The sequence below is a fragment of the Phlebotomus argentipes genome, unplaced genomic scaffold, assembly GCF_947086385.1.
Source record: "Phlebotomus argentipes unplaced genomic scaffold, Phlebotomus argentipes genome assembly scaffold_18, whole genome shotgun sequence".
NCBI lineage: Eukaryota > Metazoa > Arthropoda > Insecta > Diptera > Psychodidae > Phlebotomus > Phlebotomus argentipes.
Window position 1 is genome coordinate 15,448,441 of NW_026776177.1, and position 72,089 is coordinate 15,520,529.

General features: G+C 40.9%; 4 protein-coding genes across 6 annotated transcripts in view; 2 read left to right on the forward strand and 2 right to left on the reverse strand.

Annotated features, from left to right (window-relative positions):
* Window positions 1-2,573: 2,573 nt before the first annotated feature.
* On the reverse strand, window positions 2,574-30,936 carry LOC132259496 (histone acetyltransferase KAT7). 3 transcript variants are annotated; one of them, XM_059757158.1, is made up of 7 exons: window positions 30,748-30,934; window positions 28,777-30,675; window positions 28,540-28,713; window positions 20,915-21,008; window positions 9,115-9,272; window positions 6,927-7,022; window positions 2,574-3,424 (listed from the first exon to the last, which is right to left on the reverse strand). In XM_059757158.1, exons 1-7 carry the CDS (start codon window positions 30,763-30,765, stop codon window positions 3,305-3,307), a joined length of 2,559 nt encoding a protein of 852 aa, XP_059613141.1. In that variant the 5' UTR covers window positions 30,766-30,934; the 3' UTR covers window positions 2,574-3,304. The 3 variants fall into 3 exon arrangements, with proteins under 3 accessions (XP_059613141.1, XP_059613142.1, XP_059613143.1); XM_059757159.1 differs by lacking the exon at window positions 2,574-3,424 and adding an exon at window positions 6,146-6,282; XM_059757160.1 differs by lacking the exons at window positions 2,574-3,424; window positions 6,927-7,022; window positions 9,115-9,272; window positions 20,915-21,008 and adding an exon at window positions 21,635-21,740 and having other exon boundaries at window positions 30,748-30,936.
* A 50-nt stretch (window positions 30,937-30,986) lies between these two features.
* On the forward strand, window positions 30,987-32,692 carry LOC132259497 (glutaminyl-peptide cyclotransferase). Its single transcript, XM_059757161.1, has 2 exons — window positions 30,987-31,167; window positions 31,233-32,692. The coding sequence occupies exons 1-2, from the start codon at window positions 31,111-31,113 to the stop codon at window positions 32,175-32,177; spliced, it is 1,002 nt and encodes a 333-aa protein (XP_059613144.1). The 5' UTR covers window positions 30,987-31,110; the 3' UTR covers window positions 32,178-32,692.
* A 704-nt stretch (window positions 32,693-33,396) lies between these two features.
* On the reverse strand, window positions 33,397-35,541 carry LOC132259557 (RUS family member 1). Its single transcript, XM_059757239.1, has 2 exons — window positions 35,348-35,541; window positions 33,397-35,285 (listed from the first exon to the last, which is right to left on the reverse strand). Exons 1-2 carry the CDS (start codon window positions 35,415-35,417, stop codon window positions 34,087-34,089), a joined length of 1,269 nt encoding a protein of 422 aa, XP_059613222.1. The 5' UTR covers window positions 35,418-35,541; the 3' UTR covers window positions 33,397-34,086.
* Window positions 35,542-43,812: 8,271 nt separating this feature from the next.
* LOC132260604 (uncharacterized) overlaps window positions 43,813-72,089 on the forward strand; it is a 112,331-nt gene continuing 84,054 nt past the window's right edge. The window contains exons 1-2 of the mRNA XM_059758832.1: window positions 43,813-43,938; window positions 69,862-69,917. Coding sequence (XP_059614815.1) covers window positions 43,929-43,938; window positions 69,862-69,917 — 66 coding nt within the window. The 5' untranslated portion in view covers window positions 43,813-43,928. The remainder of the gene's footprint in view (window positions 43,939-69,861; window positions 69,918-72,089) is intronic.

Here is a 72,089-nt window from a genome sequence, read left to right on the forward strand (position 1 = left end):
GGAGGCGCATTTCCAGTGAATGAAACCGTTTTTTTTTTTGGCGCCCCACCATCGCAGTCCCCCATTAATCCCCAAAATATGGCCTGATGGCGATGCCTCCACCTCTCGCGTCTCGCATGCGAACTTTTCGCGACTGTCGGTGGATTTTGGGTGATCGCACGGTGGTGGGAAAAAAGAGTTGGCAGAAATTAATTCGTGGAATTTTCAAGAAATGGGATTCTTGGGCGATAGACGACGCACTTTATGTCTGTGGTTGACGTCAGTGTCTGCTGGTGGAACAAAGATGCAGGAGAGGCACTTGGTTTTCATCTCGTGCGCGATGCTCTTGAGAATCTTGGGCATCATTTTCGTCGCCAATATGTGTGTGTCGTGATTCGCCGACGAGAGTGAAGCGGCCAGAGAGCCAATGTATGTATAAAATTTATTGGATTTTGCACTGACTGGGAATGTTGGAATGAATCATCGACGGTGTCTCGCGTTGAAATTTAATTTGCTAATTCTCAGAAATAATCGTCGGCATCGCCAGTTTGTGGCTTCTTTCTATAGACGTGCCTTCTCAGCACTTGCGAGCCAAGGGACGGGGCGGGCGGGGGCCCAGAGGGGGCGGCGGTGGCATGATGGAAAAAAGAGAGGAGTCAACAGCGCAGGAAAATACACTCTCTCAGTTCGACTCACTTTTTTGGCCGCCGGAAATGCCAGTTGGAAGATACAGCATATTTCTATACTTATTTAAAAGCCATTTACTGGTAACACCCTCTTTCTCGCCACTTTTCGCGAAAATCTCCCTCAGTCTGACCGTTAAGAATCACGATGCCGAGTTGATGTTGCAACAGCGAGAGCAATTCATAGATATTTTGCATCAAATGCATGCACCCTTTTTGCTGCTCTTAAACAATACTATAGGTTTAGAAATCATAACAGTTGGCAAAAGTAGATTCGCAACGTATTTTGCATAGAAAAAAAATCACACAAATTGTTTCTACCACAAATACTATCATTAAGACGGGCCTCAAAATTAGCATTAAACAGCCGTTCATCCACAATATGAGCCTAAATGTGATCATTTAGAGTGCATTAGAGCCTGAAAGATAATCACTTTCATATAATCTGAAGTGAAACACGACTGCCGTTTATCCCTAATCTATAATGACTGTAATTTTGTTTTCGAATGCCTCGAAAAATGTCTCGGCAAAGAGCGCATTTAGTATTGAGGGAGAGATGTTATTTGACTTTGTGATTCGTCTGCTGATATTTACAGTTGAATAGTTGGCAAAATGCTGATTTCCAATTGGAAAATTGATGTGAGATGCACGGGTTTCCCCTCTCGCTCTTTTTTCACATTGTCCAAGGACGCGGACAAGACTGATGATCGGTGTTTCACAACACGGTGGCTCAACTGATTAATAAAATGGAGAGTCCTCGAGAGTTCCAGACGACAGACAGACAGGGACAGAGTTTATTGCTTTGGCGAATGGGTGAGTTTGGTGCTGCATTTGAAAGTGTCTGCGAGGGGGTTTGCAATTTGGCGAGAGGGTTTCAATTTTTCACCCATAAAATTCGCCAACAGACGGTGGAGGGATTTTTGTTCAAACTGTGATTTTAGCACGTTGCAATAATTCATGGCTATTGTTATCGAAACTGGCGAGGGTAATGGCCTCGCGATGGACCGGACTGAGGCGCCTGAGCAAAGGGTGGATATTTATTCGGAAGTGCAATACAGTTGTGAGGAGGAAGTATAATACCTTCATTCTGCACAATACCCACGGTAGAAAAAAGAAGCGACGATGGGAAAGCATGAGCCGCAAGGGGCGTCTGAGGAACAGACTAGACTCTCTTGAGTCCCTTGAAGTCTACACGTAAGCGCGACTGAGTATGCGGGATAGGAAAAGCGGGAAATCTCATTATTGACGAGAAGACATCACTCCTGTCTCAGTTGCAGGGCCCAGAGCCGCGCCGTCGACAGGAGATGGGTGGCGGATGCTCACCCATGCCATGTCTTAAGACGCGCCAGCGGGATTTACCCCATGCAACTTCCTTCTCCGTGGCGGCGCACTCCTGAACTCCTATCGCTCGGCATTGCACAGGCGGAAAGGAAATCGCGTGTCGTCTGCACGGTTGCCTGGTAACCAGAGATGAAATCCTATGAGAATTCCGTGCTCATTTCGCCCCATCAACACACGAGTCCCGATAGTGGGGCTTCTGGTGGGTCCGGGAGTGCGCCCCGCTCCAAATGCTGTGATATACGATGTGGGTGGTGGGCAGACGAGAGGCGAAGCACCCCGAGAGCGCCAATCGATGGTGAGGGACGGAAAAAGTGTCGAGAGCAACTTGGAAGCTCGCAAGAGGGAATTAAATCATTGTGAAGGGAGGAAAAAAAAGCAGGAAAGAATGCGACACATTTTCAATTCATGCGAAATTAAATGTGAAAAAGTATTAATTTAAAAACATTATTCGATTTGTCGAGAAGATGGAAACACTCCATAAATTCCCATTTCACTTGACAGTGTTTTCCGTGCACTTCGTCGGGTTGTTCAGGAGTTATACTGGCAAAAGAAAATGTCACTGGTTGTATGCTTATTTTCTCTATTATCTCTTGAATAAGTAATGATTTTTCAACTGACTGCAATTACATATAAAACACTCTTACAATATCAAGAATGAAATGTGACGATGTAAAAAGAGAAGAAATATATAAAAAAAAAATAAATAAATAATGTGTGATCTCTTGAAGTTTAATACAATTTTTAACGTGACAACCGTGTAAAAGTTATGCTTAAACACTTCTTACCATTCTTACAAATTAGTTGGCACTGCAACTATTTATTTCTAAATAATATATATTATGAATATTACTGTCATTTTGTAATCCAGAAATAACTTACTGAACTACTTAAACAAAATGAAATATGTGTAACTTCTGCCTACACAATATGCCTAATTACAATGCTTAAGAAGAAATCTTCTTGTCCTTAAGTTAAAAGAGAAAATGACTAAGGCTAAACTTAAATACGATCTCAAAAAACGAGAGAATATCTTTTCTTTTCAGGTATGTCTCAGACGATCAATTGATATTCATACCTCACACCGAACATCGCACAATTTGCTCCTCTGCGGCAATGGCCAACTTCGGGTTGCCTCTCTCCTACTTTGTGGAAGATTTACTGTTCTCAGTGGGTGGCAGACGACCTCCATTGGTGGAGTAGTAGTAGTAGAGTGAGAAAGAATTAGCCGTGGACGATGCAATTACCGATGTAGCCGAATGGCTGGATGCATTTGCGGCTGAGCTGGCAGTTGTGGCCGAGCGCTAGGACGTCGGTCCGGTGAGTGTTGGTGACACAAATGGTGTCCACCGAAGACACTCCGGATCGATTTTTAATACATTTCCGCGTCGTTTCACTCTCTCAGCGTAATCATCCAGGACATCCTGGCGAAATCAAATTCAATTGATATTGATGGGCTATTACTAAACCGACCTCTTTCCCCCTCCTTCAGTCCCTCTTCAAATCAATCTCCTCCACCAGCGCGGCCGAAAAATTTTGCGCGAAAAATCTCAAATCCAATTTACGTGCGAGACAAAATGACACAAAGCATGCAATTTCAAAGGCAGCAAAGAGAATACTTATCAAGCAAAACATTCATATGTGGCATACAAAAAGTGCAATTATCAGACACAATGTCCCATTCTCATCTTTCCTTCACCCTGTCTATTCGGACGCGAACCGTTGATTTCTCCTCTGCAACTGACGGCACGTGTTTGTCCCCATAATTGAGTCCACTTCCCAGCACGCCATACACTCAACTTCCTCAACAGTAGGCTTGGCAGAGTGCAAGAAACTTTGAGATGGTGGGAACTTTGACGCATCGCACACGGCGGAAACGTCTCACGATGTTTAGGTGAGACGATTTTTGGTTTTGCCTCAGCGGAAGCGATCTTTCTCTATGCGGAATACAGACGAATTCCTAGGCGAAGCCACTGAATCTGCATACTTGTGTTTTGCTTGTGCATATTTTACAAATATTTGTTCAAAAGTGTATGCCAAACTATTTACACCAAATTCAGTGGCTTAATTTTTTCACACAGAAGAAAAACTATAGTTTTTTGCATAGCAATTATAGTGTACTGGGAAATTAGGAGATCCAAAAAAACAGGGTTTTTCACCAATAAAATCCATTAAGAATCTTGAAAATGAGATTAAATAAATTATTTACAGAATACAACAGCTTTTGCTCTCAAAAACTACATTTACATCATGTAACTCTCTCTGTCTTTGCATTTGAATGCACCTTTTAAAATGAAATTATCTGAAACTGTGCGTGAGTCTCTGTGTGACGTAAAAACGCAGAAAAGGGAATGAAGAGGCTTCATGACAAGAGTACAGGTGATAAAATCCCATTTGTTGCGCCAAAAAGGAACGGGAATCGAGCCGCTTGGCACCCGTTTGAGGTGTCACAAATGATTAAGCTCTTAAGTTGATGATGTGAGAAACTGTGCCTCTTAAAGGGTGACAGAGACAGGTTTGGTGGAAGACAATGAGCAGAGGAGAGGGACTCCTTCGCTGCAAACACCCCAAAAATATGCCCACCCAGAAGAGATGGGCGGCAAGAGAGGAGGAAGTGGAATTCCTTGAGGCAATAAAAGACAAATTGCCACGACAAAAGCCTTTAGTATAGCAATTTAAATTGAGCTATAATTTGTTCTACACTTTTGGGCTCATTTCTTATTGTGTCCCGCATATTTTATCCCCCAAATGTGAGTTTTTACACATTGCTATTTGGCACCCACAGAGTGTGGTGAAAAATTGGGCAAAAGAAAAGAACAAGATGATATTGCATACCGTAAGAAGATATATTCTTGGGAATCTAGAATGGAAGGAAACACCTAAATAATGAACTGTCTAAAGATAATTTTATTTGTTTTCTTTCTTAATGTTTCAATGCAGAAATTAAAGAAGTTATTTTCGCAAAATTCATAAATTAACCAATTTAGCTTGATATGCATCGCATATTTAATATAGACAGTGAAGGAGAATAATGCTACCTCAGATACGCCACTAATTTAAGGAGAGTCACTAATTTAAGGAGTGAAAAATGTGCATGTGAAACTGTAGGAAGAAAAACAAATAAGACTTGAGAATTTTGCTTTGTGCACACTCTTGTGAGAGGGTTCAAATGAAAAAAAGCAACTTTGAGTTGTCAGACTAATTTTGAGAGAAAAAAAATCGCTCCCTCAGAGCAAAAAGGTCACGCCAAAGTGTGTTTTCTTGGGATTTCTGCGACCATTCTGTAGTTTTAACGATTCTTTATCGTGTAAAACTGTTGCAAACCATCAATTGCTATATTTGTGAACTTTTCGTACACAAGATAATGCAGATTTCACGGAAAACTGTTCAAATAAGGGAGCAAATTTATTGCGATTTTTTTGTGAGTACGCTCAATTTACTTCTGGTTCTTCGGCAATTTCACCCTAGGCCAACAGCAGGAAGTCAAAATTGACGGGTTTGATTACTTTGGAAAATGGGAGCGCATTTTTCGGCCAATGCTCATTAATTTTGCAATATGACTAGGCGCCCGAAGGCGTCATTCTTCACCAAGGCGCCCTTATTGCAGCATTCACATAGTATGCATTTTGGATGGACTCTTCGGTGGCAATAAGAGGTGGAATTGTGGAAGGTGAAAGAAAGAAGGTGAAATACACATTGGAAATACATACATTTGAAAGCCAATTAAATAAAGCAACACCTATTAGTATTAATTAATGCTATAAATGCTTGAAAGCGTGCTCCACAAACATAAATCATGATAATCCACAAAACCAACACCGTCAGACACTTCTTCTTCGACTCTCAACTTTATATTTTTGCCCATATCCAAACTGCTGGCGCACAAGAGGCGGCGGGGAGGAGATAAAGAGCTGAGACACTGTGGTTTTATTGCCTCTTGACCAATTAAACCCTCCCCAAACCTAATTAAATATGCCCATATTGAATTATTCTCCTGCATCACCGCCCCTCAAGAGAAGTCATACAATTGTTATTAATTGATATATCTTGCCAGCGGAATTCGCCGTATCTGCAAGTGTAATTCTTTGAGATTCTAAAATTTGGCATCTCATTAGATTACAAAAATCCACAAAGCTTCTCTCTCTCTATCTCACTCTCAACATTATTATCTCTTCCAGTCGCCAGAGGATTTATATAGAGTTATTCTGGCAGTGTTTATCGGCAAAAGTCGCCGAAAGTCACTTTGGCAGGAGAATTCCTCTGTGTTGGTGGGAAAATCATCCTGAAAAACCAAACTGTAATCTCAATTTCTGCATAAAAAGTTCCCTGAAGAGATCAAAGAAAGGTACGTGTTGAATTTATTCTTGAAAATATTTCACTCTTGAAGCTCAAGTGTAGACAAAAAAATTGAGTAATGGCGTGAAATCTTCCCCAATGGATAAATACAATGTTGCAAAAATTGAGTCAAGTATTTCATTAATTCTTGCCTCGCCTTCTCTTTCCAACTCAAGAAATGTGTTTTTCAGCATTGTTCTTTTCATGGAGAATTTCATGCCAATTACAATTCGATGGGCAAAGAGGTGTGAGAGATCGAGAGTGTGAAGTGCCTAAAAAAAACTCTATCCAAATGATATGCAATTGAGTAAAATATATTCCATGTTTAGAGATGGGAAGATTCAGGGGTTCGTTATGTCGCTGAATATTGTACATATTAGTGTGTTGGACTGGCTGAATAATCACTTTGCCCAATTCGTGACAAGCCCCTAATATTCCCATGGTGCAAAAAGCGACCCATATTAAGCAAAAAGAAAGAAAAGCAGCCAAAAGACATCTACAGAGAGCAGCAAATACAGAAAAATGAGCCAGAGCGAAGACTCAGCAGAAAAAGAATACGAAACATGCGGTAAAAATGCGACAATTACGCACCTGCTTTTTGAGAATAATATGCTTGCCCTTCCAGTACTTCATCATACCGAGAGCCTGAAGTGTACTCACAATGTCATATGAATTGATAGCCATTTCCTGTAACGACAAAAATGGGATCCATTGGTTAATTGTTATAGATCAGTGAGCCGCCTTCCACGAAGGCAGGGCAATTTCACATGTCAGTTGGGCCAACATCATCATTATTGTGGTTTGTGTCAAGAAAATGCCGCAAAAGGGAGAGTGCAGAATGCTCTCTGTATGACTAATGAGATATTCATCATTTGGAGAAGCTCTGCACTTGGCCAATCGTTGGCAATCATGTGATAAATATGCATGGATTGAATGTTAGTGACCAATTAAAATTGCCGCACATTTCCATTGCACTCGATATCCCTTATCTCTCCCATGCCCTTCCGTGAGGTATTTCCTCGGCGCAGTCTCTTCTTAATTGGTGTGATTTTTCCCTATCGATCACATGTTGGAAACCCCTTCATTGCGCCGCGCGCTGTTGTGAACTTCACAAGACACACGCCGTGTGTGTGGAAAGAAAAAGGAATGCGCAATTCGAGGCAACAGATAAAAAAGTGTAATTCATTAAAATTAAAATAACATAATGTAAAATATGAGTGCTTCTCACTATACTGGAGGTATTCCATATGAGGTGAATTTGCATAATTATTATTTGTATAAACCATGCATCGTCGCGCTTTTATCGATCATAACCCATCGCGGATATGATCAAGCGTGAGGGTCCGAGAGCAATTACACTCCTTCCCAAAAGGTGAGTCAGTGGGCAGAGGGAGATTCTCCTCCAATCGCCAGATAAATTGTAATTGGATGTCGGCTGTTTAAATTCATTACGCACGGTCGTTTTTTTTACAGCATTTTGCTCTGCATGGGGAGAGGGCGAGGAGTCATGCCGCAGAACTCCCCAAGTACTTTGCCTTTTCAAGCACAATTTGGTGTCGTATCATGATCATCAATCAGTGACGTTCCTAATGATTTTTACAAGGTGTTTAGTCTGATTTTTCTGCCAACCCTCTTTGTGGTAGAAGCAAAAAACAAGCCTGACTATCGTGCAATTTTATTAATGAATTATTTATTTCTCCACTATTATTCTGGGGTGAAATCCGCCTATATATCATACAACTTTCCCTCCCAAGTGGACTTCCTAAAGTCCACGCCTCACACTACTAACTTAACAAATTTATCGTATTCCACTGATAAAGTTTGCATGAAGCAGAGGCATTTGATGCAACATTGTAGCATACAATATTCATTATTCAAATTTCTCTGCGGTTTTTCCGTTGACGCTCCCAACAAGTACACTTCATTTAGATAATTTTTATTCCTTGCCATAACACTTCAATACCCTTCCGGTGCCAATTGAATTGACAATCTATTAGTTTGTAGCAAATTGTGACACTATTCAGTCAAGGCATTACGTGTGAGTGAATTGCACACACAGCGAGAATTTCTCCGAGTGCTCAAGGACGGAGACTTTTAAAGAAGTTTCCAAGCGTTGGCCTCAAATGTGACCCGAATTGAAAAATCTTGGACTCGATTAGAAGACCTTGTGTGTGGTTTTGCTAGTGTAAGAGAAGCTCAACACATGAAATAACTCTAAGACAGATCAATTTCAAATTAATCGAAGAGGCTCTCGTTAGACGTTGCACTTCAACATGTACATATACAAATAATCATCCATCCAAGGAAAAGATTTCTTGGAAAGAACAATTCAGAGAATGTTGTGGTTTTTGATTGATATAAAAATATGACATTTCCTCCCATTTTTCTGGGGGAACAAAGTCGACTAATTTGAGGTAAATTGACAGAGATTGATGAAATGTATGACGCACGATAATGAGAGGAGGCATAATCGAATAGTTGGTGATAAGGTCTCTGCATAATTGTGATCTCAAGTGAGATTGTCGGTTGATGTTAGGCCTCTGCCCAATGTAACTTTTATAGTGGATTTGCGTGACTAACTTTCTGACTTGCTCTCCATAAAGGTTTATGTACGCGTCTCTCTTTCTCTCCCTATCTGCAGAAGGTGTAGCCGCAGAGTGGAGAAAAAAAATAAACAGAGAGCAAAATATCGATAGACTAAAATGTGTATAATACAATTTCCACTGTAGTGTAACTGAATAGAGAGAATCTTAATTAGTAAGATCATGTTTCAATTCACCTGTGAAACGTCTTTGATGCTCAACTGAGTGCCACTGCGTGAACATAAATAATCAAGAAGAACATCCTTCCAGTATGATCGATAGGAGATGAGTCCCAGGTCTGATAGCGGCTTCTCAGGTGATCCAATTTTGCCCTCAATTCTTGTCAGCAGGTAACCTGTAAAGTGCAATGAGACAAGTAAGACATCTCTTGTGCAATAAATCATGTTGACGACATATTTTGCCCGTCTCTCCTCAGTCATCCGAACTCATAAATTGCAACTCCATGCAAGGTGGTGGCAAAGCACAGCTCAGGAAAAACATCACAAGACGGTGATGTATAGGCAAAAACGTGCGACAGATAGTGCTCGAGACTGGGATGGAATTTTGGTAAAAAAAAAAAGATGAATTGTCGCAAAAGGGGAAAAGAAATGTACAAAATAGAGCAAGAGAGTCAAGGAATGAGGTGAACAAGAAGACAACAACTCAGGTGTCCTTGTTGGGACGAGAATAGCTCGCTCAATGTCTAAATTGAGCGTTCTGCGTGACCAGTTGGGCTATTTTCGGATCCATGGCGCTCACTCGCAATCCACGAAATAGCACACATTTTTCTGGCTTCACTCAGAGACATCGGCCGTGCTTTTGGCGCGTGTTCCACACGCATCCGGCTGCAATTTTCACTGAAATGTATCCAGAGCAACCTGTCTTGGGTGGAGACCAAACATCTTTCTCACACATTGCACAATTCGCAGCCCATTTTCTCCACCCAACGCACAAAACGACACAGTAGTGGATCGCTTTTCCCACGATCATTCCGATCCACTGACTTTGCCACTGATCAGCATCAAACCTGATCCAAGTTGGTCTTTTCAATTAAATACTGTATCTGCGAAGTGTATTGAGTATTGAAATAATAAGTTATTGCTCTCGATGCGCAATCCAAACGCTCAGCTAAAACAATTCTCCCATTCGCGCATGACATTGTAGAAGACATCTATTGCTTCCAAAAATAAACCATGATCCTCGTGATTATTGCAAAAGCCATAAGGTGAAATATTACCAATAAATTGGGATTACGCTACAGCCGTTAGCATAAATATTCTTAAGTACACCAAATTAGACATAAACCATTTTGAGCTTTGAACTTTGACAAACATCAAATAATTCAAGCAGAATTAACTATCAAATTCCCAGTGGAAAATTATTTTTAATTCAATTGTAGATAAAAGCCTTCTCACTGCTTCTCTTAATTCAAAACCAAAAGGCTCAGTACGATGCTCGAGATAGAAGCGCCATGAAAGTACGAAAAAAGTGAGACGAAAGTATTCCCCAATCGATAATCCTCTTCTAAAAGGAAAATATTATTCTTCGTACAGCCAAGAAGCGCAATCTCTCCCCTCTTGCATAAAATTGTGGGGTTGTGATCAAATGAAATTTTCATCATTTGCTGAAGAATCTCTTCAGCCACAAGTATACCCCCAACAATCAATTTTTTCCACCCCTTCTGTGCCGTTTTTGTGATTTTCTCATAAATTGTTTGCATGTGGACAAAATTGGTGGGTGAAATTGCCGTGGGATGGTGAAAACAAATTGAAATTGTTTTTTAATCCACATAAATGCTGAGACAAAAGGTAAATACGATGTGAGAGTGTAGTTGACTATGTGTAATTCAATATCTAGCGAACTGGTCTCATCATCCCCTTTGGCTTTGCATGGGGAGAGGTTGAATTTTCCGTGGAGTTGTGTGCATCAGACAAGCACTTCCAGGGCGCCACACCGCGCCATCCACTTCAAAATTCAACCCCACACTCTCGCCCCACCCTGGCAAAGTCACCAACCCTTGTGTCTTTTCAACCCAATGTCGGTTGGCTGAATAATTTGTGCGCATGTATTATGATTCGAAACATAGAGGCATGTATGCCTCCTCGTAATATTGAACCATTTGTGTTGGAGCACCCGGAGCCACTCTCTCGCTTGCGCCCACCCGCCAAGAGGGCGGCAAGAGCGAGATGGCGGACGATTCCGGGAAGAGCGTCGCGACGCATCTGGGCGCTACACCAACGCTGCGCATCGTTGGCGTAGGTTAGTGAAACAGACACTAAACACAAATAAACAGACATTGTGAAAAAAGAACACCAAAGCACACCACCCTATCATATTCTCAATTGTCTATACTCAGGCCACCGGAACCACAAGGGGAGTCTGAGAGCTGAAAAAGCTCTGTGAAAATGTGGGAAGACCAGAAGGAATTTCCCAACAAGAAACAACAAACACATCCCACAACTTGTCGCAACATCTCCATCGCAAAATCTGCTGCCTCAGCGGCCATTTCGTGGATTTTATGCACTAAATATCGCTCAATTGAATTATATATTTGTCCTACAAGGTAAATAAGACGATAAAATTGGCAGACTGGAAATTTATCCACACAGATGAACGACTCTTGAACAAAAACAAGTCTGCAAAACGAATTGAGAGGGAGAATAGAACCATCTCTTTAACTCACCTCCCCAGGGTAAAATTATCCTCCGAACTTGCAATCCTGTTTCTTTTTAAGTATATGCTTACTTCAACCTAGACAAGCCGGCATTTCTTCACTACAAATTCCTCATAAATGAGTATAATCTTTGATGCTCCACCCACATGTATGCTCCTCCCATTCGAACGTAATTTCACTAAGTTTTCTCATAAGAAAATGTACGGGATTCCTCTTTACTTTGACATGGGTAATTAATCTCACTCATACAAGTGAGAAAATATACTTCCGACGAACGGAGACAGTTTCCGCAAAGTCGAGGGTGAATGAAAAAAGCCTCCTGGCGACAATTTCCTCAGTCGAATTGTAAGGAGGGTGGAAATTTTTATATTTTCCACAACCACACGGGAAAATTTGTCAGACAAACGAGTTTTTACTAGGGAGAAGCGAGAGTGAGAGAGAGAGTAAAATTAAATTTGCATGTTTACACGTGGGGATTAGAGCATGTGTAATTGAGTTAAAAGGACAATTGTCCATTGCCTTGTATATCACCCGACGAGCTTTTCAAGTCGATTGAATTACACTGGGGAATACGTCAGAGCATTAATAAATTCACACTTTGTGGTCGTTCGATTGACCGTCACGGAAAAGAAGTGGACGGAAAATAGGGGTGAAAGCTCTCCAGCAAGTCTTTTGTGTTGCAAACAATATGTTTATTTATTGGCTATTGTGTCCCCTTCAATGTAATAGAAAATTCTATCTCTCACTTAATATAGCTCAGTATTGCTATGAGACTGAAAGAATTCATTGTACAATTCATGGATTTTACAATAAATATACAACATTTGAAGAGAAACGAATATGTACCAAACCTTGTGAGGCAAAGAACCCTAACTCATTATCCTCTCCAACACCCTTTCCTGCCTCTTCTGCCATCAAAGCGTGCAAAATGCAGGGAAAGTTAGTAATTAAATTTGCAGAGTTTTCTCTCCGACATTCTCAACTGAGAATCCCCTTCTCATCATCTTTATGGAATTATCACCCTGTTTTGCGTGCTGAATTATATCCAAATACGATGATTCTAACCCTCCTTGTGTCTCACGAGAAACACCCAGACAATAAAGTATCATCTCTTCGAGGGGTTTGATCTCTCTCGCAGAGCGATGAAGGAAAATTTCATCTGCGCCGAGGGTTTTCGGGTGGAGACATGAATTTTAGCTTTTGATTTCGACGCTTTTATTACAATTTCGGTCGTACTTGGGGTTGATACCAGACGATTTGCCCTCTCACTCTGGATGCTGCCAGTTAGTATGTGCGCTTTTTTTTCTCTCATCTTTGCCCATCTCTCCTCTTCAATATCACACAAAACTCTCTGTGTTGTACGTTGAATGCTTTTATTGCATTTTGCGAGTCGTTGAACTGGCTGGCAAAATTTCACCCAAACCCTCGTGAACGGGTCTCGGGTAGGGGCGTCTCTATACCTCAAACATTTTCACAAGTCGCACTCACACAGAGAGGACCAAAGTTTAGGAGCGACTGGGGCTTAGATTTAGGGATTAGGGTGCGCGTTATAAAATATTTTCTGCTAATTCGAGGCAAATTTTGATTTCATCACACATTTTGATCACCTTAGCGGCCTTCGTCTGGGTTCAGTTCAATAGCCGTTTTATTGATACTCGACTCTAATTCCTTAAATATTTGTGCGGTATTAATTCTAAATATACCTCCTTAATTGCCATCAAAACTCTTCCCCTTCTCAAGTTCGAAATTTTAATTAAAAATGATGTTTCAAAACGAATAATTGTAATTGGACATTAAATATATGTTGAATGTTTCAAAAGGTGTGAGAGACGCCACAGACACATAAAGCGAACAAGAAAGAATGTGTATCTAAGCACAGCTCTTATATGAAAGAAATTGTAGTGGACAAAAAATGAGGCCACTGCATAATGCCAATAGTAAAAATATTCTCCGCGGTCTTCATATTTTTCAATTATTTCAATGTTGTTTTATATGATTACCTTCTTCTCTTCGCTTGAATTATTATTATGCCGTTTTTTAATAGTCATCAGACTAAAATTTAGTGTACAAGAAGTATAACATAATAACTTGACTCCAGAAAGGAGTCATAAACAAGTGAATTACCAAATGAATAAAATGTGTAAAAGAAAGAAGTGAGAGTGGCACAAAAAAGGCGGAAAATATTTCAATACATACGTATTATAATAAATGTTTCAACGGGCAACAACACTAAATACAATAATTGTTATTGTAACATCGTTTATTAGTAATTATGATTATTCTGTTGTTAATTTTTTTCTCTCACATTTTTGCTTCTTTTTTAATCATACAATGGCATTCTTTTGGGGAAAAGTATGAGCACCTTAGGCATTCGATAACGGAGGGATATCTCATTTTATTTTATCTTCTTACTTTGTTGACCGACTGTGGAAAAATTTAGGTAAAAAGTTTAGGCTTTTACATGTGTTGGCAAAAAAAATATTCAAAAGACACGCAATCCCTGCGGGAAGAAATTATTCTTCACTATTAAATAACACAACACAAATTAAATATTTAACCCCTTCTGAAAAGATCACCACTGTAAATGTACTCAACAGTATTGTGACACCAAATGCAAATCTTGAAAGGCTTAAGTGTATGTAGTGTGTTTTGGCCTTCTCACTTTGGCTTCCCAGCAGAATAATGAGGTCAGAGAAGAAGGAATTATTGTTATTATCATTATTATGTTTGGTAACGCAAAAAGCTAAATTGGGGTGATGTGAAATGACAATGTTGTATGAAAGAATTAGAATTTTGTATCTGGCTGTCATGAGAAATTAAATTAAATGTGTAGTGAAAGTTTAATTTTAAATTCCTTTTGCAAAGTAAATACACCGAACGTTCTCAGAAGAGCAGCATAACCGAAATCTGCATAAATTAAACTTGAAAATGTTCATAACATAGCATGAAGTTGCTGAGTTTCAAGTTGAGGCTCTTCTTCCCAAAGTATTCCCCAAAATGTAAATGCACTCCACATAAATAATACAATCTTATCTGAGATTCCTTCCTGAGTGCAAATAGAATCCGCGCCATTATTGTGCAAGGTGATAAAAGAGGGTGGACAAAAAATGAGTGAGAGATTTTTGAGCGCGCCCGAGACACCCTCGATATCACGGTGTCTTCTTTGCTATGTACACAAAATACAAAACCCCTTGGTGAATAAATGTATATCAAATTAAGGGAACAGAGAGTCGAGACTCGGATTATAGATCGGTTCTGTCTAGACAGTTCCTCTGCTACTACCCCAACAAAATTTCTCTCATCATCCCCGAGTCACAATGTGTGCACTGTGCCACCCTCAAAAGAAGCTCGAGACCTCCCCTTCTGCAGCATCTTAGAACTCTGCATCCTCCCGCATACACACTCAAAGAGTGCCTTGGCTGGTGAGCTTTTCGTCTCCCGATACCAATTGAAAATTTACTACTATTTTAACTACACACACACACTCATGCAAACAGAAGAGATGCTCAAGAGGACATTGACTACCCAGGAGAGAAGAGTGCTTTTTTCTTCCCTCCTAAGTAATAAATTTATTTAACATTTTCCAACTTCTCGCTCACTCTCGTGGAGCCATGCCTCGAAAATTAAATCCTCTCTATGTACAGCACATACTCTGGAGCTTTGGCAAGCGAGAAAAATGCTCGTGCCACTCGAGTGAGAGTCAATGAACTTTTTGATTGTGTGCCAAAAATGCCGCCCAAATGGACTGTGAGGAAATATTTATGAAATTTCCGGAGAAAAATGCCCAAGAAAATCCCTCAGTCGCCACAGCTTTAAGTAGCAAGAAAAGCCCATTCACCTCCCCCTCTCCACACATTCAGTGTGATCAAAATGACGTTACAAATGTCATTAATAATAATTCTCATGTGGAAGAGATACCGAAAAAGCCTGGCCATTGGAAAGAGTGCAAAAGAAGCCGTCATGTGAATAGGAAATGACTATTTAAAAAGTCACAGCACAAATTATTCATCAATCTGATAATATTCTGTAGAATTTGTGTTCATGTATGAAAATCAAATCAATTATGGTGCCTGGAGAGAGGAAAAAAAGACATGGAGTTTGTGAATTGGCGAGCAAGGCAAAAACGAGATGGTTCGTAAATGACCAGGAACGTGAATTTTGGCAAGATGGGCAGAAAAAATTCGCAAATGGTCTACCCACAGTATCCGGAGGAATAGAAGATCATCAACGTGAAGTTGAATGGCCAGGGAGTCTTCGTGCTATCTCTCTCTCCCCCTCGCGAATTTAATAATACAAACGTGGTGCGAATGACTATTATGACACACTACTTTATGACTTTTCCTCTTGCCAAGTGACGTTATGTGTATAATTTTTTACCCAGTTACGCCACATAAAGAATTATTCCTATTACCTCTCCCTCCGTCTAGCAGAGGGAAAAAAATTATCTATAAAAAAGTCTTATCTCACGTTTCTGCCCATCCGATGAATTTACACTGAAATTAATTAAAATATTTTATTGATAAGGCCAAACGTGTGATAGTGATGGTGTCAGGTCAGGCAAAAAGTTGGTGGATTTTCATGAAGAAATGGTAACGCTTCCAGCATAAGTAGCAAACTGATAAATTCTCAACTTAGCAACGTTGTCGTTTCCAACAAAATGCGGTTGGCTTTACACAGTGACTTGATAATAAGGTGGTGCCGCAAAACCTCTCCCATAGACAGACAACAATCATCATCAAAATTGTCGAAAAAAGAGAAGCAGCAAAAATCATTAGAGCAGGTCACCATCAATTTGTGACCAACTCATGGACGCTATTTGGACGTTATTTTTGGCTAATTAAATATCTGAACACAAATTTCCGGTCACACGAGACACGTTAATTAACTAATTACTTCAACGAAAAATTTACTAAATCATTAGCCCCAGTGGAAAATTCTTTTGTCTACTCACTAATTTTTGCGCTACAGTCAATTTTTTCCACCCTCTCTGTGCATTTATTGTTTCCAACCCTCGTGGGTGGCCAGAATAATTTTCTACCTCTCTTCTTCCCATGCAAATTTTCCGTGGCTAATTTTCATTTTATCTCCACACCCTCGAGAATCCTCACCGCCGAGGAAAATTCCCCATCCACCTCCCCAAATCTACCCGGTTTGGGCGGAAGAGTTCAAAGGGAAGTCGACAAAAAACCACACACAAGACAAAAGTGCTTCAGTTCTGAGTGTTTTTCTTTCCCATCCAAGCCACTTTTTCATCCAATGTCAAACATTTTAAAGATATGGAGAACTGGAAAGCTCAAACCGAAGAAAAAGCCATAATATTTGTCTGCACAAATAATTTGTCTAATTGTTACAGAGATTTTTCCTTCTATTCACTCTGTTTTGCCTGTTGGAGAGAATTTCGGTAAAATAGAGCAGAGAATTATTTTTGGCGTTTCACATGCTTTTGGGGGGTTGAGCGCAAAGGATGGACATTGAAAAGGTCAAGTCAGGTCACAGCCAGGGCGTCGCCCTCAGGGCCACAGGCGTCTGACGGATCGATAATACCGTCTCGACGCAACCAAACCCAAAACCAACCTGCTGCAGTCACATTCAGCAGAAATTTCTCCATGGCACCAACACACAGGCGAGTGCTGGGATATTTTGGGTGAGTGAAGAAGACATGGAAGGATTGTTGGATGAATGTGAGAGTGAGAAAAGCTCAATTTTCCCTTTCTGCGCACGCGATAAATGAATTTTCATGCCATACAGCACGAACGTACGTGAATCTCTCAAGGGATGTGCATTAATAATGACCGGTAAATTTGAACTGATTTGGAAACTCAAATGACAAGTGACAGATTTTGTGATTTGCATAATGACGTATTGCATTACAAGGATTGCAGTCAATTCCAAAGAATTGGCAGAGGGAATAAAAGCTCCCGTTTAGAGTAGATAAACTCAAACTCTAGGAATAGTGTGTCAGGATAGGTCAGTATTCATATTATTTGTAGTATTGTAGTCAATTAATATTAACTGCATGCTTTAGACCAGACGTTTCTGCAAATTTAACACTATTCCAAATATCTTAGAGTATAATACTCTACTCAACGTTAATTCAACATTATTTTAAAATTCCATATCATTGCAGAGAAAATATTGAGAATTTTCCAGGTTGGACAGGAAAGTGACAGAGGCATATATTGCCATAAGATGGAGGCGCCTGGTGAACTTTTAATCAACGACACACCCTTCCGTCCTCGTTAATTCCAACCTGAGTGACACAGATAAATCTATCAGTGAAAGCTCCCACCTTCACGGGTGACGATGCGCATGTAGAGTCAGAGAAAGGTGGTGAAAAAAAGTGAAGAAATGCCACTTCCAAATGAGGACACACTAATGGAAGCCTAGGAGTTTGTGCCCTAGGAAAACTTCAATGAAAGTCACTACGTCACACATACAGTGAATTTTACTACAATCGCGCATAGTAGATGGTATTTTCTAGTAAAATTGCATTCTCTGTGTAGTAAAATGCTGTCGGTGGCATGATAGAAGGAGGGAAAAGGTAATTGTTGATGGGAATTGAACCACAACAGGCCACTCCCCATCAAATAATATTCATCATCGTGCAACAATGCACTTCTCACTTGCATTCAAGGGACTTTTTGAGATACCGCCAAGATTTCCAACACACACACAACCTCTTAATTGCCACTCTTCCACATATTTTTTTGCAACTCGCTCTCCGTCTACCTCCCTACCAGCCACTTACCATTCCCTCGCACTCCATTACGATTGTGATGACGGTGGAGGGAGAGATTAATGTTTGCGAAGGAGGAGATAAATTCGGGGAGTCGCGTTTTTATTTTTTAAAACATCGCTTGTTCAACCTTCTCAAATTTTCACCTCACCTCTTCTGTCTCCTCAGAGGTAATTTTGCATGACACACGGTATGGAAGGCGTTTAAGAGAGACGTAACCTTCAAAAGTAAACTTTTGATGGCGTGTCAGGCGAAACAGGGAAAATTTTCCATGTCACCAGCGAAAGGACTCAAAGGGAAAACCCACAATTTTCGGTAGGAGTCTATAAAGCTGGAATATACACATAAACTTACTTGGTGGAAAAACAGGTAAATGTGAAAGCTCTGCTGACATTTCAATTAATCAAGAAACACGCGTCACAGTGTGCGTGGGAAAATCCCTGCTAATTTCTCCACAGATTTGGCAATTAACGCCACATATAAAGGTCTTTAAACCCGAAACGCGTGTCCCTTTTTTCACTGCTCTCTCGCGCTTATAAATTCACAATTGGAGCAAAAGACGCGCTAACAGATTTGGTGGATATTGAAGGCGGATAAAACGGTTGTAAATAGAAGAAATATTAGTTGGTGTGTTAATTTTAAAATTGGTGATAAATTTGTCAGCAGTCTCATCATCAAGCAGTATATCACCCCCTCGAGAATAACTCACAACACACTCATTCTGACTCATGCGTCGAGATATTGAGAGATATTTTTCCTACCGTCACTAAACAAAAATTTATTAGTAAACACAGAGCCGGAGAGAGAGCATATTATTTATTTTTAGATAACGACGTCGAGTCGCAATTTACGTCATATGAATGATATCACATGCAGAGAATATTTTTATACATTATTAGCATATGAAGTCAATCTTGCGTCTACTTCTCTCCCACTCTCACATGCGTTATCACGATTGCCGTGTGATACGTGCTCTGACACTTTCGATGTGATTCACAGCGATATGAGAGAATTATCCCACGTGGGAGGATTGCGAAAATCACATGAAAGATTGGCAAATGGCCCGTGATATCATGAAATATTGTGCTGATAAAGGAATTTTCGCAGAATCTACAATTAAAATGCTATAGTTATTTTCCACAAAAATAAACGAGAAAATCATATGAAATAACCCAGTAATTTGAAATTGAAATATATTCGAGAATTTCGCATGGCATTTGTACAAGAAGCAACCCAAGTGTGAAAATGTTTTATGAATGAAATGAATAGATGAGGGCAAATCTGCGATTAATTGCTTTAAAAATCTCTCCATATGAATGAAATTTGTATTTTAAAGCCAACAATAATTCCATACAACATATTAATTAAAATTTGTGAATTTTGTTATTTCTTATGCATTCTGTATTCAATACGAGAATAGAATTAAACGCTATAGAAGTATACAAATTGATACCACAATATAAATTTCAGTTTGCTTCACAGTTGTAAAACTCCAAATGATTATAGCGACGAGGATAAACTTGTCAAAATTATGTTTATTGCTAAAATCACGGTACAAACTTTAAAATTCTCATGAGAACACTGGCCAATAAATCTGTAATCTGACATCTTGGGGAAGTCCAATTGTAGCGCTGTGACAATGGAATAAATATAAACTATTGCGCAACGGGTCAAAGAACTCTTTTCACTTACGCAAAACGTGTGGTGTTTTTTCTCTCACCTTCTGTTGGAAATGTGAAAATTCTCTTGGACTTTGTTTGCTCACCCCGAAATCACAATTATAGAGAATTATTTAGATGAGCACTGAAGTGAGCGAAATAAGTGGAAAAAGTGTAATAAGACGAAAATTTGCACTTCAGACTTAATAAGTATTATTAAATTGACTTTTGACGAAAAGATAATTCCCCAGAGGCAAAATATTTGGGCTTCTGCTCTCTTCTTTACGATTTTCTCAGCGCCTTGCCTCTCAGCACAGTGTCTGTATCGCCTTTCTCTCGAGGGGATAAAATAAATATTTGAGGTTGGGGAAGATAAGAGGTTGAGAGCCCCAAAAGCGACAAATATACATAAAGCATTTTCGGAATTGACTTCTTAAATACTCTCGCTCTAGACGCCCTCCCTTCGGGGCGTTGAATTCGTCATGGCATTTCAGTTCGGGCACAATTGTTTGCGCCCTCAGGCGGGGGGAGAATAAGAGCAAAAGTTGTATATGTACATATATAAAAAATAAAGATATTAAGTGTGCGATAAAAGGTGGTATGAGAGCACACATTCTTATACCTCTACTTCACTCCTTTGGCCGCGTATTAAATTCCGTGTTGGCCAATCAAAATGACGCTTCAGCATTTGCATATAATTAAACACTTTTGGCCAGTGAGATTCCAACAATTACAGCCAAACGGCCAATTGCACACAAGACTTTTAGTAACATTGTGTAATTATTGTGTTTATGAATGATGTGTCGAAAGGTGGATTTTTCTCATCACATTCACGTGGCATGTAATTGACATGTGAATTTTTATATTAAAGTGTGTGCTCTCGTACTCAGCCTTCAACATGATTAAGGATGCTCTTTTGCAATACTCACTGAAATCAATGAGTAGACGTCCATATCCTTTCCTCTGGTACGGTGGCAGAGTCAGGATGCATGACACATTGTAGTTGAGGAAGGAATTCTTCTCCTGCAAAAAGAAGAAAAAAAACATCTTACGTTCAGCAATTGAATTTAGCTTAAAATACAATAAACCATCAATGGAGAATATTCTGTAGCATTCAGAATGCATGTTCCGTCTAATTTGTTCATAAAAAGGGTGGAATGTACTCATTAATAAATATTTATCATGATCATCCAAAAAATACTTGATGATCAGTGGTGAGGTTTGTGAAACAGTAGAAAAGAAACGTTACAAAAGCATGCAACACCGTTGAACATCGGGCACCATTAATTTCTCCATCACAGACCATTTTTTCACCCTCCCCTTCGTGTAAATGCACAGAGATTGAAATATCAATTTGTGTAATATCACTCACTTAATGATCACAAATATTCACTCTAATTCCAACACACACGCCCCGAGAATATTCCACTGTAATTTGATTGTCGTGTGATGCATTTGGCTGATATATTTGTGTCGTCCTCCCTGGGCAATTCTCGTCTTTTTGGGGGCCAAATTACATTTTATCAGCTCACTTCCACCGTTTGCTCACTGTGAAAATTAATTGGATTGCGCCAAAAAGTTAATTACAGTCATTTGTTCTCAAGTCATTTCCTCCATTCAAAATGATTCTTTTTCCTTCCTCTTGTTGTGTCGTTGGTGGTCTTGCTCTTCTGCGCCCATCTTGACATTCTCCTGCCCTGACTCGCTGTCGTCTCACTCTCAGCTGTGTTGATGATTTGTATAAAAGGCCAATGACTTGGGTGATTAATTGATGGATCCATTGCCAAAAAGAGAGAGAGAGAGTTGAATGCAAGCGACACTGTGAGAGTGAGAAGGGCAAAATTGCACTCATCCATTATTTTCCATCTGGACGCATTTTAAATGTACAAATCGCTGAAGAATGGCGACAATTTGTAGAATTTAGAGACATGACACTGCTCCACCATTAAATGCATGTCTTTCTCTCTCTAGAAGGACACTTCTTTTTCCACTTTGCTCTTAATTCTCCCTCGCTCATCTCCACCCAGTGGGAAAATAAAGATGGTGTTTGTCTAGCTGATGAGACAAAGAAAATCTCTGCCATAGTGTCTCCATTTCAACCCGCTATACCTATAATTCAATCCGCACTTCTTTGTTCCACCCAGACAGGGAACTTTAAATGTACAAACTTTGTAATAATGTGCAAATGTAAGGCAATTAACTAAGTAAAACAAGTGCTCAAGGTTTACACCGCATTATTTTTCTACCTCTCCTCTGTGACATATTGTTAATGAGGAAAGACGAAATGTTCTCCTCCATTTGCAATAACTCACCCAGAGTCTCATGCACATGGAAGGACATCTCCAATGTGTGTGGATTCCAAGGAGAATGTCAGGGTTGCAAAGCTACTTTTGAACACTACACAGACGATCTCTAAAAACCCAGAATGTATGCCAGGTATTACGAAAAGCGGTCGAAAATTTCGAACCTGAAAATGAAATGCTAATTGAACGTTTAATGAAGCCATCTCAAAGTCTCTCCATGGCCTCTAGCAATATACACACAGACAGTTATTGACGCACTTCTTCATCTTGGTAATTGAATTTTTTCTTTTTTTTTTGAAAAATCCTCCATGAATTTCATAAAAACGTAACATCGTCATGACTGTTGAGCGAATGGGGAATTAAATAAATTTTCCGGTCACTTAGCTTAATCTCACGCTCAGTCGACATTAAGACATATTCCCTTCCACAGTCTTTCATCCATTCTCATCGTCATCAATGCGGCATAACTATATTTACATTCCACCCGCGGCGCCTTGCTCGGAACTCGCAATCCGTGAAACCAACCCCACAATTGTCTCCGCGCATTTGTGACCTTTCTGTCTCCGGGATTCACGAGTGCTTTTCACTGTAGTCCCCGTCCCTTTCGGCAAGCGGGCGCAGGATGATGGGTGATGGAGGTGTCTGGTGTCGCTGCCGCCCACCCAAAAAATATCAAAAGCGAAGCGGGAGAGACTGCTGCTGGCGAGTGGTAAAAGCAACAAGAGCAAACGCTTCCTATGTGTCTGACTCCAGAGCTGTACATAGAGCCGCAGCACCCCGGGAAACCCCACTTCGCATACATCACATTCACCCTTAGCAGGGATGGTACATAATCACACAGTCCCGGCAACTTTTCGGGATGCTCCGCTCCTCTTGCATCCGACAATTCGTTCAACCCAACTTGCTCACGTACGAGACGACACAAAAGTTGAGGTAGAGCGAATAATTGCATTAGTTTTTAATGATTAAAAGCACATAACAAAGAACAACGCCACTCCCTTTATTTCTGAGCATAATATCATGTTGTCAGGATATTCATTGACAATTTGACATTACCTACTTATGTTCTTCATCTTTGTCTCTAGAGAAGATCCATTTGAGACGTAAAAATTGATTTTACAAAGGAAATGTGATATATAGAGAATTCACACGAGAATTCCAGGAAATTGCCATTAAATATCAATTACATCTTTTTATGCTTTGCACGCAAATTGGGATACAACATATATTGAACCCAATTATATTTCTGATTTTCTAAGAAAAGCGCTGTGTTTTCTGGGGAAATTCAATTTTTCATATTAAAGAATTTATCTCATGCAATGCGACTTGTCTAGAGTTAAATTATTAGGTAATATTGCAAATGATTTTTCAGTAAAGTCAAAATTCCCCCACTCTCTCCCAGATTGCGTACCATCAAATTTTCTCACCATTCCACCTTCGAGATTCCCAATAAATTATCACAAAATTAAAACAACGGAACTCACACACAACCTTTCCTCCCAGCACAGAGAGTGTGAACCATTAATCATTGAGCAATTTTCAACACAAAATGTTTTCTTTTGTCGTCTCCTCCTCAAATCAAATATTTCTCTAACCCGAAACCTCATGAATTGTACTTATCCGATTAGTATCTGATTCCCCTACAAAACTCAACAAACATGTATTAAACATGCCAGGGCAGCCAGGAAGATATAACTCATGCTTGGGCATTATGTTGAAATTTGCCTACACAGCAACATCTAATGTATGTAATAGTCCACTATAATGAGTTAATTTGAGTCTTTAATTAATTATTCTTTATGAGTGAATCGAAATAAAGTGTTGGTGTCTTGAAGGTAATATCTCATTTGAAATTCACACCTCAACAGCCAAAATTTGGGTCTGATATTTAAAAGAAACATAACATGGTGTTTGGACTCAGGTAACATGCAGATAAATCATGAGGTGTGAAAAGAGTTGAATTTTACTCTATGAAACGCACTAGTTATTTGGGAGTCAACTGATTTAATATAAAATTCATCAACTGTTCCCTCGGGGTCGGGGTCATTGTTCCTCGCGGCCGAAAAGAGCTGATGAGAAAAGAAATCCACCGCTCACAGTTATATTTCCCAATTATGACTCAATCTTCGCGTCAGTGTCGCTCAAAAGAGAAATTGATCTTGTTTGACAGGCCCAGAGAAGGCTGGATCACAGCGAAGAAGGGGACTTATTTGTCAAATTCTGCAAAGGTGGACTTCTTTGGGGGTGTGAGAAGCTCTTTTTCTTGTGCCAAAAGTTTACAAGGTGGCTGGCAGTGGGTGGCACTGGGATGACGCTGTGAAGAAAGATTGTTGACCTTATGCGCCATCCCTCACATCGATTCCCCATCATCCAACATTTTCTCCATTACAGACAGGTTCTGTCGCTCTCCTTGTTCTTTTCACAACACTGCTCTTCTTCGTCGTTTTCTTATACTCCATATTACATAAAATCCGTCTGATTGAATCACTTGGAAGAGTCTCTCTCCCGCATTTCGCCTTGCTTACGTAAACACACACACACACAAAACGTCTCGGGCGGTGTCTCTTATTCTTTTGCTAAATTATCACGTCACTTTATATGTCGAGACGGCGGTTTGGACCTCTCTGTCTCTCTCTCTTTCTCATTACTCTCGTCGCTCCTCCGGAGGCAAACTTTTCATGCTCAGCCGAGTGGCCGAGTCAACACGGAAACGATCACGGAGGGATGATTGCGCAGCAGCTCAGCTGAATCTACATATCATAGAGCTCAGCTTGAAAGTCCACCCTAGATGTGAAGCAACATTTCAAGATCACGCATGGGAATACATATCTCATCTCCCATGCCGAACAGTCAATGAACTCCCGATGACGAAGGATAGAACACAGAAGGGATGAGCCACCTGGATGTGATCCCTGGACTACAGAGCCCTCGATCGGCACTTAGGGAGACGCAAAAAGTGCCAGAGTAGAAAAAAGACGACACGATTGACACCTGCTAAGTTTCTCTTCGCCCTGCTGGCAACGGCTAAGGGAGCACAGTCCAACTGCCTCCAATTGCTTTTCTCAACTTAAAAACACTCCGCGATCGCACGGTGGCCAGAAAGTGGCCAGCAAAGTGCGGCCAGAGGAGTGAGTTAAAAATGAAATATCTCTATATGCGTAGAAATTCAATTAGAGACATGATAAATTTTAAGTTGACCTCTTGAAACCCAACATCACAAATTTGCCACTATTATTGCATTTTTTTGCCCCTTTCAATCCCCAGAAAATCCACACATGCAAATATGATCCTTCGATCCTTCTGTCAAGCCACAAAACCACAGACTTTCATTGGCCACAACTGCCGAGAGTTTTAATGTTGGCAAATTTATTCGAAGAAAAACAGCCTCATCTTCACCCTCAGGCTCATGTAATGCCATGTGTAATTGCATTATGTGCCAAAAAGGGGATAATCGGTTGATGCACATAATTACAATATTCCTCAGTGTGATGATAATGATGATCAACCTGGAAGCCTTTGACAGTGCAATTTGTGATCGTGCCTGATGAAAATTATACAACAACAACCCAAGCCAAGGTGCTTACACTTCCACACACCACCATTTGTTAATGTTTATGCGGTGTTGGCAGACCAATCTCGCCTTCGATTAATGAGTGGAGAATGCTTACGATGCAATCTGAGACTGCTAGTCAGTTCAGTGCATCCTCATTAGACGTAGACTTGCTTGATTAATGCCCAAATAAACCGAAGACAGAAGATCATTGTGAGCACATTGCAAAAGCCAACACCTTTAGCATATCTTTCGCGGGAGCACGAGACTCTGAATCTCGTGCTTCCGCAATATAAATCCACGTGCCAGATTTGACCAGAAGGATACAAATGTTTTTCCAGAAATTTACTACCCCAATTACTTATTCAAATTATTCCAACTGAAATCAATTTGCTCCTTCATGTTGTGCTGAAGCCACTGGTGCTGATAATTTATTGAGTTCGGTTTTTTCGCCCTCTCTCTGCCATATTAAATGGCATTTTGGGAAGAAGAGGCCACAGGTAAATGACCATGTAGTCAGGCATAATGAGAACTAATTGCACAAATACGGCAGTTTGTAAAATGTAATACGCAGCAATTAAAAGTATAATTTCATTCCAATGGTCACATTAGTGCGATAATGAATGATTTAAGAATAATGGCATTCCTATTTTGCCACCGGCAATGAATGCCATTGGTAATTTTGGAGCTATTATTGTTGGGTTTTTCCCACTGACTCTCGATTTAGCCAGGGAGAAAACAGATTTTTTTTACTTGGGAAAACTATCGAAAATGTGCCGCTGAAGTGGTGGGAAAACTCTATAGAGTATCGCATCCAGAGGTGATTGAACTTTGGGTGTTTTCACCGAAAAAGCTTATATTCTCTGGTTGGTATAAAATTTTTGAGCATCACCACTCCTCAAGTTGGGCTAGGGATTGTGGCAGCATTTCCACAGCGTCCATGTAATCGCCCAACCCCAGTCGGGTCCACAAAAATCCATATACTTCGGGAGAACATAGGCGAGAGACATACCCCACCCGCGCATCGCCGGAGATGAATGCAGATGGTGGACAGAGATGGCGAGAGAGACACACGACAGAGATCACCCTCTCTGCAGCAGCCAATACGCGAGCGCACACCCTCTGTCGGCTGCGCCACATACTTCCCCACACCACCCGACCGACCGCGACTAGACTGCTTCTGCAGCGGAGACCGACTGAGAGTCACTAGGACGGGAAAGTTCAACGACCAGCATCCGCAGGAGCAAGCAACTCCACAAATTCTCACATGCCAGACAACACACAAAACACACATTGAGCCCCGGCAGACGCGCGGGGAAGGCAATTTTGCAGTGAGAACACACGCGTCCCCCTCATAAGCACACACACTTACAGTGGAGCACACCGCAACCCCCGCGCACTTCCCAGCCACTCCAGAGACTCCCTCGTATTCTGCACTGGGAGAAACGGACCGATGTGATGTGCCCAAGGAGATCCTCAGAACTTTTGGGTAGTCCACACATTTTCCCGGGTTAGTGGACTAATGCTGAAAAACCATCCTAAAAAAGCACACTTGGCGCGGAAAGCACTTGCTGAATTCTTCCAATGAGAGAGGATAAGAGGTCCTGTGAGCCCTGATTTGTAACAGTGTAGAAGCAGAGGGAAAGATTTGTAGTATTGTGGAGAGTAATTGTAGTAAACCCCTGCAATTTCCCCAATGAAATGTTCCATTGGCAGCGGACCATCCCCGCTCCTCGTATCCACGCGCCTTCAATCATTCAGCCACCCATCCAGGGAGTCCCGCACGGCGTCCCCAGCGCTGCACCGCATAATCAATTGAATTGCCATCGAAAAAGAGGATACATATTGCACAATGGCGCGCCGTGCTGAGATGGTACAAATGTTCATCATGGAAACAATGAGATTATGATTGAGTGATATTCCCCACGTGCGAGTGGGACAGAGGCTTCAAGCAAGGAGAGGGTTTTCGAGAGTGGCATCGAGAGGGCAATGCTCTTTTATGTGCTCCCATCCTTTGCCAATTCGCACCTGGATTTCGGTGAGCTCCTCACAATTTATTTCCACTCACCGATTACACAGAGATTAACTCACTTTTCCCTCACTTAATTATCAGACATTTGAATACACACAGGCACGCTGGTGCCTATTTTTTACCTTCACACAATTCCCCAGGACTCACCGCACTTGCCACCCTCAAGCTTGGGTGTGTTCTTTTATATTCCATGCATATTTAACTGAGAGCGACGAGAGAAATCTCCTTTTGTTCCAGACAAAAATTTAAGCTCCAGACGGGAAAAGATAATTTGCCCTCCTCATGATATCACTCTTGATGGGCAGAAGCACGAAATTTTCTCACCCACTCCCATTCAACCATCACAGAATATCCTGGTGAATAATACAATTTCGCTTGTCCAAATGAAATCAGCTCGCGGAAGCAGCCATTCTTTGTGGTTCCTCAGAATTCGATTAAATTTTTTGTTCTAGTCTTCGTAAACTCGTAGCAAAAAAAAATGTGGAAAATTGGACTGGCAGTTGAGAAAACAGAGAACACTTTGATAAGTTCAACAAATAAGCTGGGAAATTGATTAAAGAAGTACTGAGAATAAATATTGACTTCTTTCCTGATCATCTCGAGTCACGGAAAAATTATCTTCGTTCAAAACTAAACATTGAAATATGTAGATAAAGATGCCAATATTACCTTGCTAAAATATCCAACGGTGTGACAACCTTCGGAATCTGCCAGAGTCATAACATAAAACAGGAAAGGCTCCACGTCGTAGTACAGAGTCTTGTAGTCGAGGAAGAACTTGGCCAGGAGACACAAGTTTTGAGCGTAGATCTTGTTCTTTCTGCCATCCACTTGCCACACGCCCTGAAATTGTCCCCAAATATTACTCCACTTCTCAATCATCAGCCAAAGACATTTTATACTCACCAACTTTCCCTTCCTGTAGATCTCATCTCCGGGCGGATGTCGCCAAACACACTTGGCCGCGTGCCTCTTCATGCCCACCTCGGATTTCTGATAGCGCAAGCAGAATTCGCAGAGATACAGCTTGGGCAATCGCGCGGCATCTTCAGGATACTTCGATTGGTACCACACATCCATTTTGTACTTCCCCATCGAGATGTACTTCGTTCCCTTGCTGGCCGGCAAGGCTTTCAGTTCGTTCTCAATATTCTCAGCAGCCAGAGCTTGGGCGTCTCTAAACAATTGCAGATCATACTCAGAAACGATCCCCTCTAGTTTCGGCTCCTTCTTCTTATCCCCAATCGGCGCGTGTGAGTTTGTCGACGGGATTCCCTTGTGTTTGGCCCTGCTCTCGCGAATCCGCTGCAAGTAAGCCTTCTGCTCCGGCGTGGGGACTTTCTTTGTGGAATCATAAGCCATCATGGCCTTTCGGCGCTCGTCATCTCGCTTCTTCCGCTCCACATACGCCAGCTTCGCCTCAGCCACAGTCAAATTGTGATACAGAGGACACGCCTCAATGGTGAAGTGCTTATCAAACTGCCCACCCAAGTGTCCGGCAGAATCGCATCCCTCGAAGGGACACTTTCTCTCCATTGGCGCCGGAGGAGTGGTATTGTTGTTGACTTTGACTGTGTCCTGGCGCTTTGTCGTATTCTTAGTCTTTCCCTTGCTGGACACAGGCGCCTTCTTCACAGGACTCTTTGAGGACTGCCTCTTGCCCTCATCAAACTCAGAGTCTGTCTCTGATGGCGCCTTTCCCGTCAAATGCTTGGATTTCCTCGTACTTGAGGATCTTGTCAGTTTTCTGGCTATTGTAGGTTTGTTATTTGCCTCTGTCTCAGAATCCGTGTTAATATGATTCTTCACCGTCTCTTCCGGACCCTTGACAGAGTTGTTAGCGGCTTTGGGAGCAGCCTTTTTTATCGCCATCTTCTTCGCCGGCGGGCTAGAATCCTCAGTAGAGGCACTTTCGCTCTCACTATCACTGGAATCATCCGTGGTAGTAGTTGTTGTAGCCGAAGATTCAGCTGAACTCTTGCTCGACATCTTCCGGGTGGTTTTCTGTGGAGCAGGAGTGGCTTTAGTTGTCTTCTGTGGAGCTACTTTTCCGGTTGGCTTGCTCTTTGCCGATTGCCGGGAGTTCTTCGTCGCTGTGGCATCATCAGTGTCTGAAGAGTTGTCCGGAGAGAAGATGCTCTTCTTCTTCACCTTCGAGGTTTGATTGGTGTGCTTCTCAGAAGCAATTTTGGTGGTTTGTGTAGTGGATTTCACTCCAGCGGCAACTGCTTTACTGCCCGCGACGACTTTCGAGAGTGCTCCCATCGATTGCTGATGCTGCTTAAGAACCGATGGCGGGGCTTTGCCTCCAGTGCTCGGAGGAACGCTGTTGGAGATGTTTTTCGGTCGATTTGTCTGCACAATTGGTCTCTTCTTCCCCACTTCTTGTCCTCCCGCCTTCTTAACCGGTGCTGCATTCTTCGGTGGAGGGATGTCCTCATCACTTGAGTACGCAGAGTTCTTTGCCACCTTCTGCTGCATGACTTTCGTGGTGCTGACGGACACCACTCGATCTCTGGACTTATTTCCGGGTGGCTTTTCATCAAGTTTCGCTTGCTGGAGAGACTTCTGCACTTCAGAGCTCCGTCTTCGTGGTGCCACCTTAACATTTTGACTTGACTTGGGATCTGCCTTTGGCGGGTCTGGACGGGACACAGATCCTGAGCCTGAAGCACGACTCCGCTGGGAGCTGGAAGTGTCTGAATCATCGGAACTCGAAGATCCAGAGTCAGATCCACTAGAGCTTCCTCCGCTAGTTGAGGATGACTCAGAACTTGATCCAGAAGACTCTGAGCTGGTTGTGGACTGCAAAAATTACAGGAATTAGGAAAGAAATAATAAAAGTTGATTTGTTTATATTCAGGTAGGTTCATTTACCTTCTTTCTTGCGGACATATTTCACCTTTGCAAACTTCACACACTGGAGAATTAGATATGCATCTCCTCAAATGAAGGATTTTTGCACAATTTGCGGGGTGAAAATGGGGGAAGAGGGAGCAAAACACGAAAAAACACACAGGAAAAACACCCCACAGCGCCACAACCTTGGGAGGTTATGTTTTGACAATCCGATCGTGACGTCATTGATGGCGATGTTTTCGATGTTCAGTCTCATACGAAAGGGAATTTTTGCTTTGTGGGGGCAACAATATTTCCCATGTTTTCTCAATAGACATCTGCAAAATCGCCATTGAATTGTGAGCTGCAGTGAGTCAGTGGGAATTGGAGAAGGTGCACACGATGGAAGTGTCTCTGGTGGTGGGCTTGTTTCTGCTCTGCGGATCGCTTTTGGTGGAGGTGAGTTGACAGGAAGAGTGAAAGCTGTGATGGGGATTTGCCATTGATTGTGGGGCTTTTCACAGGTTGCTGGTAGGGAGCGGGAGCCTAAACAGCTGCAAGATCACGAGTTGCATAGGATACTGAAGAGTAGTGACACGGAGCACTTCAGCCGCGTGCTGGGCGAAATATGCATTCCTCGCGTCGTGGGCTCCGCCGGACATGAGAAAGTGCGGAATTTTATGATTCAGGAGCTGCAAGACCTGGGCTGGAGCGTCTCGACGGACTCCTTCGAGGACGCAACGCCCAACATGGGCGTTCTGACATTCCACAACATCATCGCGACGCCACACAATGCGTCCAAGTACATCGTTTTGGCCGCGCACTACGATAGCAAGTATTTCCGGGACTTTGACTTCCTGGGCGCCACAGACTCAGCCGTGCCGTGCGCCATGATCATTAACCTGGCGCACACGCTGCATCAGGAGCTGCAGGAGACGCCGCGACACGATGTCGGCCTGATGGTGGTCTTCTTTGACGGCGAGGAGGCGTTCGAGACGTGGTCTGACAAGGATTCCATCTACGGGGCGCGCCACTTGGCCAAACGTTGGGAGAGGGAGGGCTTCCTGCCGCGCATCGAAGTGCTGGTGCTGCTGGACCTGCTGGGCGCTCCCGATCCCAATTTCTACAGCTACTTCACCACCACCGAGCGTCAGTACAATCACCTGATGATGGGCGAGCGCCGTCTCCTGCGCACGGGGATGCTCGACAACTACAGCTACAGCTCCGTGGCGGACAAGAAGCCGGCCAAGTACTTCCAGCCCTACACTTGGGCAGCCAACATCGAAGACGACCACATTCCCTTCCTGCGCCGCGGCGTCCCCATTCTGCACGTCATCCCCAGCCCCTTCCCGCACGTGTGGCACAAGGCCACGGACGACCTGGCGGCCGTGGACTTGGTGGCCGTGGAGAACCTCAACCGCATCCTCAGGCTCTTCATCGTGGAGCAGCTGCATCTGAACCTGGCCTGAAGGACGTACCGCTCGACTGGGCCTGGGAACTCGAGACAGGGTTGGTTTGTTGACTGTGAATGTTGTGTATTTTCCTTGATCATTTGACGTGGCTCATCCGTGATCGACGTCCGGTGTGTTCAGGTGCTATCCGAGAGATTTTATTAGCATTCGACGTAGATTGGAAGAACGTGTTACAGGTCCTGCTCGCAATTCTTTGCGCACAGCGTCACTTTCCGACAACATTTTGGGCATACAATGCAAATCCCCAATATTGTATGTGTATATATGTAATGAGGTGTATTATTTTGAGGATGATAACTTAATTTCATGGTTGGTGCTCCATAAATGATCATTTTTTGAAGAAATGACCCTCGGAATTGAGGTGGAAAAAGCTCTCATATTTCGAGCGGATATCTTTTTACTGTTTTTACAATTTGTTGATATTTTGTGTTGAATTTAATAAACTGTACCATATTGTGATTTTTTCAATAGAAAGTATGAAATAAACATTCCACCATATATATATATATATATATATATAGAAGATGAAAGTGTTTTTCATTCACATTGAGGCGATGAGAAAACAATTGGTTCAGGCATTGTTTGATGGTATTTGCATTTCACACGGAATCATCATCAGAAGGTCTTTGGAAAAACAACTTGTTTTTGCGAAATGCTGTTTCCAAAGTAATAAGAAATTACAATATCTTCAACATTGGGCGCTTTCCAATGACACCGCGTTCTTTATGACGAAGGATTCTCTGCAGTCTTCTTGAAATAGAGACGTTCTAATTATGCGGATTTCTCTAGTGCTTCAACACATGAAAATTTTGGCAAAATGTTAGCTTTTCGCGACGTTTAATTGATATTCTCAAACAATTTTGTCTGTCTCATGAAGTTCGTGGACTCTCACTTGTTCAAATAAACATTGAGTCGTTTGTTTAATTAATAGGTGTTCACTCACGGTGTTCACAGCGATAAGACAAGCTCATTTCCTCTATTTTTATGTGAATTTTTGAGCAAGTTGATAGAGAATTTATCGGAATGCTGATAAGTGCGACACATTTTTAACTTTTTTACCGCTCTGACGTGACGCTTGATAATCCTATCAGAAGAAGTTATGCGAAGTGATGGAAAATAACTTGAAGATTGAGAAAATGATTTCCGGTTACTTCTTGCCTCCAAATGATCCCGATAGGTGGACACATATCGCTTTTCAAAAATCACACTCAACGGCTACGTGTGTACTTTCTCTTTATTCACTAAGGTAAGTGAAAATGTTCAATAAATGCTGGAAAATTCACAAATCGTGTGCACTATTTACTTCTAGGACAAAAGTTCAATCACCTCCTTTGCCCCTAATTCGGGCATAAGGTGTGTCTTCTCAAAAGGTATCACATTTAAGTTGACAAAATGATCTAAGACTAGACAAAGTCTCATTCCTAAAAAAAAAAAGAAACACAACAGAGAATTTCACGATTTTGCGATGGGAAATTTTACCTCGAAAAATTGATATGATTCCTAATTATCATGTTTTCTCATATGTATCTCATTGTCTAGATTTGAAATTCTCTTTAGCGATAGCTATATACTTCTCCAAAATTGCTATTAAATCTGCTCTACGTTAATTTGACGTCACACCTCTGCCGTTTCTCTCTAGCGAATTAAGCCACTTGTTGCCACTACGTGTCACTTCTACTAAAACACTATATATATATCATAATATACGGAATTGTCCCGACTGTGCCCGCGAAGGAAGTGGTCAGCGGAGACCGGAAGGCGCATAGTATATTGCCAGCGAAGGAAGATACCGAAGATGTGCGAAGGAAGTCTGCGAGAAGCGCTGAAACTACTAGAATTGGAACCTCTGGAACTTCTGCGGTGGCTTCAACTTCCCGGAGACACTGTGTGTCTCCGTGGCCTCCTTTCATATCCGCCAATCCAGCCGGAATTCATCCACGAAGATGAGATGGGACGCCGTGTGCCAGCCCTCAGTCTGCGCCAGACTGTAGAACTCATTCCACTTGGTCTGGATCTCCCAGTACTTCTGCTGGCGCACCTGATGCGAGTGATCCTCCTCCTGGAGATATGACACTGCATAGAAATACGCCTTCAGCACATCTTGAGGCCTCGCGTCGAAATGCAGATAAATCCCTATCGTGCGACTCGTCTCGGCGATGATGAAGCGATCGCTGTTATCGAATCCCGTGATGATGTTGTCCACCTCGTGGGATGTCTTGTAGTGATCCACGAGATGTTTCGCTGACAGCCCGATGGACACTTTGTGTGACAGAGAGACCGTCTGTCCGATTGTCACTCTCTCGAGCCGATTGACTTCCTTGGGAGACAGCATTCGGCCGGATTTCAGGTACTCCTCGAGTGTGATGAGGAGGCGGGATTCGTTGAAGGTGCGCAAGCACACAGACTTCACCGCCCGCAGATTAGCGTACATGTGGAGTAGAGTGACGATAGAGAACAAGGAGTACAGAACAGTGGGCGTGTGGATGAGCTGCAGAAGAAAAAGACCCACAATCGATGCCACGAGGTTTACGCACGTCTCCTGAGCGCTGTCTTTCGACGCCACGTCGGCCAAATTACCACGGATTGCGTGGTGTTGCGTGAGAGCGGCTCTGGTCGCTCCTCCGGCGACTCCAACGATGGCCTTCATTGTGGTCGTGGCGCACAGGATGTACGTTGAGGCTTGCGGGAAGAGAGGAAGCACAAACAGATCCACTCCCATTGCCACGTCATTCAGCACGTCTGCCCGCAGGCGCCACTTCTTTGAATCCAAGTCCAGCTGCGAGCCCTTCCACCACGCAAACAGAACCTTCCCCAGATGTCCTGAGCCGTCCTTCAGCACCCACGTCACGGTGGCAGAGAGCGGATTCACAGCGTCACTGCCCACTCCCACTCCTTTCAGGATTGCATGAGTGGTGAGGGTGCCGGTGATGGTGCTGCAGAACGCCTGCACAGTGTCCCAGATCTGGTATTCAAGATAATCTTCACTCACGCTGTCCGGATATCCTTGCGGCAGGAAGATCTGCTGGAAGAGCCTGATCAAGCTACTGCGCTCCTTGTGAGGATGCAATGGAACTCGCACAATAGTGCCCTGGTCCGTGATAGAGTCTGCAATGGGGATTAGTGTGAGAAAATGTCCAGGAAGCCTACAAAACACGATAACAGAATACCTGCTGGCGTCACATAGAGAATCTCATTCCCTTTCGCGCCGTATTGCTCCCGAAAGTGTACCTTCATCATTAGTGTAGCGTCCACTGCTAATTGACACACATTCACTGGCGTCCTGCCCGAAGAATCCACCAGAATCCTCACTTTTCTCACCAAACAGCTGATTCCCCTCTTGCCTTGTTTTGGTCGATATTCCTAATGCGACTCCACAGGGTGTCGCTGCATCCGCCGTCTATGTTTGTCTCTCGCGCGTTCTCATAGAGGGCGGGTGAGTCGGTGAGTGGTAAGTTTTCGTTTCGCGCATTATAATTTCCCGTTCTAGAATTCTTATCTTGGTGAAAATCATCAAATTCTCTTTTCATGTATGGTTCTAAATAACTAATGGAGACATTAGAATAGAAATTTCATCGAGTTGATGAAGGAATTCCGCGCGAAGTGATGATTCTTTGGGTGGCTCATTGCCGCCAAAATTAGCATATTTCATCTCATTAGCTCGCATTTTATCTTGTATTTTGCCTCCTCTCGTCATCTCTTCCCGCCCGCGAGCTAAAGCATCATTTGGGAATTGATGGCTTCATTTGTATTATCTCTGGTGGTGATTTTCTTTCGCTCTTCCAGGCCGATGGACAGTGTCCGGTGGCCATGTTTGCTCCAGAAGCCAACTGATAAGGGAGCAATCGCCCTGGGAAAATACCGAAGCACATCTGCCACATCATGGATCTCTTCGTGGAATCCAAGGCATCGGAGCTGTGCGACAATCTGCAGAAGACGTTTATGGTAAAATCAACTTATGCGCCCCCACGACTCCAATCATCTCTGAGATTCTTCAACTCTTGGCCATTTTCACGGTGGTGATGAAAGATGAGGCATTTCGCAATCTCTCACAGAGAGTGGACTCTCCTGCTTCGCGATGACACTCTGGCGATAACTTTCCCAGGTGAGCTCAGTTTTTCGCTAACAAATGGCTCCACATATTCCAGCCGATAAATGAGAGAGCCCAGCGCGAGAGAATGGGATTAATTCCCGTTCCGTCAATGATCAATAAATTATTTTGCTGGGGCTCCAAACAGGGGCGTAGGAAGAATTCCTTGGACAGACAGGAACGCCGAAATTAGAAAACAGGCACCCGGAAAACCTGTCTTTGATTGCAGGAATTTAGAGAAATTTATGTATCTCGCAAATGTGTTGCAATTAAGAATGAGATCAATACTTTAATATCATCCGGAAAAGATCGCGCTGCCCAAGAAATGCTTCTGGACGAGATGTAAAATTTACTACGCCCCTGCCTTCTAATCCAGATTCTCAGTTGCGCGACTCGCAATGATAAATCGTGGCGATCGTGGCACATTGATGCAGAATCTTAAGCTGGGGCGTTCAATTGCCAAAATGTTGCGGAGAATTTGCAAGAATTTCCATTTTAATTGGTCAATTTGAGATTATCAGTATTCAGACGGATTTTGGCCATTGAAAAATTCGAAATTGTGGAGGAGCGATTGAGAATTTGGTCACGGATTTGTAACACGAAATGCGTTTTCTCTGTTTCGTGATTCCAGAACAATTCTCAACGGTGAAGGACAGAAATTGACGATGAACGTAAATATATTGAATTTTTGGGAAATTTCCTAAATGATTTAATAAAAATTTTGCGTGGTTTTCACTGACAAAACACCTTTCGCAATGCGGTATTTTGGCAAATGAGAAATGGAAAAGACTCTCACTGAGTCAACAATTTTTGCATATGTGTTGCAAATGAGGTTTTGGGCGGTGTTTTTGGATTGTCCTAACATTTTCCCATGAATAGACTTCATTTATTAATTTCTTCTGTCAATTTGTGTGGGATTTTTTTTTTATTGTGCGATCGTGTCTCTTTCCTCACACTTTTTTCTATCCCAAAAGCCATTCCAATGTGAGAAGAACAATCTGTTGCTATATTGAAGTTCATGATATTTCGCCAATAAATCACATTCTGGATCCCGCGAGAAATTGAAGGCGACATTCTTGGGACTGTTCACTTTTTGCCAATTTATTTCAGAATAGATCACAATCTCTGGCCTCTGCGCGAGACACAGTGACTGTGCATGAAGGGTGAAGTTTGGGTGGAAAAGAGGAGGTATTGGAGAAAAATTTCGCTGGCAATCTCAACGTGATTTATGATCAGCTCTTCGTCACAGTGTGGCAGAAGCCTCGTATTTTCACCTCAAGTGTCTTGGGCGCGGTGGAAAAAGGGCACTTTTTCAGTGTCGGATGATAAATCACGGAGATGAGATATGGCCGGAGGGCATGAAAATTGAACAGAGACACCCTCGATGGGTGATTCTGCAACTCCAGCAGTCGCCGCTGAGGTCATTTGCGGTGTGTTGTAAGATGCTTCTAAAGAGTAAAAGTGGAGATCTACCCACGTGATTTGTGAGTCGCTGTGTTGCCGCCTCCGAAACGGCCAAGTGAGAAGATTACACGGATATAGGAGTACAATTTAATAGCTCTTAGCGCCGATTTTTTGCTCTCTTCGCTGCACTGCGAGGCCATAAGTTGCACTACTGATGTATCACGGGAGGATTCGCAGTGAGTTTGATTAGGATTTGGCCTTAACCACGGAGTAATTAAGTCTTTCTGCGTGAAGAATGGCTTTTCTTAGATGGCGCCACAAACTGGCAATCGGTAATTTGTATTTACATTCTACGAGAGTTATTGTTCTGCTGCTATTCTCTTCCGGACAAGACTAATATTGGTTGAACTTTCGCGCGACCCACGCTCGCTTTCGATCTCTGTTGAGTCAAATATTTGCTCTACCAGATTCAATCAGCACGATAACGGTGCTATAATTGAATTTAGAAAATTATAATGAAGTTAGGATGATTCTAAGAATGAGCCTTTTATCTATTTTTATTTGATTTTCTGGAAGAATACTTTATATAAATCCGTAATCAGATATTTGTGTAGGATTTTCTCGGGATTTATAACTCTCTAGACTTAAACGTTTCACCTTTGTCTTATGCCATTCCTCTGGGTTTATTGCGCGAAATCCAGGGTTGAGTGAGGCGAAAGAAAAGCCACCCACAACCTGTAATTTAAAGTCCGGAGGAAGATCAAAAGCATTAAGTTAAGTGTTGTCACTCTGAGAAGATTAGTTATTTTATTCCGCACAATTTATTATCACTGCCCATAACAAGGATTTGTCACATTTTATTAAACTCTACCTTATGAGTTGATTCTCATCATGCTATTTTTTTTAGTGCCTGTGTGGTTGGACTGAGATGGATTTTTTTCACTGTGAGTTCATTGACTGAAATATTCTGCGTGATAATTACAAATCGACATAGAGGAATCCACTCCAGGCCTGAGACCGTCTCTCACCTTGGCGGTCATGGGCTTTGAGAGTGTCTGGTGTGGATAAAATTGAGGTAGAGCGGCGGGCGAGATTGAAAAACGTGGTCAATACCACCCCAAAAGATTGAGTGGAAAGTGAGATTTCGTGATGTTGGGTTTCCCACCTTGAATTGCGAGCTGGAGGATGGAAAACACCCACAATTTGTATTCGCCAGTGAGCAACTCATTGATTCCCTCAATATTCACTTATTCAGGCGAATGTGCGGCCGCCCTCTTCCAACTTCCATGCAATGCGCCATTTGGTGGGCATGGAGATCAAATTCGATTTTTAAACATATTAATCTGACCGTGAGTTGGGGTGAGGAAAGGCTCGCACTCGAGAGGCTGATGGTGTCGGTTAATTTTGCCGTGGCGCAAGGCCGGCGAAATAAATCAAGCAGATGAGAGAGGCAAGATCGCGATCGATGTGCGCACCGTGTTTTAAATATTATTGAATTAATGAGTTTTCGTTAAGTTTTATCTCTGCACACAATTCTTTGCTGAGATTCTTGTGAAATATTTGTGATGATGCGAACTTTGGAGTTTTTGCATGAAAGCATATTTTTACAGCTGCATAACAAGTGCATGGTTATTAAAGAGACATGAAAAAGGTATTTCAGCAAATATTTCTGGACAATAATTTTTTAACTACCCTCTCTTAGCATGCAAAATTTGCCGCTGGTGAAGATCTTTAAGGAATTGAGATCAATTACAAGATCATGCGTGTGTAAACTTCTTTCTTCTCCATCTCGGTACATAATATGAATATTTATTGAGATGTTGAGGCGTTTCGCCATTTGATGTGGCCTTTTAATCTTGTACCTCATTCTTACACAGCATGAACAATTATTTGTTTTAATAAAAACTACCAAGAGAAATGTGGTCCGTTGGGATTGTGTGCTGTTTTCGTGAAAAATTCTGACCACACGGAATTCCTGGGGTTTTGTGAATTTTTAATGTGTTCCTCATTAAATGATCTTTCACTCCCCAAATTTGATATTAAGGCATTTTTGCCGTTTAATTGCCCAGGGGTTTTTATTTGCTCTGCCAGCAGTCTTTTGCGGGAATTATATATTAAACTCACGTCATTCCCTGCGATAAATTATTACCGATGGATGAGCTTTTTTTGGCCGTCTGGCGAACAGTGGTTGGCGTGGAAAAAAATGTGTCGCTGCAGCGAAAAACGCGTTAAAGAATGACACTGAGTGAATTTATAGGGACAGGCAGAAAAGTGCAGTTGTGTTCTTGAACACAGGTTCTTTTAATTGCTGCAGTTTGATTTGTCTCGAGTTGTGAGTGGGAATTACTGTAATTGATTTTTGGCAAGATCGGCAATGGAGCGATTTAGCGCCGTAGAAAGTGAGTGAATTCTCAAGAAAAAGATTTCTTCTAGTCATCGGCACATATGGAATTTTGATTTAGCAAAAATGGCAGATAATTATAGTAATTCTACCAGTGCTTTCATGCAGCATATTGCAAATCGCTTGCACCTTCGCCCTTTTTGCAGATGAATTTATTGCAGTGAAGGAGTCTGTGGTAATTTCACTTATCGGAGAGTGAATTCAGAGAGAGAAAAGTCGTTGATTAATTTCCTCTTCCACAACACAATATCGGTGTGTTATGCCAGCCTTTTGAGGGTTTCTCGGACAAGTTGTTGCTTGTGCGGCGCCATGGGTGAGACAAAGAGTTGAGGGTCTGGAGAACAAGAATCTCAGTTTCCGTGAAGGAGTTTAGCGCGCGCGTTCGCAGCTGAATTAATTGGATCGATTTTTATAATTCCAGCTGACTATATAGGTTTCTCCCAAGTCAGTATGAAGTTGCTGGTCGCGTGGGTATTTCTACTTGTTTCTCTCTGACAATCGTGTGTGTACGATCAAGAACAGGAGAGACAGTTTCGGAGAGTCAAAGGCAAGAGCTAAATAATTTCGGGGGCGTTTTTGCGTGGTGCAAAAAACTCGTTATTCCATCATGAGGCATAAGAGACAATCTCCTATCGTGAGACGATGGAATTATTTAATAATAAATTTTCTACTCAATTTTATACCTTTCCCATTTGTCACAATCTGTGGTCATTGTTTTGCTGTGTGACTAAATGCAGAAAAAGTATCTGGTTTCTGATTATTCTCAAGACGAAGAGAGTTGGCAAGAAGAATTCGCGTAAGCCAAAGTGAGTGCTAATAATCTTGGAGGTGTTTTTAGTATGCCTCACTCAATTATTACTCCTTTGCCCACTTGTCAAGGTCGTTTTATGGCTAATTATTGCAATTCCATTCGGCTTTCTGACTAATTGTATGTCTTCAGCCGAATGACAAGTTTATGCAGCAATAACATTGCGGGCTTTTAATTTCTCTAAATGCGAAAAGTGGTGAATTTTGCGGGAGAGAAGGTGGGATTCTTATAGAGGAATGAGATTTAACACAAAAGCTCACGGTGTGTTTGCTTAAAGGTCGCCAAAACTCCCACACGAACAGACGCATGAGATTGAATTTCATTATACTCGATCGAGTCACATGCAAGAAAAAGCCCGCGAAGGTATTAGAATGGGACAAAAAGGTGTTCTTGGGTCTATTCTTGGGCTGTCATGAAGAATTTTATGTGGATGATATTTCTAACTTTGTAGGTTTTTAGACAATTGAGCGGATGGGTGAATTGTTTAATTTAACGCATAATAAGCGCACCGCCAAAAATGATACATTGTTGAGGTTATAAGAAAAAATGATGAAGTGAGTGAGAGTAAAAAAGGCAAATTTAATAAACGAAATAAATTGAGGAATTGAGCATTTCATGTGAACTCCTCTTGATTAACAGTCAATCATAAATCACATAATGCTTGAGCACAGCATCTCGACTCCGTGTCTCTAATGTCCATCTCGCGATCTTCTTCCTGGGCGATTTTTTTCCCCGATGGTCATTCCACTGATGAATGTGCCTTGAGAATGAGCGAAAACAGCGCGCACGGAGATAAATTGATGAGGAGCACAATGATCTCATTTAATTGCTCCACCTACGTGGCACGAAATGGAATAATTTGGATGATAATTTTTCTCTTATTGTTGATGAAATGACCATCGGGAGATGATCGTACATATTGTGTGTGAATTTCTTGACAAAGTGGCCAAGGAGGAATGAAGAAAATCACCAAATGAATCGATATTTCTTCATTTTGCTTCGCACACGAATTTTTTGTGGGTGGACTGGAGATTTTTTTCTTCGCCTAAAAGTGCCCACACGCAGACATTCACTTGAATCTCTGCGTGACAAGTATAATTTTTATAAAATGTTTGACAAATAGTTTTTATCCACGATTCAGGGTTCTTAATCTCCGGTTCAATCGAAGGGGTTTTTTTTAGCTCAACAGTTGTTTTGCAATTTTTTGATTCTTGTTTTGGCCATGAAAGTGAAATTGGCAGATTTACTTTCACTCAATGCCAAATAGTTCGGCAAAAGCATGTGCCTCACCGAAGGTGTCTTCATGTGCTAATTTAGATTAATGCTTCATGGCTAATGACTTCATTGACTATAATTTAATTGTTTGTTCTTCATTCAGTGGTTTTTGCATTGACAGTGGAATAGGAAATTATACAGTAAACTAAATGATGTGATTGTCTATTAATCACGATATCCTTAGAAATTTGTAATAACTACACATGTAATTTCATACCATAAAATATAGAGATAATTATTCATTGATGGTTTAAGGTGTAAAAACCACATGATATTTATCCGGTGGGATTCATGACGTTGGTTAGACAACAATCTTCACTTGAGATGCCCTGTTATCTTTGATACAAAGTCTTTAACGATTCACTTTTCTATTTTTAGCTCTTACCTTTGCAATCTTATTCCAATGTTCTTTAATTAATATTCTTGTTTTTTTTTTCTCTCTTAGAGTGAAACGAATGACAATATATCTAAATATATTGGCAATTTATTGGACATGTTTTTAACATCCATGACTTGAAGTCCATTTCGTGTTGAAGAAGTGTTATTATGTTTTATATCCCTGGTCAAAGGCAACCCATATAAATTTTGCATTGCAGAAAATACCTTTCGAGTAGATTGTTTTCTTTTTACGATGTTCACCCAAAAGACTCCTTTGGTCTGTAGATAAAAAAAAAGATGATGAAAATGGGAAAAAGAGGAAGGCAGAAAGGTCGCTTAAAGAAGGTATTCGTTTTTAGATGATTGTGCATTATATTGGGGAGGGATTTGGTTGAGTTGGGGAAAAAAGAATAATCACGAAAGCTACAATTCTGAGAATTTTGAGACTGCTGAAAAAAGAGTTGTGTGTTAGAGGAAAGATATAGCTAAAGCTGTGGGGCAATTTCAGGCGCACCAGAATGGAGAGGATGAGACATAAAAGGTAATAAAAAGCAAAAGTTTTGCACTGGGCACAAGAATGTTGACGGCGAGGGAAGAAAGGGAGAAAGATTTTGCCGAAGAAATATGATATTAATCGCAAAGTTGTAATTATAGAGAGGGAAAGAGAGAAGACAAAAGGAACTCTTCATCGCGCGCGCGGAGAGTTTATGAAATCTTTAAGGTTTTTCCTGGGCATTTGCCACAATCCGCGATCTTTATTGTATTAGATGAGACGGAGAGAGAGAGAGAGAGAGAATGACTTTGAGGGAAATGCAATGCCGCAAAGGAGTCAACAGCACAATGTCTTGATTAAGTGGCTGTGAGGTGAATTGTATGGGGATTTGCAAGTGGTAAAAATAGATCGATGATTCAGTATATGAATTACCCTTGTGGTTCTTCGTCACTTTCGCGCGCGCGAGAGAGAAAAGTGCCATTTCGTGGTTATGTATATTTTGAATGTTGCGCTTAACGGTTGAGCTCTCTCTCCTCTCTTCTCCAGGTGTTGCCGACTTGTGATCGCGATCGCGACATGAAGGTGTGAAGGAGTTTCTTCCAGCACACTTGGAGTCTCGCGAGAACTTCGCTATACTCTCGCAGTCAGGTGAGTGCCAAGAGCTTTTCCATTGCATGTGAATTGAGTAGCGGCGCGCTGAGAGATTTACAGACTTCTTCCACCTACCTTTTCGTTGTGAGTGTTTGCGTGAGAGAGAAACTCTCCAAGAGACCGCGATCTTATGAGCAGCTCAGTTGGAAATTCAGTCTTCATCCAGACATCGAGTGAATCACAAGTGCTTAGTTTGTAGAGTTGGTAAAAGTGGCAAATTTTCATATCTTAAGCGCTGTGGCGGAACAGCCATGGTGAATGGTGAGTGAATTTTTCACACTGAAAGAAGAGGAGATCTTTCATTGATGAGTCTCATGGATAAATGAGTTGAAGTTTCTGTGTGTAAAGAGAAAGACAGAGTATGATTAAAAAAAAAATTGAGAAAGGAAAAATTCACACAAAACCATCAAATTGAGGTGAAGATGCGCGAGAATGGACGTTGCGGTGTTGCTGTGCAAAAGATGTGGAGTTGAGTGACTGTGAATGCAAAAGTTGTGGCAAAATCTGCATAAAAATTGCACACGATGATCTCATGTCGCGACATTTGTGGCAGAAGCCCACATTGCAATGCCTATACGCAGATTGAGAGTTGGGTGTAGTTGGGCTGCACTCAATTTTCTCTCTGCAGACTCTTGGCGATCCGTTGGTATAGAAAAAAACGAACGCAATCCGGGAACCTTGAATCGATCAGCGCGCACACACCATTTCATATGGAAAAATGTGTACTTACTCTCAATATCTGGCTTTTTGCATTCACAAAACACTTTTTGAACTCCATCTGAACGACATTTTCCAATTAACATAACTTGTAATTTTTTTTCCATCTCAGTGTGGTTGAAGCAACGTTTTTCTCTTTGGCGCTTTGCGTAAAGTCGCGATGTGTGATCGTGAAAATAGTGTGTCTATGTGCAGAAAAGGATGATCATCTGTGGAAGTGGATAAAATACAATCTGTGGTCCACCCACTAATGGATTACTTCTAAAGTGAATAATAATTTCTGTGGGACACATTCAGGATTTTATGACTCAGGTGTGTCCATATATCTTTGGTGAATATTTGGCATTTGGATTACGGCCTCTGCGAATTTGCGTCAGCGAGAAAGACCAGAGGAAAGGCAGTGAAGCAGCTTGTGTGATGTCTCGGACTCATAAAAATTAATATTCCACAGAGATGTGTGGCTAAAAACGTTGTTTCAACCACTTATTGGACTATTAGTTTGGTGATTTGATCGCGATGAACCATCATGATCGCTGCATGTGAATAAGATGGGATTGTGTGAATTTTTCCTCCTCAATTTTCATCTCTTTGCCAGAGTGTGAGATGTATGGTGAGTGTGAGAAAACTTGTGCACAGATAAAGGTTTTCTAATGGAAATTGAAAATTGATCTCTTCGCGGCGAGAATGATGAAGAGAGGAATATTGCATTTGATGAAAAGATGTGTGTGCTTTTTAAACATTGGGAAAAAAAAGTGCTGAGGTTTTGCGGCGGGTCGAAGAGTAGCGGAGCGGGGGGGAGTAAAGGTTAATTTATTTTTACAACCTCTTGTGGGGAATTATAATAGTTTAGTGTTGTCTGTGGTTCTCTACCTCAACATCTTTCATGCCATTTCCATTAGAGAGTTGTAAATTATGAAGTTTTACTATCGTTCATCTTCTGGCCACCGCATAAATATGATCATGGTGTGCATTTTCTTTTAATATTCACTGCAATTTTGTGATAGAATTGCTGTAATCTGTGGGAAGAGAGAAAGGAGAATTGTGTGATCTGTGAAGGCAATGGTTAGAGAAAAAAACGCCCCCCAATTCCATATTTATCAAATCGACCTGGCGCAAAAGTGATATTTCTTTAATTGTGAACCGATAGATTTTCAATAATAATACAGCGTGTGGGTTTTTTTCTCAATTGAAAGCCTCATTTCCGACTGTGCAAATTTAACTCTTATTGTGCGAGCTATGCTGAACATATGTGGCGATCGAAAACTAGTCACGATCTTAATACACATTTTCCTCCGCACAGAAACTCACTTTATAATATGAATGTGGAGTTTAATGTCTTATTGCTCGCTAGTATATCGTTGAATATATGTGTCTTATGTTTTCTGTAACTTTGAGAATGTAACTTGAGTAAAAGTGGCAATGTACATAGGTGAGATATAAGAAGAGATTGCAGTGCTGTGTATAGTGAAAAAGCTCTGCAAAAGTGTGATAAATTGTCCATAAGAAATTGTATGTGTTGTTTTATATGCGAAAATGCTATTTTTTTCACTTCCTCTCACCATCTTCAAACATTTGTTATACTCATCTTTCTCCTCACATGAGTTTCACCTCACTCTGTGTCTTCTTTTCTTTTAATTGCATCCAACGGTGAAAAAAGAGTGAGAGAGAGCTGAAAAAGAAGTGGATTATTGTGAAATTAATCCACAGCGTGTGTGTATGTGGATTTTATTGTTGCATAATTAAGTCCATTTTGGGATTTGGACTTCCAAGTGAGCTTCTGCGAGAGGTTTCTTCTGCCATGATTCGCCAAGAGTTTTGAATGAGTGCTTTGGGATGAAAAAAAATGCTGAAGAGGTTTTTTTTGCAGCCAAAAAATGCTTCACCTTGATATCTAAGAGTGTTGATAGGCTAAATTGCAGTTCAAAAGTCTCGATGAGTGGTAAGAGGGTAATTGTGCAGAAGTGTGGTTAAGATATTGCGAATTGTATTTAAGCTGGGTATCAATGACAGGCATAGAGTTTGTGTGAAGTGTGTTATTAGTGAATTTATGGCTTTTTACCAATATACTGGACGTTTTTAGTTGCCACTCTCGCATATCTGCTAATTTTTCCAAACGACACACAATGAGAGAAACCTCACTGTTGCTTTTTCGTTGACTTGTGTAAACTTTGGAGGCACGATTGAGGTTTTCAAACCACCCAGGGAAGGGAAGAGAGACAGACTCTAATATACCCTGTATTAAGTGTATGATGATAAATAGGCGGCAATGCAAGGTATCATGTAGTACAATTTATCATGGAAACGGTGGATGAGAAATATAGCGAGATTTACTGAAATTGGTTAAAAATTTGGGGAGCTTCTTGAGAAAATATTGTTCAAGAGGTGAACCAGTGGCGCCCAGCAGTGTCCAATTGGATGGTAGTAAGTCATTCTCGTGTGAGAAATATCTATTCTACTTAAGAAGTTTGATGAGTCAATTTTCTTAGCCGTTGGGATTCTCCGGGCCATATTTTCTCCATCCACTCTCTCCTATTTGTTTTTATTCCCCATCGCATGGCGTCCTAGCTGTTTGATTAATAACAATATTTGCCCTATTCAACGAAGATGAGAGTTCCGATGAGGTCAAGAGTCATTTGTTCTGTGATCTTCACTCATATACCATATTAGTTGTATAATGTCTTCTTGCTATTGAGATTCCTCTTTCTCCATGCGCCATACCGTGGCGCGGTGTGTCTTGAGATCCACAAGGAGTGATGGGGAGTGTAAAAAGTGTGCAGAGATAGAGAGACGTTTTAGATAAAAGTATGGCTATGTGTGGTTCTTTTTGCACTATTTCACATGGAAAATTGTGGCTATTAGTGATTCTCATGTGATTTCTCAAGTGGTGTTGTGAGCTTTAATGATGTTGAAATTTTTCTCTGTCTTTGGCGGGGGGTCGCGCGGTGGTCAAGATCTGTACACTGTCTTTTTTGCCATGTTCCATCTCCCAAAGACGACACTGACCATGTTGTGGAAGAAGTATGGGGAATTAGAGAGAGAGAAGAAGGATTGGATGGTATTCTGGAGGAGAAAATTGCAGACAAAATAGACGGAATACCACTAGAGAATATTCTCTCTATCTTACAAATGTTCCTCTCTGACTTTTTATACCATCTCTCACTCTTGTATTTTCCTCTTGTTGTACATGTTTTCTTCTTGAGCTGGTTGGAAAGTCTCCCAGTGCTTGTGGGAGAGGGGAAGGGACGAGCAAAAGGGATTATTTGTTCAGCAACAATGAGTGTCGCTCTCGAGAGGATCCCCCAGCATAATGAGATGCATATTCATATTGTATGATTGTCTTGTTGGAGAATCATTGGGATGTGGGGATTATTGTAGTGTCTAAAGTATGGGGAAATAGTTCTTCTTGGATGGGAGAGATGGAGAGAAGAACCCTCGACATGAGCATACAATTTAAAATGGATGAGCATTAAATGTTTCATTTATAGCTCCCACCTTATTATAATATTAAACAAACAAGTTTCCAGTTGTCCAGTTTTGAAGAAGTGTGTGCAAAGAGATGTTTTTCTCCATAATTTTCATCGAAGTTCATTTATTTAAATATCATGCTAATAAAGTGTGCAACGGTGCTCGCAAAATGGGAAAATACAGACTCTGGTTCTTATATAATTCTGGCGATGATGCCACGCATGAGGAGTGAAAATTTATATATATATGCTTGAGATTCGAGTGCCATTTTATATGCAAAAATCTCTTAAAGTCAATATGATCGAGAATGAACGCTCTAAAGGTCAACTCACCATGTCGAGTCAGACGAAAGAGATCGAAACATTGGTGAATGTTGCACTGGCAACAAAATCGCCAAGCATTCGAGTCTCAACGTGTGGAGGTCGTCTATTTGGCGACTTTCTATATCACAGCTTTATACAACCGACTGTGAGTGCTCAATGTTGGCTGAAATATTTTATTTGGGTGGAAAAGAACAAAAAAGGACAGGAGAAGTCGAGGTAGCGACAAGAAAAGTAAGGTTTCAAGTGCAATTCCTGGCAAAGAATGGTTGTTCCCAATGAAACTGAGGTGAAAATGATGATCAGATGGACTCCCTGTTGATTCACTATCGATCTGCACAATTAATGATTGTTTCTCTTTCGGTACATCACCGTCGTTTTCAATTCTCAAGTATATTTGGCGATGGATTTTGAGACGGAAAGTAATGGTTATGACCTAATTTTCATTCTCTCTAAGAGTGAAGTATATAAGCCGATGGAATACTTAAATTTCTTCAAACATGTCTTGCTACGTTGTGTTAAATGGCTGTGTTTGGTATGCCTTCTCATCCAATCTTCCACTCTAATATGTTGAACATGTTTGATATTAAACATTTTGTAGCCTTTTCACGACGACTCAAAGGGCAAGAGAGGCAAAAATTGCGGGACATGGAAAAATTGTGCGTCCTCGTATATTAAAGGAGTGTGTGTCTGACGAAGAAGAGCGCAAGGGGAATGAGATGTGAGAAAAAAGAATGATAAAGTGTGCAATCGATGGTCGACGCTTGGGTGGATTATTTGCATATAAAAGTGAGACTATAATCGAGACTCTATCTGTAAATTGTGGTTTTCAAGTGGATGGAATCGCGTAAATAACACACACGACTCTTGTAACTCAATTGCGTTTACCACTTTTATTTTCTCTCTTAACCCAACTCTCGACAATTCAAGAATTCAGCTTCATATGTGTGGATCTGGCAAAAAGGGCAGAAAGTGGAGAGGAGAGACAAAACGCCAGTAAATAGCATTTAGTTGCGGGGGGTTGCAAAAAACCGGGCGGCTTAATTGATTTAAATGCGAAGGGTTCAACTCTGGGAGGTTTGGAAGTGTGTAATTTTGTGAGGTTCGTCGCCTGTGTCATTGATGTCTTTCGTTTGTTTCACGACATTAAGCTTCGAATTCGTTATGTACTTGAATTTTTGTCTACCACGCCTCAAAATTATGCATATTTGAGTGGTTTTCGATGGCATCTCTGTGGGCTTTTACACAACACTCAAATCCATAGGAAACGGAAATCCAATTGACGAATTTGCTGTTTTTCCCAATAATCGCCAGAGATTGTTTAATTCCATGGTGAGTCTCTCCGATTGAAGAGAAATCTCTCGTCTGTTTTGTTTCAATTATTGTGATTTTGTGAATGAATTGGCAAATATTTCTCAAGTGTGATTGAATGTGAAGAGAGTGAGAAGAAATTCTTCTGCAACAGATTGTCTACCATATGTACAACGACTCCTTCGTCAATATATGGTAAAGATTCCAAGTATGATTTTGTGTATGTGTTGCAAAATGTGTGAATGGCTATTATGTCATGTCGTGCCACACGGTGCTAATTGCGATTGCAACCACCCACGTTCGAATTTACCGATCAAGCGCTCATCGTGACTCGAACGAAGAGTTTCTTTTTCACTATTTGGCGAATATGGCGTTGAGGGATAATTCGTACATGTCGCGGGCGGATGGAGAAAAATGACAATAATTTGGCGAAAAAAAGAGAGATAATTTTAGGTGATGAATTTGATGGTCCTCTATGCGCATTCATTTGGGCAAAATGAAATATTGTCTCTTGTCATGTGGGTGTGTACATCAGATCTTTTCTCATATACGCTCGATTATATCCATCAAATTTGATTTATTATGAGATGTAGGTAATGATTTTTTTGAGTTGACAATAAAATCTTGAATTTGAACAGATGTTAATGACTCACCCTTATTTATATCCTGGAATTTAATTTAATTTTCATATACCTTAAAATTCATCTATTTTGTGTAATCATGATTGTGGCGAGTTGTTCCCTGATTGAGCTTCCTCTCTATTGTGTTAACTGAGCATCTTCCAGTGTGATTGAGCTCTGGGAAAAATATCGATAAAAAGCAATGGAAGATGATTTGTTCAGCGCCACAAGACGTCTGGATGGTAAAAAAGAGTTCCTATAAATCCAATAAAATAAATCTCGCCATCTCAAAACATGTAACTTCTTCCGTATACAAAAGACTGGGCAAGTCTCCTGCGGGTGAGACAAAAAATTTGTATTTGGAGTAATGATTTGTAAAAAGAAGTTGAGAATCATTTTCAATAGAACTCGTGTGTGAGTGCGCGTGGAGGGCAGAAAAAAGAGCGTTTGAAACTGTTTGGAGAGCAATGTCAGTATTAATTATGGGAATTATTGTTATAGTGTATGTGAAATACATTAATTTCAGACTCTTCCTTTGCCCATGGTTCTTCCTCAAAAGATTACTTCAATTGTTGATGAGCGAATAATGACAGTGGTGGTCAAATATATCTGATGATGCTATCAAACTGCTATGATCACACAGAATGTTTGTGGATTTTTGTGCTGATCATCACGCTGCTTGAATGACGATTTGTTTGCGAATATTTATTAAAAAATTTTATTGAAGATCATCTCGCACTGTGAGATGAGGTGATATGACAGAACAAAAAGAAGGCATGAAGAACCATTTTTTCACGACATGCAATGATGAATTTATGGATTTTTCCTCCATTCGCTATCGCGAATATCAATTTTTCCGCTTTTTGACCAAGAATTGTCTGTAAACTGGACTCCGTGTGTGTGTGTGTGTGATCTTCAATTGGAATGCCAATTGAGATTCATTTAAATATCCTCCTCGGGTGTATTATGCAATTTGTTCTTAATTGCAACAGAGCGAGTGTTTTTTTATAGTACTTTACCATGAAATGTACTCACGTTGATTCATTAAAATCCGACTAGGATGCGTTTACTGCATACGTGTTGCAGATAAAATTGCAGAAAAAGATAAGTCTTTCACTCTCTGGTGACTTCATTGTTATTTTTGAAGCGCGTCGTCAAATATGGGGCATCAGATGAAGGTGGAAAACAAGAGAATGGCGCTGATTTTTTTTAACACGACACTGGCAATAAAAGACAGTTTTCTGACAGTAATACAGAAGCAGTGGGTTTTATTTATAATATATTTTTCCAAGCTGTAGTCTATAAGGATGTAAAAAGCGTCTGATAGCAAGTCATTTGTTGACTATTCCAAAATGTAAATTGTTTCATTATTTTCAACTGGAATCTGTCGGTGGAGGACAACAAAGTGGCTTTAATGATTTAATTATCCGTGTAATTTCAAAAGAGAAACGCTTAGTGCATCAGCAGAAGCGGTTTATGACATTATTTTGCTTTAAATTTCGCACATCCCACGCAATTCTATCCCAGTGTGTACTCACTAATGGGTGTCTTATTGAATGATGGTGAAGCGGAGGAAAAAATCACATAATTCTCTCAATGGGAAGGAATTACACAATCATCAACCTTGTCACAATGTTGTTGTATAGTTTTAATGATGAAAAATAATACAAACTACTTAGCGATTAGTTGATGTGTTCTCTCTTTGCTGGGTTTTTAGCATTTTTCTTACCTTCCTCCGCCTCAGTCGTCAAATTAGACACCTTTTAAGCTCTTCTACAATTTGCATAGTGGGATTTTGAAATTTACGGCTGATTCTGTTTTTCTTTCCAGCATGTTTTTCCTTGCAAGAACAAGTACTGTTGGGAAGTCTGGGAAAAAAAGCTGGTGTAACAATAATTTGCTAATTGAGAAGATTCTAACTGATAAAACGCGTGATGAAGAGTCTTCTATTCTCTCCATAATTCAATTGATTAATAATGCACATAATTGCTTGATAAATTTTTTTCTATTGAAATCTTTCGATTGAAGTCTTTCGTTTTGCCTTCAAATCGCGAAGAGATTGTTTCTTAGTAATAGAATATTGAGCTAGATTGGCGTGGTGGGTTAATTATTGCTCAGTGTGTTGGTTTGAATGGAAGTAATTGGGTGAGAGACAAAAAGTGATATTTGAAGGTGTGTTTTTCGAGTTGATTCATGAAAATTTTCATACCTGCGCACACATAATGAGATGAAATTAATCTCTCGCTTTCGTCTTTCCATTGAAATGAAGATCATTGTTCAGTCTATTAAAGTGATTTCGTCTTGTGTGGAAACACATGCTCTCGATGCTGAGCAAAAAGTGTGCTTTATTGTGAAAAAGATCCCCCTTTTATTGCTATGTTAGTGTGTTACCTGTATGTTTCGCGCGCGAGGTGTCTTTTTTTGTGGATATGCTTTTTGGGGGAGATATACTTTCTCTTGGTTAGTTCACTGAGAAATGGAGTCATCGGTGAGTCTCAAGTATGTGTTTTCTGTGTGCGGTGTTGAATATTGTTATGTACTTTACTGAAGAAAAGTATAAGCTCGCGCGCACGATCATACTGAGAGAGATGGCAAAAACTAGGTCGCCACACCAAGTTGAGATATTGTATTTCATGTTTTTCCTTCTCATATATCTAGTGCCGCAACTTAAGTGTGTGCGAGCTTCGGTAATTCGCACACCTTTCAATATCGATGAGGTTGGCTGTGGAGAGGGGAGGCAGAATTGAAGATGTGAAGTGTCTCACATATGGCAAAGTAATCTTCTAAATAAGGCCGTTGTGCTTGGAAAAATGTGGCATTTTTTCGCGGAAATTGTATAGAATGTGATGAAAAAGTGACTGTTTTGTCGTCTATCACACTTTTTGCCGCTCTATTGCCTGCAAATACTCATCATTTCATTAAACACTCTCGATTGAGTAAGTCTGTTGGCGGTGAAAGAAAAGAAATTGATGTCTGTGAGTGATGATATACGGCGAATTGGTCAATTACGAAACAGCGTACTGAGAACTTTCTTTGGGAAAAAATGTGATGTGTATGTGTGCTAAATATTTTACGATGTGAGTGGCGCAATGATGCGTTGTAGACCAAATGAAATGAAGAGTGAAAATTATTAGACATCTGCCAGCCCACTCACTATCATTTGATTGCTCTCAAAACATGTGTTGGCGTCTGACAAGGTTTACTAAATTTCGAAAGAAAAATTATAGGTCTCTATCCCAGACTTTAAATATTATAGCTGTTGTTGCAGCAAAAAATTTCATTTCTAGAATCTTGAAAAGGTGCATATAATCGATTTGCATAGCTCATCTTCGCTGAATAGTCGATCTTTTCAATGGCATGTGCTGTCACATCATCACTTACACTCCTCTTCAAACTGGTAGTGTTTTCTCCTTTTTTATGCCACTTCTTGCCATCATCGTCTCGTCCAGGTGACACTAAAACTGCTCTGAATTTTTTTCTCATCTTCTCTTTATACACTTTTTATTCGTTTCTAAGAAACCCATTTGCCTAGAGAGGTTCGCCGCGACAGAGATTCATAAGAAGTTTTCGATGAAGTGGATGACAAAATACCTGCTCTTCCCATATACGGTAGCTGGTTATTTGTTAATTTTCCACTGTAGAAAGTGATTATGTGAGGAATGTCCATATAAAACGGAGAATATTGTCAGTTGGCGAATATTTTCAGCAGTTTTCAGTACACGGCCTCTTTCAGAGTGCGCTGCAGACAAACAATCTTTCTCCTTTGGCGCATCATGAGGAAGGGTAATTGTCTTGGGCAGCTTGTCTTGCGCGATGTGAGTGAAACAATTATAAAAATACTTCTCTCCCCATGCGCGCGGTATAAGGTACAGTCGACAAATGGAGGTGAATCTTCTTTAGGGAGAGTCATTTAGCAAAACTATTTATAGTTTGCTGCACATACACAATTCCCCTCGTTTGAAGGTGGCTCCTGCGCTGAACGACGTGAAGACGATGAGAATGTGCAGTGTCTTGTCATGTAAGTCATCCAACAGCTAATCCATTATTTTGTGTCATTTGCGTTGCGCGAATGTCTTGTCGCTGGGCTGAGATGGCTGTTGCTTGTTTGAGGGATTTTTAATTTTAATTGTCTTGTCTCGCGAGACAACCGATGCCCCGGCCGATCATCCAGTCTCTCACACACTCAACCCCAATATGTTGAGTAATTTTGAGCATCGTGGAATTGTACTTGGGCATTGTTCTTCCTCACCCGTAGACTTTTGCCATGGCTGGACTTCCACCACGCGAGGAATGGACAAAAAAGCGAAAGAATGCCTCAGCGAGTCGCAAAATAAGACGATGCCGAGTGCATTGGGTCTGATGGTGTGTCTGTATGGCGATCGCGAGAGTGAATAGGTTTATGTATATAGCTAAAGGTTAGGAGCAAGAGTGGTTGAACCTTGGGCAGTGCAAGTTGAAAATGAAAATGAAATTTCTTCCGAGCGCCAAAGAGGAGAGGATGGCTAAAAGGGCGAGAGAGCGATGGGGTTTTGCTGCAAGGAGTGCGAGGCAGAGTTCCAGGTGGAGTGATAAATTGCGGTCGAAGAGTCTTCTTGGGTGGAAGAGACCCTTCGCCATATCTCTCCGTTTTCTTTTCATATTCTTTAATTGTGTTTACTTCTTTGTCTTCTTATTCCTCACCCATCGTCTCAAATCGCGCACCATCCATTCTTAACTTTTGTGACGACGCTCGCTCTTCTCCTTCACCGATGATGATGATGGTGTTCCACTGTATACTATCGTGGTGCCTCCAAAGCCAATTACTGTGTCAAATTAGTTGAAGCGAAAAAGAGTGTGTGTGGATGAATTGGAAGGTGGAGGAGGAAGGTGGAGAATGAAAAGTGGAAATACGTCACTGATTACCACTGATTCACTCCTCTTTATTGTCTTCCTTCTCCACCCTTTTGTGTCGGTGGCGATGTGAGAGAAAAACGGCAGCTAAAAAAGGGAAAGTCATTTGAACGATGGCGAGGTTTACTCATTTTGTCAACTCTTTTGTACACTCGTCGGGATATTTATACAATCACCAACGTATCAGGACACAGTTTTCCCAGCAAGTTGGCATTCTTTTGCCGCAGTCTGTGAATTAAACGCTGTAAATTGAGCGATTGTGTGGATTTCCTTTCGCGTCGTCTTCGTGAGAATATTGTCATGTGGCCATTTATTCCTTTGGTGAACACTGAAGGCTCTGCGAGACCGTCATTCTTCACACGCGGCTCAATAAAGTAATGCGAGCGGCAGAATTAAAAGTCAATTGGAAAATTTACGTGTACTTGTTCCGCCACTCACCTTACAAGATGAACAATTTCGTGGATGTCTTTTGTACCACCCGAAATGCTATTTATATTGTTTGATGTGCCTTTATTCATCAACAAAAATCACAATCACTTTATCATGGGGTGATGAATGGTATGTTGCGGCGGGACAAAAGAGGATTCTCGTTGGTTTTTCACCGCATACCGCAAGGAGTGAAATTGAAAAATTAATTGTATTTCAAGTTTCTGAAGGTCTGGTGGTGTTGAGATGGGGATGAGAGAAAATTGCCGTGGATAGTTTGAGTAATAACAATAATTATGTGATTTTATAATGAGGGACGAAGGAGAAGAGGAGTATGGGATTTTTTTTCATGGTTTTGCAGTCAGCATCTTAATCGATGCAGATCTCCTGGGAGTTGGTGTTGTCCATACAGCATAGATTTCCATATTTATGATTCTAAACTCTCCATATCATAGAGGCAAATGGGTGTCTTATACAACAGTTGAGGAGAGCCTCGACTCGGGGATTTGGTTTTTCCCTTGTTGTGTGAATCTCTCCGCTGCTTGGAGATGATGGGACAAAGAGGTGGGAACGACATGAAAACTTGACCAGGGACAGAATCGTGAATGCCCACAAGGGCTTTTACTATGCCATGTGAACTCAAGCGAGTCGAATTGAGCTGTGTGTCCCATGACTTTCGATGCATCACACAACACCTGACTCTCTTATGCCTTTTATTTCCCTTTTGTACTCACGTCATTCCACAGATGAGATATTGCGAGCTTATATTTTCCACAGTTTAACAATTTCCTCTTTGGCTTTTCATTTGTGCGCGCCCGCAGAAATGGCAATAAATATGCAGAAGAAATTTTTCACCGTTGGTGCGATTATATTTTATGGGTGTGAAAGAGATAGTCGCCCAGAGATTCATTAATGAATTTAAAATTCAATCTCACCTTGAATATTGTTGCTCCACATCCCACGGATTGGAAGAATTCACTCCGACTCGCTGCCTGTCGCAAAGATCACAAAACCGCGAGTGTGTGGATGACGAAAATGCCAAGTGGAGCTTATTTTTGGCTATGAAAAGTCAATATTTTAGCCAGAGTGTTGACTACCTTGAGCGTGCTTATTGCATAAATTTTTTTCTTCATCAATAAGATCTAACTTGTTTGATCCTTGAGTGGGCCAGCGACTGATTCATCCAATTTTTCTCACCTCGCGCAAATGGGTGGTAGTATTTTATGCCACTAAATGACTGTTTAAATAACTTCCCATCAACTCTTTCTCATGGTTTATTTAAATTGGCTAAAAATGTATATAATTTCGCGTGAAAAATTTCTCCCATATTTTATAGATATACACGAGGTCTCAATTTTTCAAAATAATAGTAAATTGTGGTGAAATTTTTCACTTTTCTCGCCTGCTTGAGACACTTTAATGGAAATATGGACTTAATTATCATTCATGGGTTATTAAATGTGAATTATCACAGAGAGAATGGCATGAAAAACATTTCTCTGCACTGTATAATTACATTTGGAAATTATTTACAGAGTAATAAATTCGCGAAATATCAATGTGTATTGTGTTTACTACCGATTTTCCTTAATTTCATTCCACAGGAAATACATTTAATGGCAAAAATTGATTTATTGTCCGATACTGACAGTTACTACACTGTGCGTTACATCGTAAATTCACTAAAGGCATAAAAATGTTTAGAATATTTTTTATTAGAATATTTTACATGGCAAAGATGTCGTGCAATTTAACATCTGTAGAGACTTGATTTGCCGTTCTTTGTCGCTGCTCACTGTGAGGTAATTAAAAGATGCAATTTGCTCGGGGGAGCGTAATTAGGAAGGTGGAAAAATGCCAAGAAACCGCCATTAGCAGGCTCTCTGCCACCAGACAACACCAGTGTCAGGTGTGTGTGGCACTAAAAAGTATCGTATTTGTCGCATTTTAGCAGTAGTCAGCTTACTCTTTGTACGTCTATTTTTTACCATTCACTTCTTTGAGGCTGTCTCTGGTGTCGTTTTTGGATGGCAAATAAGACATCCGTTTGGGGAGGAAGAACCACTGTCTTGTGCAAAGCCGCTGACTCACTCACGCGGATTTTCTCTATGGGAATTATCTATTGTGTGCTTTTATTCTGTTTCTTGGGAGGAGTCACTTTTCGAAGCAATTTTATTCATTGTCAACAATGCCAAATGGTGTATGGCACATTTCTTCATAAATCAATTGATTAATATTCAATGAATGTCTGTGAATAGTGAAGAGTTTAAATTTGATATTTGCATAGTAGAATGTAAATGGGACTATTTTTTATGCCTCTCTCTCTCTCAGGTATTTTTGCATGAGAAATGAATATTATGAGAAGTGATGTACGTGGTCTCATGATGTTGAGATTTGAAAGGGATTTTCCAGCATTCTTGTCTGGAAAATTTGCATCTGGGTGGTATTTCAAGTTGAAAGAAGGATAAATCTCTTATACTTTGTTTCGCTGGCGAGAACAAAAAGGGGATCTTAAAGTGATGCGCAGTGTGTAGTTGGAATTTTTGTGAGGCATTCTTGAATTTTAAGTGAAAACGCTTTAATGGATTTTGCAAAAAAAATGCCTCTGTTAAGCATAGTTTAAAGGTATTTACGGGAGATGTTCAGAAAAGGCAATGGCAGCACTTTGGGAGAGTATTTCAGAAATTACACACTCCATGCAATTTCCTGGATCATTATCGCTCGAGTTAATTTAATTTTAGGCACTTTTTGCCTCCACTTCTATACACAGGCAATTTGAGGCTCTTAAATTTATATATTTTCGTCCAAATTGATTGTAAATTAAGATGACATCAGAGAGTAATTTCGCGCGTAGCTTCCAAAAAATCTTTCTTATGCTAATTGATTGAAGGCGAGAGACCGCCGCGCATCTTTTTGTCCACTTCTTAATCATTTTTACTTCACCTGGACGCCGTTGGTGTGCCTTTGCGCCATAATGGAATTTATGTGTATGAAAATTAGGGTGAAAAATATGTGCAAAATTTGAATACACAACGGTAAAATGGTTGGCTTTTTTCCGGACAGATTGGCCAAATTAGCATCGTTGCCAGTGTGTATATATTTATCTTTTCGAAGCAGCAAAAAGTCTTTCGCACATTTAAGCCAATCAATTGAAAGTGGCGGAGGTGGACACGAAAAGCTGTTCACCTTTAGCCATAAAAAAGCACAACAGCCGTCAATTCCACCTTCTAGTGGCATATTCTTTTCCGTAAGCCTCTCTGGCGCTACATTTTCATTAACAGAGACACAAAAGAATTGCGTACGGGTTTAGGCGACGTCCGAGGGGTGAATAACCCAATCAATTTATCGATATTTGTAGGATTTGGACAAGTAAATTGGACCTTGTTAGCCCCTCGGAAAAATCATCACTGTCTTGTCGTTAGTAAAAAGAGGATGAGAGTAATCCTCTGTAAAATGCGAGACAAAATTTAGTATAGAAGAGGAAAAAGATTAATATGGAAAATTGAGGGAATTATTTGAGAAGTGATTGAAGTGTGTTAAATTGCTTTTTGCTGGGAATTTTGTCTTAAGCAATTTTGGTCTGTACACATGTTGGAAAATACTTCAACCTTGATTGGCATTGATTTTTGCAGAAGCAAGTTATTGGAGCATTTTTTTCACTCTCTGTCTATAGATTCGTGAAGGCGATGAGTGAACAAAAAGAGGCATTGAGCAAGAAGTATCGGAGCGAGAGAATAATGCAATGAAATAAAATAAATAATATGGAAGAGAGATCCGCAGAGAGTCGTGCGAGGAGGATGACTGTGTTTGGAAGTGGATGTGCGAAGAAGTGTTATAGAAAATCACCAAAACTGGAGGCAAACAATTAGATCTGTGAAGTTTGTACTTTTCACGAGTGTACCGTAAGCTCGTGGCATTCTTGGAGCACCATTCTGGGCGTACCTATTGAATTTCCATCTTACAATTGATGCCTTTCATCCATTGTGGATGTTAATTTGCATAATTCGTATAGCGTTAATTTAATAAGATTATCTCATAGTGAGGATAATTGGGTCGCAATTGAAGTCTTCCACTTCTTGTATACTCTCGACTTTGGTACTTGAGTCTGCTCACAAAAGGTGAATTATAATGCAATTTATTTCTCTCCTTCTCAGTAGGAATTACATTATTGTGTTGTGGATTCATAGAGTGAAAGATTCTCTTCTTTTTTCTCTCACTCGCTTATTTGTGGAGTTGGAAGCTATTGGCTTCTAATCGCGATACTGTGTGTCTTTGAAGATTGAATTTACCGTTTTGTGATTCTTGATTGTTACAGGCAAAATTGCCAAGCTCTCCTCTTTGCCATTTAGAGATACTCTGTCTCGCGTGTTTGTTCAGGAATATCAAATGTGTGTGAATGCAAATAAGCTACTGGGAGTTAGTTGCTCGTCATCGGAATTGGCGGCAATAGGGAACGGAGGTGGTTGATAAATGTGTCTTCCTCTCTTATCACTATCTCCCGGCGCAGAGAAAATAAGCAGCGCCTTACTGGGAATCTGCTGCACATCATACAGTCGGCCACGGGATTATATATGCAGAGCCTGAGTTCGATATATTTTAAGCTCGGCTCGAATAGCGGACCGGTAGCAACGAGATTGTGATAAGATTTCTTGCAGTAAATTGGGTCGTTTGGAACTCTACATGAAGAGCAAATTAGTGGCTTGAGAAGCGCTCGTCTCGGGAAAGCTATTGTATGGTGTTAACACTAGATTTACCGAATAATGATTCGGCGGAATCACTATTTCTCTAGTGTTTATGAGTCGATTTGGTAATCTACTACGGAGTCGTTTATATGCAACTATTCCGAGCCGGAGTCGTTGAAGGCACCCATGGAAGCGTGCATGCATTTGTGAGATCTACTGTAAAGCCCATAGAGTTCCCACTGGAGTATTTTTCCCTGGTCTACTGACTTGTGTGATATGGCTTGAAGAGGTGTACATTTCACAGAGCAAAATGCTTCTATAATCCTCGTGTTGCTGTCTCCTCTCTTTCACTCAGTCTTTCTCTCTCTCTCTCTTGGTTAAATTACATTTAAAACGTTATATAAAATTCACAGAATCTAACTGTACATTCGCTCTTGATCAGCGAATCGCGATAGAGTCCGGCAGTGTGAAGTTTTAACTTGGGTGTCTTTTGCCCAGGCATGAGATGTACGTATATGAGTGTGGGATAAAGAGAGTACAAGTTTGAGATTGTACAAGTTTGATCGCAGACTTCTTTCACTCTCCTTCCTCAAACAGATTGGGTGGATGTTGTTTTTGAGTGGAGAGAGAGAATATGTAATGCAGTGTTGTTTTTCTCTTTGCATTTTCGATAGTTATACATTTACGGTGTGTAGAGTGTAAAAAAGATATGTGAACTTTTAAGTCATTCTATCCAATTCGCCATACCGCAGTTGCTCACATAACGTAAAGGGTAATTTAATAGTCTGGGCAAATGGCTGCTCGCTTTTACCAACACTCACGAAACGCGAAAACTAATAGTACAATCTAATGAGTATGAGTTTGTTGGACTCGTTGTCGTTTCTCCAGCCCATTTATTTATTCATTAGTCCACAATTAACTTTTGTACAAGACTTCTATTTCATCTGCGGCTGAAGTTGAGAACGAGTTGCTGGCGGAAGAGACAGAGAGAAGAGCCTCACACAAAATTGCAACCATGATGAGGACGAAGTGTAACGAAGAAGGGCTAGAAAGGCCTGGGAAGCAATCTTCTGCCACTGATTTTTGCCCATAAAATTTACATACATTCCTGGCTGGGAAGGTGAAGGTTATGCCGAAAAGACTGCGAATATTGGCTTAGTTCTCACAGACTGCAAATTTGCTCATCTCGTCTATTTTTCGCAGCACAATTCCTCCGGCGAAATATTCATATCTGGACACTTTTCATCAACAAAATGTAATTACGTTGGGGTTTTCGTTAGATAATTGGCTCCTACGGAACTGTAATTACGACTCACGTGTGTGCGTGGAATGGTCAAGATGCTTTGTACGTCGTGGCATCAAAGAAACGCAAAGTAACGAGGAAGTTTGCGCTTCTTGTCTATCTGAAGTGTATTTTTTTTATTCTTCTTCATGCGCTAATGATGTCCCTCTTCATAGCAATTTTATGCAAATAGCCAGTGTGTGAATGAAAATATTAATAATATATTTAATTTGCGTGGGTCCTTGAAGATGATCAAACAAGCGTGTATGAGACAATTCGAGGAAGAGAGCATTGGCAGAACGTCTCGCAAAGAGTCACAGGAGAGGCGAAGTGGAGGATGAAGAGAATAGAAAAAAAACTAATTATTCCAAACTTTTAATTAATTACAATTGTGACTGAAATAATTCATTTTTTTTACCTCTTCCATTCTGGAGCTTCTTTAATCACCCTCTCGCTCTTGGTTGGCAATTTTGTGCGACTTGGCGTATATATTTATTTTTTCCTTGGCTTCTCTGTGTGATCTCACTGTTGCCATAAATGGTGAATTCTTGGGACTTGATGAGGACTTTCCGAGGTGGCTGAAAAATGAATAAATACATAAAGTGTATGGGCTTTAATTGATTGTTATGTTTGAATTGTTAGATGAGCGACATGTTTCTTCGCTGCTTTTTTTCTGTGTGAAAACTGACCCTTCTTGGCATTCGCAGATTACAAGATGAAGAAATGCTGAGGAATTGTGTTTAGCTTCTGTAACTGTTGTTGGAATTCGTTATGCTGTGTGATTTAGTTTGGAAATGTTATGACCTCAGGGGCTCGCTTTCTTAGGCGTCGAAGTCTTTCGTTTTCGATATCTGAAGAGTGCGACCTCAGACGCTAAATCGGGAATTCTTATGTGCACTTTGAGGCGAAGAGTCCCGACATTTAGCGCTGAAGTGGATAGACGAACCCTTATGACAATTTCTCTGCGAGATCGCATAGGGCGATTATCAGCTGAAGGCACCATAATTTAAGCAGTATTCAGTGATGCGTGGGAATTGACTTGGTGGTAACCTTTTCCGTTGTCTGCAGAAGTCACATGAGATAAGAATATAAATTCTCTCAATGCTAATTGCTTATTGGGGTGAGCTATTGTCTCTTGCATCATTGCACATTGTTGGAGTGAAGTATAGAGGGACTTTGAGGGAATCACACTGGAAGAGATTATATCTGAGGTGTCTCAGTGTAGGAGTTCAATGTTGTCGTGACGGAGGAGGGAATGGACTGGGAAGCGAAGAGAAATATGAAAATGCTTCTGCTAGAGAGAGGTAAAAAGGGACAATCACGATTTGTTTTGCTATTGAAAATAGGGAAGAGAGGAGAAACAAACAAGAGATCCTCAGGTGGCACATTCAATTTATTTGACCTCATCACAAGTCAACCCATCTCTCGTGCCCCTTCATGGGATCGGGTAAATGATCGTCTGAGTGGATGTTTTGAGAGCATATAACATAGCGGAAAATATGGACATTAATAGAACAATTAACAAGCAATAGAAGTGATTAATTGTTTCTGGTGATTTTATATAATTTATTGGATAATTAATCACCTATTGACTAATTGATTTACTACTCCGTCTGTTAACCTCTTGCTTCAACCTCTCGACGATGCGATGCACCTCAGGTAAATCTCATTCTATCTCTCACTTCTCGCCATGTACATTTTGCTCCGTGTCTCTCTGTAATTGATGTTGAGCCGCGCTGTGATTGCTTGTGTGAAGTGACATCATATTCTCCGTGGTGAGGAGTCAGATATATTGATAATCAGTTGGCTATTCATAGTGACTTCATCGCTGTAAATCTACTTTTTAGGCCTACAATCGAGTTTACCAGACCCAAAAGTGGCTCACGTTGCAATAACCAACACTTGTCATTTGGGATTTCGTGTGCATTTTGTAACTGTATCGTCTTTATTTATTTCCCCGCACCTTGGGAATCTTCACGACGAGATTGCGCGTCACATTTGTATGTGCCTTATATGAAAAAGTACGAGAAAATTCCTGCGGAACTGGGAGTCACGTTTCTAATAGAATTATGATTTTGGTGCTGAAGCAGCATTTCAACGCAACCGACTTAAGACATCTATTCGTGTGATTTCTGGTGCTGTGAATGGGGTTGCCTGGGTATGTAAAAGGTGAAGACGAGTCTCGAGATTGAACCTGTTTCGAACCTCCTTTTAGCGGCTATCATCGATTCACCATCTTTCGACGGGAAATTATCTGTAAATATATTAAATTCTATTTCGATTGTGTAGCGCGATTAGACTTCTCTCTGAGCACGATGTTTTTTCATCGGCTCATGAGCAAATGACACCTTTGAAATATTCATGTTCTTCTCCTACCTCAAGCCATCTTCGTGAGCTTCTTGTGTTTTGTTGTTTGCATGATGAGCCTTCTTGGTGGGTGTGATTAGTCAGGATTTCATTAAAGAATTTGTGGTGTTGCTGAAGCTTATGTGGCGATTGTAAATCAATTTGTTATAGTTTTCTCTTCTATCTTGTTCGCTTACTTCACTTTGGTCGCTTTGGCGAGGATATCGAGTATATCGTGTGGATTTATCTCTCTTCCTCATTCATACGAAAAATAGACAAGATTTTCTGAAGGTCACTTGTGGCGGTGGAAAGGTCATTGTCTTGTATAAATTCACAATACTTTATTGAAGGCATGTCTTGCACTCTCGCAATCTCAATACTCTCAAATGGGTTATTCAAGATGGGGAGATTCATTAATTTAAAACATTCCATGTGGAAGAAAAATAGGTGAGGAATGTACTTTTGACATGGTTGGAATATTTATTAAAACAAATCGATTGTGATTTCATATCTTGGACTCCATTTCGGACTCACGTTCTATCAGGTTGATCTACAGAAGTTCCAAATTAATGCAGTTTTCCCCGCAGGTGAGAAGATGGTCGGGAGAAGTCAGCAGGTGAGGTTTCTACTGAATACCCATGGAGATTCATCAATTATTCCCTCACACGGAGAATTTCTCGTGATGTGTCCGGAAGTTTGAGTTGAGAGAATGAATGGTCAGAGTTTCGGATGTCGCTTTCAATCGGTGCTTGAGAGTTCCTGTGTGCGGTTTACCTAATAGTTTTGTCTCATTTGATGCGTGTTTTATGATAGTGTTAAAGTGCCGTGTTTCTACCTTTCATCTCACTAAAGAGCTCACTGTTTGCCCTATATTGAATAATTAGTTTGCTCAGAGCGAGAGAGAAAGGGAATCTCGCCGACATGGTAGGAATGCAGTAAAATCAACCTACACACGGGTCTAATGTGTTGCTCTTAATTCTTCATTGGGCTCTCCATTCTTTATGCCTTTTTTCCCTCCACTAGGCCTCGGAGATTCCTCTGGAAGATACATGCGATGAAGATACAGTATTGAATGATGTGTGAGAGGGAGTGTGTTGGACGGTTCAAATTGAAATTGATATGACCATTTGGTGTTAAGAGGTTGTGTGCATCTATAATGTTGTCAGGTGAAGTCGGTGATGAGTGGCGCTTGCTGACCGGAGTGCAGAGAAGGGCACCTCGGAGGTGATGACGGGAGATGGGTGAAAAAATATTTTGTAATACGATATTGATCTTGACATGTGATTCAACACAATTACCGCATTACTTAATTGAATGATAAACAAATGGTTGGTGTTTTTCTGCTGCAATTGATCTTGTTTGACTTCTTTGTTGCCTTCCTTCCTCGACGGTGTAGAATTTCGCGCTGAATCTAGCTATGGGATCCATGAGAACTGTGTCGATGATTAGCATTGTATGCGCATAGTGACAAGAGTGAAGTGTATCAGATTTTAGAGATGGATAAATCGCGGGTTTGACCGCAATAAGGATGTGAGAGTTCCGTTAGTTTGCACAAAATTTTCTTCCACTCGCGTAGAATAATTCGCCATGCTTAAATGGTAGAATGTTGAGAGCAAAAGTGGGTGGAGGGGGGAAAGAGTGATGATCTGTCTTCATGAATTTATTTATGAGTCAAAAGAAATGGGTGTTACTAATAAATCTCGGGGAATAATTGCAATTTACTACTAAAAGGGCAATCAATTTTTCAAGATTGATTGTACATTTGAGCACCAGAGCGAGTGTTGTATTTTTTATGGTAGAACCCTATCTTGTCTGCTTGCCAGAAGAGAGAATGTAGTCGACCGCGACACACGAGGAAAGAAGGTGCAATTAGAATAAGCAAAACAGCCAAGTCTCATTAAATTCACTTTATATTACCCCATATGATGATATAAACGCCTCTTCTAGTTACTCCTTGGCTGGTGGTGTGAATGTGTTTGTGTACAGTGCTTGAATAATTATAAAACTATAAAAAATAATTGTTATGCGATACTGAAATGGTTCCAAAGCTTGTGACCTTTTTGCCTTTCGATTTGTGTGTAAATTTTGAATGGGAACTCTTCTCTAAAGTGTCTGCCCCATGTGGTGTTCAAATTAATAACGAGGGAGCATTTCTTCGGCGATTTGTGTTGATCATGCAAAGTAAGCGTGCATGTATGAGAGGTGCATTTGAAGATGCAGTTCTGGAATAGAAATAAAAGTGTAGTAGCGCAATAATTCCTCGTGTGTTGTTTCATTGCAAATTTTATTGCTCATAACGAATGGTGAGGCCTCTAAAACTGTCTTGGGATATTGGCAAGGAGACCCCAACAAGCAACGACGGGGATAATAAATTCAATAAATATTAATGACGTATCCGGTCGAGAAATAACCCTATGTTCTCATCTGCTCTTCCTCCACAACATCTTCACGTTGTCACCGGTGGAGATTGAAATTATGACAGATCAAATTGCACTAGACACGCACTCTTTGGCGATTTTCTCTATTTTGCGTTCAGCCATTTAACCTCCGCGCCGGTGTCTTCTGCCGTCCTCGGGCCCCAAGGGAGTGTCAATCTGTCTTATATTGGCGATTATCCGAGGGAAAAGTGTGAGCGACAGTGGACTTTGGACATGCCGGGATGCCATCATGCTGGGGCAAGATTGTGGAAATATACTCAATGATCTATGGTGTCATCGGGAAATCATTTAGGTGATGACGCTCTCCAACTGGTCTCTGACACCATACGTGACCGCTGAGGTGATCAAACCCATCAACTGACGATCACCCAATGACCACAAACATCTTAATACGTTTATAATCGATCTTCGACGCTCTGTGCACAGCCCATTCTTCTTCACACTCTCCCATTGCATTCGAAAACAATTTATTTGTTGCTCTATGATCACTATCACTGCCGGCCAATCATTATGTATTTTATGTATGACTTTTATTGTCTCACACTTGACTAGGTGCGCTAGAGAGAGAGTAATGAGTTAATGGGCTGGAGAGATGGGATTTTGTGACGAAGTTAACAGAAAAAAAGTGCCACAAAATTGTGAAGAAGTAAAAAAAAGGGAGAAGTAAATAAACGAAAGAATGTGAGAAAAAGTCGAAGAGACACTGTGAGTATAAAGAAGGCACCCTTTTTGGTTGTATCTCCTTCTCACTTTTGTGAGTGAATAATTAAATTCTCAGGTAATTCCTGGCGTGCGCATTTGCCATGGGTGCAAGAATGGGCCAGGCATAGCAGAAAGAAGTCGAGAAGAGATAATCAGTAATCATTGGACGGCTGTGCATCGCTAATTTCAATTAAGCTCCCGCTTAAATCATGAAAATTGATTACACTTGAACACTTTACAATGCGCACTGTACGAATAGAGATGATTAAATATGGCATTTTAAAATCCCTCTGCAAACTTCCAAGACATCCGATGCTGTGCTGCGAGCGCGGCGCAATTATAGCTATTGTGTGTGAGGGAGATGGATTGCGAGACATGTGCATGGCGCTTCTTGCAGGGCGTACAAGAGCATCGGCGAAAGATCAACATTGAACTAGATAGAATTGTGTATATTTCACATTATATGGCTAGAACGTGATGGTACGTACGAAAAGTGATCATCAATAATACATGGGGCTGAGATGAGTGCAAAGGAGAGAAAGAGAGGGAATTCGAGTCATCCTCCTTGCCTGCCTTGTGCTGTCCCTGAAAATATTTCCCCTACAGCATATCTTCGACAAATCTCTCCTGGGATGTTGTCCTCTAAATTATCTTCCAGTCAGGTGGCATCATCTCGATCAGGTGGCAATAGATGCCGCATACAAATGACCCCAATTACCCCTCTCTCGGCCGCCGATCTCCTTCGTCCCGATGACTGAAATCACTTTGGAGAGCGCAGGGAGAGGAGGATATTGATTTGATGGGTGGGAATCCAATAAAGTTTCCAGGGTGAGAGAAATATGATAATCTCGCACAATAAAATTTCATTGTTGCCTTGCGTGAATGGTTAATTCTAATCAATTTAGTGGGGAGAGATGGGGCCACGAATAGAAGCAGGATATTATTACCTAAAGTGTCTGGAGTTTGTTGTGATCGTGATCGTAATTTACGATGCTAGACGGCGAGAACAATCATCATCTAAGTAGATGGAATTTTACTTAATAACAAATCATATGGTCATGCTTTTCTTGTGGTCTTTTACAATCGCGTTGTCGGGTGGGGTCTTTTTTATTGGTGCCATCTTCTTTCGGACGGGGCCTGTCTTTGGCAGCTGGAAACTGATCTTCGTCTCTATAATGAGATTCTCCCTACTGAGGGTGCTCTGAGATAAATTGCGAAATAGCATAATTTTCACACTTGATACGCCTCATGGTGCAATTTTTCAATTTATCCAAATTATACCTGGGAGGAATATGAATTTGTGATGCAGTAAATTTTATAGATCATCATGATACCAATCTCCATGAAGTGGAGAAGGTGATAGAAAAAAAGACACAGGTGTATTGATCTGAGGTGCTCAGTGTGTGCCGCGAGGATGATGAGTTTCCTCTTCATCCAATATACCTCATATTCTGGGCACTATTGAGGGGTTCAATTGCTGAATGATGGCTATGAAAATATTCATTTAATTTGACGAGAGAGTGAGATTACGTGTAAATTTCATTAGTCATTTACCCATGGTTGATTAGAACTTTAACCTTTGGGTGCATTTAAGTGAATTTTTTCTTCCTATGAGTTGAATATCCCATAAAATACACTAATAGTACTATAAGGAGCGCCTCTTTTTCTTCAGCATTAATATCTCGTGTGAGTAATCATTCTCATCTTACGGCAAAGATCAAACAGGTGGAATGAAATTTTTTGACAGTAAATATTTCTCTCTCTGGAGGCCCCATTTTCATCATCTTGGCCCATTCATGTGACAAGATATGGGGAAACTGTGAAAGTAAATAGACAATTGACTAATGGAGTCTCAGTGTTTTATTTTTCTCCTTGTGTACCCTCCTTTTTTCACATTAATATTTTACTATCTATTTCCACATATCTGGAGGTGAGAAACTGGATACATATTTATGTTGACTCTCTTTCTCCATGTGGTCTTTAGAACCTGACTGATAAATTCTTCCAGATGGTGTGAATTAAAAGTGGGTTCAATTGTCACAGAGCTATCGTAAATAATGGTGAGTGTGGTATGTGCGGATAATTTAAATGTTGATAGAGTCATCATTTATGGGCTTTCTGCTGGTGTAATTCCAAATGAACATTTTTATTGGTGGTGTGGCATTTTTGCGTTCGCACACAGTGAGTGTCAGGAATTCACAATGGGGTTGGAGAGTCGACGGCCCACACGTTCGTCCAGAATATAAAGGTTGATATGCGCGAATTGTGAGGCAAGAAGAACGGTAGTTTAAACACACACCACACGATATTATTATTTATTATGAATTTGTACGCCACCAATATATTTTCCGGTAGTGTGTCGACTGTCATTTGTCGATGGACTCTGGAGGTTTTGCGGAGAAGCAGGTGAATGAGTCAGAGTTAATATGTCTTGCGGATGCCCAGGAAGAACTTCTGTGTGTTGGCTGGCTGACCGCACGGAAATTGATGCATGTTCAGGGGAGTGGGCAAAAGGGGATAAGGTGAATTGTGTGAATGAGGTATTTTCCTTGCTGATCTCTTTTTCATGGCCACTCTGTGTGTAATGTGGTTGTTTGTATGAAAACATCAAATCACTTTCCGGTATTCCATCGGATGCGTGAACGCGAGAGAGAAAGAGAGATTTTCTTGGGATGCAATCACTAACTAGTCTGTGAGTGCGCAAGAATGCCTCGGAGAAAGACTTGGAGATACTCACTAAATACTCGCAATTATTTATTGGTTAGACCAGAGAGTGGTGGCAGTGCGGTTGGCAAACAAACGGAATTTGTAAAATTATAACTGTTTCCACATATGCTTTGTACGATAAGGACACTAATCGCGCGAGTTCATGAAATGTATGAAATGCCAAACATATATTGATCTCTTTTTCATCAAGTTCTTGAGGAATAAACTTGGTGGAATTTTTGCTAATGACGCTTCTTTTTCTCTTTCTTCTCTTTATAGCAAAAATGAAAATATTTTTGCCGCTAGTCACGTGGATTGTGCTGTTCTCGAGTACGGTAAGTCACAGAATTAATTGTCTTATTTCTTTTTCTCACCTGCAAATTTGATGCGGAAATACCGCAAAGACGCTTCGGGCATATTTATCATCTCTATGCATTATGGCCTCTCTCATTGCGCACAAGTGCATGGCAAGAAGACGCGTTGAGGTAAATATTCAGCGATATTTGAGAAAAACAGTGACGCAAGATTGTGAGGTGTGAACGAGAAAAGTTAAATTGGTGGCCTTTCTGCATTGCTAAAATGGCTAAAATCAATTTTGAGACATTTCATGGATACTTTGAAAAAACCTCTGAAGTGAGATCTCAATTGTCTCGGCCAACAATCGGAAAGAGAGGGTTTTTTTTCTTCTTGTTGCGGCCAAATGTTGGGCATTCAAGACTATTTCGTGGCTATTGGGTGTCTTGCAAAATACAAGTGTGATTCAATTGTTGGAGGAAGAGAAGCGGGTAAAAAATCGCTTTCGCTTGACTTTAGGAATTTCATCATTTTTTCTCCATCGCGGTTCATGGCGTGAATTATGTACAAAAAGAGTTGATCTGTAGAAATGTCTGACGGTGCCTTGTGAGCAAGAAATTGGAATTGGACGATGAAATGGGGAGGAGTTCTTGTGGTGAGAAGAAATATTTCATCAATTTTTTTTTTCGTTGCTTAGTCTCTTCCTCACGGATTTCGATGGCAAAAGGTGTTAAGTGCCTTGGAATGAATTGCTGTAATTATTCGTGTAAATATTTGATTGTTGGCGTCAGGATATGTGGGATAAATTCGACATATACATACAATCGACGAGGTAGGGGTGCGTATTGAGATGAGTTCCAGGAATAAAAAAAACGTATTATCTCCTCTCGTGGGGAATTGGAGGTTGAATCTCGACAGTACTTTTGCTTTCTCAGAGTGTTTATTGTTGGTTCTATATATGTCTTCTTTCATCACCTCCACAACGAACAAGATGAAGAGATATTGACGGATATGAGAGTGGTGTAAATTGTTGTAATGTTAGAAGGCTTGTTTACTATCTCTGCTCATTTAATTAAGTAATTTGGAGGAGTTAATAAATGGAGGCGGGAGTTTGTTTTTGTTCAGAAAGAATTTCTTTTCTCCTTGCCATGGAAGAAAAGTCAATAGATGAGAGTTTTTGGGCATTGTCAGGCTGAGAATGCTCGAAGATGAGCATTCGTGGGAGTTTGTCGCCAAGAATTCCTTCTGACGGGTGAATAAAACATGTATTGCACTCTGGGAGGCGATGTATGGAGAATAAATATTGGGAGAGATTTTTTTTTTCTCCATACAGTATAAAAGGTTAGCGCAATGTGGAGAATTTTGAAAAGTCCAATGAACTATGGAATTGTGTGGCTTTTGTACAGCACATATACTTTCGGTATTTAAAGACATTCATGACTCAATGATTGCGCGGCTCATGGTGGATTTTTGGGAGACTCTCTGGGTATAAAAAGCCGTAAACGAAGAGAGTGACGGGAAGTTGAAGAACACCAAAGATGTATGGGAATACCTGAATACAGTGTAACTATCCGAAAAGTGAAATTCAGACTTGGAATATTAATGGGCCATAAATGATGAATAAGTGGAGAGCAGAAAAAATAGATGTGTTTTGCTGAGATTGACGGTCAGATGAGGGTTTGGAATAAAATTGGAAGTCAGAACTCTTGCATACACTCGGATTGTTTGCTCTTCAAAGACTACAAATACGAGATGTTTTGTGTGATTGATCAATTCCATTATATGGAACAAGATATTTGGTGAAAGGGTTCCCGGAAAGTCCAAGATGAGCTATTGAGAGTAGAAGTAATTAAAAATGGTTCAAATTGAATGATGGTATCGGTGGATCGTCGCAAAAATTATATAACCGTGACGACGTTTTATCTATCTTCTCACGGCGCTAAACATGTTCTTGTATTCCTCCGGAGAGACTGTACAGTTAGTCTTGCCAGAGGCTAGGAGAATCTCTCCAACTTATATTACGACTCAATAAACGTTCCTTTTTCTCCACAAGTGAACTAGCATTTGAAGAATGTGCACATATGAGAGAGACGAGATCGCCAATGATCTGTTATTCAAATGTCTCCTCTTCCATACGGCCTGGAAACGAGCCATGATGGACGAATTCACTTAAGACGATCGTTTAATGATTTTTCATCCAAGTCAAAATACGC

What these genes read in the sequence shown, in the direction of transcription:
- LOC132259496 (XM_059757158.1), bottom strand. An exon ending in TCTACAGGAAGGGAAAGTTG is followed by an intron (nt 28,714 to 28,776) that starts GTGAGTATAAAA and finishes GGACAATTTCAG; the next exon opens with GGCGTGTGGCAAGTGGATGG. An exon ending in GCATCAAAGACGTTTCACAG is followed by an intron (nt 7,023 to 9,114) that starts GTGAATTGAAAC and finishes TTGTCGTTACAG; the next exon opens with GAAATGGCTATCAATTCATA.
- LOC132259497 (XM_059757161.1), top strand. Translation starts at nt 31,111, where the DNA reads ATGGAAGTGTCTCTGGTGGTGGGCTTGTTTCTGCTCTGCGGATCGCTT. An exon ending in GCGGATCGCTTTTGGTGGAG is followed by an intron (nt 31,168 to 31,232) that starts GTGAGTTGACAG and finishes GGCTTTTCACAG; the next exon opens with GTTGCTGGTAGGGAGCGGGA.
- LOC132259557 (XM_059757239.1), bottom strand. Translation starts at nt 35,417, where the DNA reads ATGATGAAGGTACACTTTCGGGAGCAATACGGCGCGAAAGGGAATGAG. An exon ending in TCTCTATGTGACGCCAGCAG is followed by an intron (nt 35,286 to 35,347) that starts GTATTCTGTTAT and finishes TCCCCATTGCAG; the next exon opens with ACTCTATCACGGACCAGGGC.